The sequence below is a fragment of the Molothrus ater genome, chromosome 3 (genome assembly GCF_012460135.2).
Source record: "Molothrus ater isolate BHLD 08-10-18 breed brown headed cowbird chromosome 3, BPBGC_Mater_1.1, whole genome shotgun sequence".
Lineage (NCBI taxonomy): Eukaryota > Metazoa > Chordata > Aves > Passeriformes > Icteridae > Molothrus > Molothrus ater.
This window is the reverse complement of record NC_050480.2, coordinates 31,374,726-31,445,469: the sequence shown is the minus strand read 5'-3', so window position 1 is coordinate 31,445,469 and position 70,744 is coordinate 31,374,726. Positions and strand designations below refer to the sequence as shown.

The following is a 70,744-nucleotide window of genomic DNA, read 5'->3' as shown; positions in this document are numbered from 1 at the left end:
TGTCTCCAGTGAAAGGATGAAAGGAAATGGCCTTATGTTGTGCCAGGAGAGGTTCAGATTAGTTATTAGGAAAAAAACTCACTGAAAGAGCACTTCAGCATTGAAATGGGTTGCGGAGGGAGGTGGTGTAGTCAGCATCCCTGGAATGTTCAAGAGGTGTCTGGCTGTTGTGCTTGGGGATATGGTTTAGGGGTGATACTGGCAGTGATGGGTTGATGGTTGGACCAGATGATCTCGAGGGAATCCTCCAGCCTTAAAGATTCTGTGATTTTGTGATTCTGCGATATGGGTGGGAATATCTGTATGAAGAATGACTTGGAGATCTTGCTGGGGTTTAGACCTCTTCCTAGCAGGTTCTCCCTTGAGCTGGGCAGGTGCAGAACCACTTCATCCAGGTGACCACAGACAGGTACTTTAGGTAATGGACGTGAGAAATAGTAAATGCTCAATGGTTGCTCACACAATGAAGTCTGTCAGATAGCAGAGAGCTGATCATGGAAGTGTTATACCTTTTGTAGGCTAACAGCACAGTCAGTGATTGTCAGGGGCTTCACAGATTTTTGGTTTGGATTTCATAGAATTGCATTGTTGTTTTGCAATGATGGAAGAACAAAATACCTGAAGATAGCATATTGCAATCTGGCTTTTTACAAGCACAGAAATTGTACTTTATATTGCATTTTCAATTTTCAGGACCAAAGGATGAGTTATTTCTTTTCTTGCTTGAAAGATAACAAAAACACCACTGTGACTTTTTAAAAAAATTACTTCTGCATAGTAATGTTTCATTTTTCTTTCAGAGTCTCAGGCAATACCAAGGTGACAGCGATATTTCTGCTGAATGGCACAGGGAACATCAAGATCACTTTGCTGAACTGTTTAGAGCTGTTCAGCGACAGATCCATTTCTACCTTGAAGCTGAACTCTTTGTTAGTGTTCTAAAATGTGAGTGAGGTTTTGCAAAGGGCTCATTCGTTCTTTAGAAAGTTGTTTAGGTTTTTTCCTGCTGCTCTGAAAGCATATTTTTGTTTAAACCCATGCTTTGTGAAATTCTGCATGCTTTTGCTGCCCAAGTAGAAAGTTATAACTGCGAGTGGTTAGATTTGATTCAAATCTTCTCTATGCTCAGGTGTAATTAACATGCCAACCTCAAGAAGCTGGCAAATGGCCAGCATGCTCCTCAGCACTGCTAACATCTGTCACTCTGGCTTTTCAGGAACCAGAGTTTCTTCTGCCTCCATAAGCAAAAGGGCTTTACTGATGTCAGGACTCTGCATGGTCCAGGAGGCAGAAACAAGTCTCCAAGACTGGTCATTACACTCAAAAACATAATTTGGTGGGGTCTGTTTGACTTCCTCCTCAGTCTCTGCTGTTCTTCTGCTGTCATAGTGGGGCAGAGCAGAAAGGGCAGAAATGTTTCTCTTGTGTCTGTACTCACAGAACTTTTGAAACTTGGGTGAGTGCCTAGATGGGATGGGCTCAGGATGATCCCATTCTGCATTATGATTCCAGGCAGAACAGGGTATGTGCTCACACTGCATGCTGGATTATGTGCAGTCACTGCTCAGAGGGCTGCAATAATGTGGTACAGATTGCCTGATCTATTCATGTCTTTTCTTCTTTGGTCCCCATCACCACAATATCTGAGCAATGTCTCTGGTAAAGCAGGGGATTTGGTAACAAGGGGACCCCTGGTTATTAATGTTAGAGTGGTGCTGACAGGTGGAGGCATTAGCATCCCTTTATGCTCACCTGGGGCCCAGGCATGCTTGTCTTGAAACTCCAGAGGGAAATACATCCTTTGCCAGGCTTTGCATGTTCCCTACACTGACTAGTCCCTGCTTGGGTTCCTTCAGAGAGCAATGGTGAATGAGAGGGATCTGCAGGCCCTGGTGCCTCCAAGGCTTCTCCAAGGTACATAGGGCTGCTTCCTAGTTTCACAGAAGGCACCTCTGGACCTCAGGCAAGTGTCCTGCTCCTCAGGAAACTGAATATTGCTCTCTAGTACCCTCTAGGGTTCAGAAGACACAGAACCTGGGAACTCATGGATGTGAGATGGAGTCCATAGGAGTAGAACCACGGGTTGGGCAAGAGTGTGAAGGAGACACACTGGTCAGCTCACAAGTACTCTAATCCAAAGGCTCTGAAGCGCTGTTTTCCGCAGGGGGTGTAACTTGCCATTGTCTTGCGGGCCAGCCCGAGGCCCTCACATCACCTCTGTCCCACCTGCAGGGCTGACCCAAGCAGCAGATGGACGGGAGTGAGTCACCACCTCACAGCCAAGTCACTGAATCAGAGCATTTAGAGGCAGAGGCGTGGTAAGGATACTTGGGTTAAATCCCGACACTAAAACAATGAGCCTGAGGGGTCTTTATTGTCCGTGGCAGTGCAGACAATAATATTTTTGTTACCAGAGCAATTGCTAGGGGGATGTGGAGACAGCAAGCCCTCTACATACCACAAGGCACAAGAAAATATTGCTTAAAAGTTGTGTCATGTTTTGGATTGCTACTCTTGATTTATTGCTTCTCCCTGCCTCTGGGGATGCAGTGCTGAGGCAATCCAGGAGTAGGGATGCTGCATTTTTGGAGCACAGTCAGGGCTGGACCGTCAGCACTATTTGTAAACACAGTTTAGGTCTCTCACCAGGAATAAAAGCCATTTATCTGACAAACAAAGCTTGTTCAACTGTAGGCCTCTAACATGCTTCACTTTTCCCCTATTTCCTAAGAATAAGATAAGCTTATAATTATTAAGCTTAATAATTATAAGATAAGCTTATAATTATTAAGCTTAATAATTTTCATATTTTAATGATAAGGTAGCTATCTTTTTAGTTCCTTTTTCACTTTTCTTGCATTTGGACTTGTAGCCATGAACCCAGCCCTAGGCTTCTCTACATTAATTTCTTCCTAGAAAAAGCAGGCTGCAGATGTTTCCAGGAAAATTCACTCCCAGCCCAGGGCAATAGAAGAGATCTCTCTGAGCTGTTTCTTTTCCTTTACAGAGTCTCCAGGAAGAATATCTGCCTCTGGTCTTGGGGGAGGATCTTGTGGGAAAGAGGCTTGAGCGGGGGGGAGCGGGGAGAATGAGGGGGTGCCTAGGGGGAAAGTGGCAGGAGGTTTTGCTGCAGGCCAGTAGGGAGGGAGAGCACTGAAGTGGGCTGACCTCAGCCCCTGCCAGAAGGACATCCTCCATGCCACCAGCAGGACCTACTTAGATGCAGCCTTTAAGCGAGTTAGAAAAGATGTCCTTGAAGAAATGGGGTTGCTAGGGCATACTTTCAGCGAGGCTAAGAGGGGGAAATAACGGGACTTAATAAGCCTCCTGTCCTGGGGAAAGAAAGACAGAGGAGGGCTGTAGCTTATCCTAGAGGTATCCCCATGGTTCACAGCAGCCAAGGGAGACATCCAGCTAGATTTCAGTTGTGTGAGGGTCAGCTTGAAGAGAAGGAGGAAGTTGCAGTGGGACACAACAACCTGAAAACTCAGTGGAAGCTGGGGTGCAACACATGGTAAGGCCTGCCCTGACATGAGCAGGAGCAGACTGCTGGCTCCCCTGCTATGTCTCAGTGAACAACTTGCCAAGGTGTGAAAGAGCCTGCCTTGCTGCAGGAGGCAGAGCTGTGCCTGAGCCTCGAAACTGGAGAAATTATCTATGTAACAGGAGGGAAGCAACATCGAGAAAGAAAGAGCTTGAAACCATGGAAACGGGTCTCCCCCCTCCTTCCCTTCACTCCCATCTGTATTTCCCAGAATAGACATTGAACTCTGGTTTCTTTTGATGAGACAGACTGGGGTCAGTAAAGTTGAGAGTGAAATGGCCATTGCCAGGCTAGGTGAAGCAAAAAACCAAAATCCTCTTCCTCACTTCTCCTGAAGCGGCCTCTTCATCTAGAGGCAAATTACCAGTCCCTCTGTCAGGTCACAAAGTCAGAGGCCAGGATTAGTATGAAGGGCTTCTAGGCAAACAGCCTAACTTTCCTCATCTCCTCCTTATCTTGTTTGGTGCCAGTGATTCATTTTCTCAACTGCAGATCTATTGGCCTTTTGAGCAGAGTCCTGACATTTTAGCTTGGCTCCAGAATTTCCCTCAAGATTTTGTTTTAAGTGCATACAGACCACACTGCCCATATTGCAGATCCAGTAAGATTTCAGCAGCCACTCCGCCCACTGCTGTTCGCACGCATGAGGAAAAAAATCTGTGCCCTAAACTTGTAAGTCTGGTAGGGCTGGGGAATGCAAGGATGAATGGTGTGAGATGGCTGGAGAGTCTTCCAGGGAAAATTGAGATATGGAGAGTAACTGATGAGAGCAAGGGCACCTGAAACCAAGGACAAGGGACAGAGTGGAAGGGAGGAGGAGAGGAGGAAAGTCTGATTATGCATATGTAGAAACAGATGATACAGCTGAAGATTACTGAGGCCGTCAAAACTTGTGTGTTCATTCATGACTGCTAAAAAGGATCAGTTACGCTCAGGTAATGTTTGAAGAAGAGGGCGGCACTGATGGGCGTTTCACTTGAAACTGTACAAGGGGAACATGGAACTCTTGGGAAGGGCACCTGGAGGGGTTATGATGACTGTGCAGTGACAATACATCCTCCTTTATCTCTGCTTGGCTTACACTAGACAACCACCAAGCACAAAAATTGTTCTGCCATGGCCTCTCTCCCTCACTTTAAAAAAAAACACCATCCAATCAGAACAGCCTCTTTGTACTGATGCACCAAGATAGGCATGCTGCTAACGAGACAGACACATCATCCATAAGAAAATCTTTGTACTCATTCATCTCCATCTCCAAATATGAGATGTCAAGAATGGGACTCTCTGGGATGGTGAAAGGATAAAATCAAAGACAAATGAAACAACCTGAAGATGAAACTGAGGATGTAGTGAGAGAATTCTTCACAAGCAAAAACGAATATTCCTTCTGGAGATGATATACGCTCTGGGATGTACCAGGTGGCAGAAAAATGTCATGAGAGGATAATTTCTAGCTAAAAAGACATTCCAAACTGAGGCAAGCAGTTTTCACTGTGAGCAAGAGATGAGAAGGGTCTCTTGCTTACCTCAAGGACTCTGGCACTAAAGAGAGGTAATGAGAACAAGGAGAGCTCCTGCATACGAAGACAAGCCATACTTCCTAAAGCAACGCCGAACACACTGTGTTCTTGGCAGTGCTTGAGCTTCAGCTGTGTTGAGATCAGGCTCAGCTGCACCCCTCTGCAGTAACACTAGCAGAGATATGCAGCATACGCAGCGCTGGGGCTCCATGAGGCACAGGGCCCTTAGATGGATGCTCAGATTGCAGAACGCCACACTGAGCCCTCCCGCCGCCTCCAGGAAGTCCAGCGTACAAAGCGCTTTCAAAAGCTTTCATTATGATAGACACCACAGGGGGCTGAGGAAGGAGCCTGTGGTCACACTAACCTGTGCAAGCTGGGGATCTGTGGAAAATATTATTTCTGGTTATAAGGAAAGGAAGCCTTCCTTTTTGCAGTGGTATTTCTGGCATGGTTACAACCCCAGAAGCAGTGGAGAGCTCCTGGCTGGAATGTTGTGGGCATCTTGATACTGGAGAGAGCAATAAAACTGGCTAAAAAGCTCTGTTTTATGTAAGAGCAAGGCATGCTACAGGTGCCCTGCCAAGTGAAAATACAACTGGGTTTATGGCCTTGTTTGTTTGTTGACATTGTGTAATCAGGACAAGAAAGTAAAATGGGAAGAGGGAAAGGTTTCTGTTTCTCAGAAAGAAACAACAAAGTTTTTGCATTGGCATTTTCCTTGATTTTGATGTATGTTTCAGAATCTGCAGATGTCTCCTGTCTAAATTTACAGAGGGGTTGTTAACAAAGATACTATTATTTTCCTATTTTTATTAGGTGTCAATATTAAGAAAAAGAAATTAGTCCTTTGACTTAGAAGTCAACATGATTTTCTCTTTATTATGATGTAGGAAGTGCCAATAGTTCTCACGCCATGTCTTGATGTTCAGGTTATAGGAGTCTGAGTATGAAAATGAAAAGAAATCACTCCTTTTAAAATGCTATAAAAACACTGTTAAATATCTGCCTCTTTAAGCCTATAAATTCAAACAGGTTTTCTTTGGAGGTAAAGTTTAAAACATTCTTAAAATACAATGCCGTAATTCAGAAATTTAGCAGAAGAATCACATTTAGATGCAATCAGAGATTTTGAGCAATTGTTTTTCCTTGGTTTTGATTCCCATTATCCCATTCTTGTTTCTTCATATCCTTTCTGCTCTGGTTTTTAATTCCTAGCGGAGGTCAGACATTTGAAGCATCCAGTTCTGACTGATTGCCGTGGAAATAGCGATGAGGCAAAAGTGACAGCAGTGACATCATGGGAGAAACAGATGGCGAGAGCTGATGAACTTCTAAGAAACAAAGACACTTCTGCCAATAAGTGTTCCTAGAGAACAAAAAAAAAAAAAAAACAACAAAACAAAACTGAGAAAAACAATCCTAGTTCATAACACAAAGAGAGAGTGCAGGGAAATTACTCCTTAACAGTAGACTGTCTGAAAGGCAGAAGAACTAGAACTGTGGATAGTTTTTTGAACTCCACTAGGCCTTTGAGACAAATTAAATTAAAGCAGTGTTGAATACTTGTAGAGCAGATCATTCAGGGTGCAAAACCTCCCTGACACTTCCACATTATTAGGAAGGTTGTTTTGAGTATAAAACTCACAAAAACCTTCCTCTTTGCTCAGGCATTTTTTGAAAATTTGCTTTTGGGCAACAAGACTCCCCACAACAATCCAGGGCTTTGCAGTTATGAAGAGATATTGGTGTCTTTAAAAGCCTTGTTGAGATGCTGACATTGTGTGAATGTAGCTAAATTTAGAAAGGAGAATGGATAAAGTGACAGTCAGCCCTGCTAATAAAGAAAGGAAAAAACAGTGCTTATCTGTTTTCTTGTATGAAAAACATGAAGAAATGTTTGATTTGGAGAGGAGAGTGTCAAGGCTTTTGAGATTCATTCTACCACCTATCATAATATTAGCATTACAATTACTCTGGTGACTAAATATGAGAATATTTTGTGATTACAAGGTTGATTAAAAGCCTGCTATCTGGGGTTTCTGGTCTGCACCATCAGTGCTGGTAGTAATTGCAATGCCTACTCTTAGGGGAGTCTGAGTGTGGCCTCCTCTCATGAGATGGACAAACTGAGGTCTCACTGGCAATGAGGTGCATGCTGTGCTAATGAGGGCAGCTGAGTTGATACACCTTTTTGAAACAAATTTAGAGACAATTAAGTATTTTGCCTCATATTACTCCGGGGACATATGAGCTGGCATTATGGAAGACTGCATCTGCTCAGTCTTCCAGCTCTTCCAGACAAGCAGCTCTTCCCTTCAATGAAGTTTGCTGTAAAGTCATTCTTCCTCTTGCTGAGACAAGGCAATTTGGTTCCATTGATGGCAGCAAAAATACTTGAACTGAAGTTGCTGGGTTTGAGTCTGAGGCTGAAGCCTGACTGTCTTTAGGCATGTGAGCAGATACCTCAAAAAAGGACTAAAGGGTTGTGATTCCTTCACAGAAAATACTCTTCTTTCTTTGCTGTTGCTATTTGATCACATAATGGAAAACACATAGATATTACTCCATGCACTACAAAGACCCAAAGCCCAGTGACTACTGAAGTGCCTTTCTATTAGGCACTTTGAGGATCATACACTTTCATCTCCCTTAACTTTTGATGTTTATGTTTGAGCTTCTGCTCCAGGCAATCTTTATAGCCAATGGAGAGAGATAGGCACTTCCAGGACTTGGTTCATCTGAGCGCTTTTCAACATCTACCTTAAGATGAGATTACCCACGTCCCAGAATGCCTGTTTCTCTCTGCTGACTGTTAAAGTATGTCTAGACGTCTAGCTCTGATGTAAATGCCAACATCTGGACAGGTTTATCCCACAAGCAAAATGTCCCCATGTAAAATCCAGAGCAATTAGTATGTTTTCTTGAAAGGACAAACACCCAAATGAGGGGTGAGGGCAGAGAAGAGTGAGTCTGAAGAGAAATCCAGGAAGAAAATGATAAAGTGATCAAATTTCCACACCACTTCAAGGCCAGTGAGGATCAAAATGGATGCAGAGGCCTGGCTCATCCCCTTATCTATGGATTTGGTGGGAAGAATTTATAGATTTCAGAGGGAGGAGCAAGGAGGATCTGAATGTTTTGATATGGTTTGTAGGAATGAGCTAATAAGTACTGGCCCTGTATGTAAATGAAGTTACATAGTCCTGTTAGCCTAAATTCTATGATAGTGCTCTGGCATTGAAACATGACCTATTATATGCAAAGGATCTAAACGTTTTTGGGGGAAAAGCAAAGAGAAAAAAAAAGTCTAAAACCAAAAGAAATTAAAATATAATGCTTCAATGTCTGAGAGGAACACAGAGCAACTGTGGCTTAGATTATTCAGTGACAACTGTACTGTTTTTCCACAATAGGAGAGAAAAAGCAATCCTAGGTGGAGTTTCACCAAAGAAGACTGCTTTCTTTTTTATCAGATCCCCCAGAACAAAGGATCCTACAGATAGCTGTTTTCTCACATACTCGAGAATACTTGACAATTTTTAAATTTCTTTCTTTTCTACCCCCACTCTTCCATCAAACCAATAGATACTGAATTATATCTCTTTAAATTTGGTCCCTTAGATACTGCAGCTTTAGAGTGCTGAACTTGCCCAAGACAGCACAACACATAATTTTGTGTTCACTCATTCACAGAGGCGCATCTTTCTTTTTCTTTTCTTAAAATTTCCTTCTTGGAAATTTAAGATACATCAATTCCTGTTGCTGCTTGTAAAGGCAATTACTGTTTTGTGTGAGCAACGCCCTCTGTGTGACCACAGTATATATTTATGACTGAGTTTTCTGCTGTAATAGAGTCAGTTAAAATTCATTTAGTGCAAGGAGTAAAATACCAGTGTGACTGGTGGAAAATAAACCAGCAACAAATGTCCTACATAGGTGTATTCATATATGACTTGTTACAAAATACAGCATAAAATATGAGAGGAAGAATGTTGCTATAATTAAAAACAAAGGACTGGAAGCAAGAATATCTGGTTTCTGCTTCTGGCTGTGTCACAGACGCTCTGTGTGGCTATGGAAGGATCACTTCTTTCTCCTGTGGGTTTCCCCATCTGGAAAATGTTCTAATGATACCTTCCAAAAAGGTGCTTGAGAAGCATGACTCATTAATATTTGTAAATATCCAGGGATCAAAGGGCCTGTGGATATACAATGTAACATATTATTATGCCTGTTCTTAGCCAATTTCCCTTCTCTGTAAGGATGAGCTCTTTGAATTTATTGCTTTTGACCCAGGAAAATGGCCCCACGGGACTCTGTGTTTTTATTGACTCCAGATGAAGTTTTCTCATGTTTACAAATAAAGTCATAACTTAGTGACCTCCAATGCCCACCGCGCAAGCCCTCCCTTGGATCTGGTTCCCAGTTCTCCCTGGTGCATGGCAATAAGCAAAATGCCACATTTCTGGTGAGCAGAACCAGTTTTGTCTCTCACAGCTGGATGGCTCCTGTGGGGATAGCACAGAGGGAAGTGCCCTGGGTGGGAGTTTTGAGAGTAAGAAGCACAAAGCAAACCCAGTCACCTCAGCTCTGAAATAAGGAGTCATCACAGCTACAGATATTTTGCAGACCATGACACAATGCTGTTTTAGTAATGATTGGTCCTGTTTTCTCTGCTCTGGGATGCAGAGAGTTTACAGGTCTTCTTAGGAGGAAAATCACTTCTGCAGCTGCTCTGCTGAACCGGAAGAGCCAGAAAGCAGCTCTTGCAAATTATTTTCTCTAACTGAAGAGAATATATTACCAAACCAAAAGGGTCTTGGAAGCACTTGAAAATAACACCAGAGTTATAAACTTCCAGCTATTGGAGTTTGAGAGAGGGTCTGAAAGTGCAGGAGTCCACTGGATAACATTTCCAGAGAGTGATTCTGCATATTTGCAGTCAAAGTGTTTCATCAGCCCTTAAAATTTACTTCGAAATTCATTTATTGCTATTTTGTTCTTCAGGGACATCTGAATAAGTTTTCAGTTTGGTAAGATGAATGGGTAACTTTTACTTACTGAATACTTATATCTTTTGGAGGTGGATAGAAACTGTGTTTTGTTTAAAATAAAATGGGTGAGCATTTCAGATATAGATTTCTCCAAGTGCACTGTATGACCCACTAGAGAAAAAAAAAGTCTGATGGCCTGAAGCCAACATTGGCTAAATTAGGGACAGAAGTTTTACCCAGAGGAAAAGTGCTTTAGTTTTGGGTAATTTTTTTAAAAAAATATTATTCAAAAATGTTAGCTTCATGGGAACAAGAGGTTGCAGAAGAGGCCAGGGCTGGCCACTTTGAGCAGGAAATTATTAACAATTCTTATCTTCTGGAATTTGAGTAGATTTGGTTGGTGATCTTTATAGAACAATATTTATCTTTCCCTGGTGGACTTTCTCTTTGTCTCCACCAGCTATCACAATTATAACCTGGCGTTCTGCTTGAGTGCTCTTGCAACTGTGAGCCAAGGGACCCAGGAGCAAGGACAATAGAATTATGCTTATGGTTGGCAAATTGTGAAGACTTTTTGTTTAAAGGTTGGATGGTAATTACTGGAGATTGGGGTTTGTGATTACTCATGGACCTTCAGTCCCCTCTCCCATGTGAGTCTTTGCCTGTACAGAGCTGCAAGTAATTGCATGGAATGAGACTTTTTTTTATATGCTGTAATGTGAGTTAAGATTTCAGCATGTTTTTTCCCCTTCCCCTGTTCTGTGTTTATGAAGGAGAGGAGAAATACTAATATTCTTTGGAGATCATCTGATGTTCAAAACTTTCTCATTCAAATTCATGTCTTCCTCAACCTCTCAACTGCCTTAGGCAAAATTTCTCATTTTCTTTCCTTCCTACACCACCTTATCTGTCCTTCCTCACTCATAAATACACTAGAATCTATATGTTTGTATGACTATTTTTTCTTAAACTGTCTTGAGCTATTCCTGCTGCATATGCAATAGTAAACAATAACACAAACTGGTGGTGTTTTTTACTCTTTGTATATAAATGTGCCTAGTCCCAGTTGTTGGGAAAAGTTGCTCTTCACTTCCCTGCTTGAAAACTGGTAGTGTTTTGTGGGTAAACAGTGTGAGAAATGTTCTGCCACAGAGGAAATCAGTGCTGGATTCCTTACCAGATAGGTTCAGAGATATACTAAAAGTTTAACCTATTGCTGGTGGGCCTATTCTGTCCCTTTTACAGCAAGGTCTGTGCTCCCTTACTGCTTTATTCAGAATGGTTGTGTGGTGATGTGCAGCCCACAGACCAGGTCACACACTGGCCTCTCATGTTGGTAGGCATACCAGGGTCCTTTTGTGCCAAAGCCTGGGATGCATTTTTCCTCATGAACCAAAATTCTGAAAGAGAGATTTGGTTGGGGTAGAGGGGGAACTTCAGCAAGAGTTACAGTCTTATTTTGGCAAAAAGATATTGCCAGAGAGATGGGGTTATCCCATGGGTTTCTTAAGCCTCAGCTTTCTCCAACTGATGTAATAATCCTGTTTTTCATCTTTGGAGTTTAGCAGCCTTGCCACAAAGTTCTCTACACACAAACAAAATGCTCAGAGTAGCTTCAGTGTGCTCAGGGTCAGACCTTCTAATGGCCTGATGGGATCTGGGGACCACAAGAAATATGAGGTGCAAGGCCAGTTGCATTTCACTCTGGAATTTTTCTATCTTCTTTCAGCTAGAATACATTCCCTGGAAAGCTCAACTAACATGCCCCTCCATTAGCTGCATGTTAATTATTACCAGCTATCTCAGAAACGGAAATCTTTACTCATTTTTCTCCTTAATCCCTATCTTCACCAGAAAAGTCTGTCTTCAGAGGATGGCTGTCAGGAGGCAAGACCATTCCTTTGAGTCCTCTGTCTAGCTTCTTGGGAATAACAACAACAACAGCAATGCTAATAAGTTAATTTTTAGCAATCTCCTTCTGCTGGGGTTATGACCATCCTGTCAGAGGGCACAGGTAATGGGATTGTACTTCCAGCTATGAGTGATGCAAGGTGTTAATGATATTCCTGTTCACACACCTGCCCAATGGGCCTCCTTTGGTGCTGTCAGGTCTCTCCTATGGTGGCATTTGCAGGCAGAGACTCCCTTGGCTCAGGTGCCTGTGTTTTCACAGCATTTTTAATTTGTAGCATCAGCTGAAAAGGGGCACTCCTCATTGTTCCCCTCATCCAGACTGAAACCCATGGCCTGTCGAAACACGTGGGTAAGAGACATTTAATCCCACATACCTCCAAGGCATGGGAGTGGATGTCACTGTGATCTGTTACCCTCAGAATCGGGAGCAGAAAGCGCGGATGGAGCCAGAGATGGGTCGGGCTGCTGCGAGCTCCCAGCCCGCTGCCACCAGCAGGGGGGAGTGTGTGCAGCACGGAAAGGCAGCGCTCCGCTCCTCGGGGAACACTGCCAGCCCTCCAAAAAACCCTGCAAGGGGGTGAATGCCGGGGCGTGACACCCCAGGCTGTCTGCGCTGGGTCCCTTCCCTGCTCTCCCATAACGCTGGAGCATGACCTGGGCAAGCTGATAGTCCCGGGAGCTGCTTTACCTGCTCAGAAGGTGCCTTTAGCCACCCGTGACTTGAGTGTGAGGCAGCTCACAGCTGCTCGCTGGAGCTGGAGGGAGAGACACGGGCATCTTCCCAGGCGTCTGCAGGGTCTTCTTCCAGAGACATCCCTTGGGATTGAACAGTAGGAGTAGGGTTGGAGGAATGTGGAGACCTGGGGACACCAGGACAGGAATGTTGCAGTGGGGAGCCAGGAGTGGCCTGTGAGAGTTGGAACCTTGCGGAAAGCAAGAGGGAAGGCGATGTCACAGCTTCTGGTGACAGCAGTGAAGAAGGAAAAGAGGCTGTCAGGAAGGGAATCGCTACTGGATGCAAAGAAACAGCACTGACTGACCAGCAGGTAGGTGTGAATCCCTATTGCAATCAGAGCAAGCCACAAATACAGCTACAGAATACGACTTCTATAATAGATCAAGAAGCGTAGGTCAGAAGAGACTCTGGTGACCATCTCATCTGATTTGTATAACACCTGACAAAGAAACTTCCTGAGTTTCTCCCTGTTTCACTTATGGAGAAACATGCTCTTTTCTAGAAAGCTGTCTAGAAAGATTTCCAGTTTTCAGAGCTTCTTGTAATTTTCCTCCGTTGTATTTTTGCCTCATTTCTAATCTTCAAGATTTCCTTGCATTGTCTCCTCCCATTGGCTCTTTCAATATTTGTAACTGGTAAACCAAGGAGAACCTTGTTGGTGCACTCCTGTCTCCAGTAGAAAATTCTTTTATGCCATTACCAAATCACCCATGACCTTCTCTTTCATCCAAAAACAGGCTACATCATGGCAACCCTCCTCCATGGCATCTTTTTCAGTGCTGCAGTCATCCTCTGGCTCTTCTCAGTGCCCTCCCAACTCCTCCCTGCCCATGCCATGATCCCAGCAGCAGTTTTCTTGGCACTAAAGGCTGGCATAATGCAACCTCCCTTTTCCTGTTTAATAGTTCCTGTTTTGCAGCCCAGGATCTTATTACCCTTGACACTGTATTTCACTCTGGCAGATACTTCCATGGCCTCCAAGTCCTCTTCAGATTTCTGGCTTGCTTGGGTAGAAATCCCTTTCTGGTAGGAGGACTCCTCCTTTCTGCTACAGCTGAGTCATACACTTCTGCATTAAAATGCATCATGTTTGCATGAGCCCATGCAATTTGTATTGTTCTGCACCAAAGACATCCTCTTCGCCACTCAATAATTCCATCTTTACACTATCTTCAGACTTCAATAGGAATCATTTTGTACACATTTTTGAGTTGGATTTGAATGAGGTGGGCCAAAAGCACCAACTATCAGTGACTCTTCTCCTACAGCATCACTTCCCAAGACCTACTAGTTATCCACTTCTTAATCCTTTTAATAAGATTTGTGCATATTTTCTATCATTCTATGGCATGAACTAAAATGGCCTGAAGAAGTTAAATAAATTACTTCAACCCTTTTACCTCTGTCAAGCAAACTTATAATCTCAGTGATAAAAGCTGTCATCATACCAAGTTGGTCCATTTTCTGTGTATCTAGACACACTGATGCAAATTATACTGTCCCCTTGAATTAGTTCTTCCTAACTGAAAAGTTCAGGAATGGAAGTTTCACCAGGTCTCTGGGTATTTTGCTGCAGTGCCACCCAACATTCCTGTTTTATTCATGGTACTGCTGGTACAGTGCCACCCTGTTTCTAGGCATATGAAATCTGTTTTCCCAAACTTATCAAGCCCCTCAGAACTTTCTCCTAAAACACTTTTTAGTGCTTTACAAATTGGGGTTTTTGTGTGTGTTCAATCTAAATCACTGCCTTCGGGTTTCTTTTGCTTCTGTTACATTTGTAAAAAACTCCACAGTCTCTTTTGCGAAGAAAATATGTGTCATCACAGTCCAAGCTCCTTACAGCCATATTTGTTGTCTACAGCTGTTCCCTGTATTATTATAAGATAATTATTCCACCAGTAGTATCCCAAAGTAATTGTCTAGAACTATTTTTTATATCCTTTGGTTTTACTCTGCTAAAAAGGCAGGCTTACTACCCTTAAATCTCCTATTCACAGATACCTTCATGTGCTTTTTCTCCCCATGTCAATTTTATCCAGTTGCAATCAATTAAATGACATTAATTATTGCTACTAGTTTCTCTCTTTCCCCATATCTACATATATACAAATCCATACAGAGACCAACATCTACATATTTAATTATTGCTTTATTTTCCCTCCAAACCACACCTCTTTCTCAATTATGATATTTCAGCACCAATAAAAATATTCAGTTTCCTAACTATTCCATTTTTTCTGTTTGTGTTTCTCTCCCATCTTATTTAGCTCAAAGCTGAACTGTTTTCCACTTTGAAAACTGGCCTTTTTAAACCTTCAGGTTTGTATATGAGCAGTTTGGACTTTATTCTGTTTGCCTGTAACAAATCACATTGAGTCATGCTCATTTCAGTCTTAACTAATCAATAATTAATTTTCAGTTCTGGTGTTGCTAGTTCTTGCTCTAGTGCAGAATACTAATAGGGAATGAATCTCCTCCAGAGGAAAATATTTTGGAAGGTCCATCCTGACCCTTTCTATCCCACTCTCCCTCTGTTCTGCCTGCAGACATGTGTGCAACTCTTGTGGGGTCACCTTCCATGTTAGGCTAGGCATGACCAGTGGTGGTCAGAGTAAAATATGTACCAATCTTCTGGGATGCAGGTGACTGTTTTGGTCTTAATCCTGCAGTGCTTTGGCGCTGGACATGCTTTGGTGCCTTCAGGACAGAAGCAGCCAGCAATAAACCACCCTGGACAGTTTTTTCCTGTTTGCCAGCAGGTGACTGTCCCTAAAGTGTCTACAACAACAGAGCACAGCCCATCTTCTGAAAGAAGGCACAGAGGTGCTGTGCTGGCTGGCTCCAGCTGTGTGCTTGGGTGCCTCCATCTAACTGTTGTCCATCAGTGTTCAGGGACATCCATGTGGCCCACATCCTGATTCTTGTCTGGTTTCTGCCTCCAGGGGAGGAGATTACTCCTGCACTGGGAGCCTGCATTAGTGATGTCCCCATCAGAGGCCTTCATTCTCCTAGATGTCCAGATACAGAGGTGGGATGCCAGGAGAGCAGTACCAGCATGACCCTCTCAGTCCTCCTCTTGCCAGAATGAGTCCTGGATGTGCGAGAACAGTGTAGCTGACCCAGTAGTTTCTCTCTGAAGCACATGTGCACATTGTTGGAGAAAAATGCAGCCAGCCCAGACAACCTCAGCAGCTGCTTAATGAATTTTGGCTTGTACTAATTTGCCAAACTTTTGACTGGATGAAATTGGCACTGGCTGATGCAGTTCTTTCATTTACACTGCTCAGCCTGGAACAAAATGAAAAGCAAGTGCTTTTGACTGAAACCTGGCATGAGCCCCCGGCCACCAGCCTCAGCTCTCTGTCACACAGGATGCTGTCCAGCAGTGAGGCCAGTCTGCACATGGTCTGCACCTGGGTCAAGAATCCATGTTCTTAAAGAAGGCAACTCCCTTGGCAACCACTTCATTCTTCAAGGTGGTAGCCCTTGGGCTTCTCAGTGTCTCCTATTCCATCAAAGGTGCATAGTGAAATGAAAGGTTGTCCTCTTTCCATGGAATTCTCCAGGCATCATTTTCCCCCATGGGTGAAGAACTACAGACCTTCTACCAGCACCTCCTCTAGCAAGCTCTGCATCATCCTCTCATCATGCACTCTGCCCAGCCCAGTCATGTGTGCTCAGACCTCTCTTCACCCCAGAAAGGGAAAGAACAAGGGTACATGCGCAGCAGGTATGTTCAACAGGGAAAGAACTGAAGTACAGAACAAGTTATTTCCCTTCTAGAATTCACCTCTTCCCCTCAAGGACTTTAAAGCCGCCTTTCTCTCAAGCAGAGAAGGCCAGCTAAATCACAGGCCCAAATGGTGCTTCAGCAAAGCTTTGCTGCTGGAGCCATTCCCCACTGCAGGGTCCTTCTGCTGAAAACCACAAAAGATCAAAGCAAACTCCCCAAGTGTAGTGCAGTGAAATGTGTCAGTGTGCAAAGAGGAGAGTGAGCAGATGTGTCAGAGACAGGACTGCTGGTCTCCAGAGCCAGGCTAGCTAGCTAGGCATGGTACTTCACGAAACACACTTATTCTTGCACTGAGTTTCCTGCCTGGATTCGTTTGCTTAATTATTTGTTTTCCCAGATAGCACTGGTTTGTGCAATCATTTTCTTTGAAAACGGAATTCAGCTCATGTTATTTCACCTAACTGGGCTGATGTTGAGTAAAGCAAAAGTTGTTTTGCTGACAGCCCTGGTCCCCGGCCAGTGACTGTACCTGGGATGTTGCCTCAGAGAACAGTTGTCTTGTCCCAGTGTCAGGTGTGTCCTGGGGCCCCAGAACAGCACTGCGCATGGCACTGGGAGACATAAAAATGAACCTTCCCAAAACTAATTGCACAAAACTCCAGCTGTGGCATAAAGATATTTTGGATGGGCAGGATGGCTTTTTGCCATCCAAGCTTCAGGGTCGTGAGCATTAAAAGGTAAAGTGATTTAAACATTTATTTAGTTCAGGGTAGAGAGGGTGTTTTGGTGCTTTTGCGGCTTTTGAGAGTGTAAATGAGAAAAGGAGATGGAAAGAAACATCATGCTGCTGTTTGTAAAGGGTGAGGGAAACTTTATTCTAACTGGACTGCTTCTCTTGAATGGACAAGCTGGTTGGCTTGGGACAGGGGCTCTCCACGTATAAATGCATTCCTGTAAGAGCTGGTTTAGGAGTCACTTTCAGCAAAGACAAACTGTTAGGTGCTTCATAGCAAATGATTTTGGAGCAAGGGCTATGGATTTTCCTGTGCTAGGGAAGTGCTTGCTCTTTCATGCCTGCTGCTGCCTCACACTGCAATGACAAGAGAGCACTGCCCTATGAGGTTTGGAGCACCGGCCTCTTGGTCCTGTGCTGTCCTGCAACACAAGTACAGATGGATGCTTGTCCTCCCATAACACTTGTGAAATGTCCAGGAAGGGGAGGAGGTAAGCCTGCACTGTGTTTTCAGCTACCAGGATAGAGAAAATATTTTAGATTCACTGGTGATTTACAAACTCACATCCCTTCCTCTGTCTGTTGGCCTTTAAAAGAGTTAATACTGTATATTTGAGAATACAGATAATACTGAAAAGCAACTTCTCTATCAAATTATAGATGTCAAAAGCTATGTTCTTTGACCTATAGTTTAGTTCCAGAAAAACCACTTCTTTTCAGATGAGCAGAAAATAAGCTGGAAATGATGAAACTGATCATGTGTTTGAACTTAATTTTGTTGATGGATGGCATTTGTACAAGTAGCTGTCTCTATGGTTTTTGTTTTAAATCATTTGGGCTTTTAATATTGACCTTTCTGTGAATTGGTGACATCAGAAAACCTATTACCCAATTCAGATTATGCCAATCTTCTTCAAAAGTAGTTTTATTTATGAATATTGTACTTGTAAGAAAGGAGGCCTTTCTGACATCTCAGGCATTCTAAGCCTCAGCTACATTTTGTCCTACTGGTGTCAGTGAAGTTTTCCCAGAACTGACACTAGTGAATTGCTGTCTCAAGTTAAAGCTGTTTTGGACCAAAGTTCCTTCCTCCAAGATTTGGCTTCAGAACTCAGTTTTGAAATGCTAAGAGGAAAAAAGAATTTGGGAAATAATAATTAGCAAGGAGGAGGCCGATGAGTTTGCCCAAGGATGAGGAAGGTTCTCTCTCAGCTTCTTATCTCAAGAAATGCTGTACACCCTGCATTTCAGTTCCAGAGCTGAGAAGAGCTCCCCCAGGAGACTGAGAGCTGGAGAATTTAGGAGCCTTCTAGTAGACTATTTGCCCTTATTTTGATTTTTAATTAGTTGGGGTACTGCCCAACCTTTTTTGGGGTGTGAAGGTGTGATTCTGGGCAGACAGCCACCAAGGTGTGTGGGCATCTGTGGAGTCTAAAGGCAGAAGGAATTAAAGAAAAGTCCCCTGCTTTGACCAACCCAACATGCTTTCATGAAATTTCTCACTGAATTGTATTCAATATGTTCTACTTAAGATCCTCACAAAACTGAAATACAATCTTGTGTAAACTGCAATTGAAAAGAGTTATAAAATTTCCATTTATCCAAAACAATTTGTAGGGTCTGTTATTTTTTAAAAATTGCATGTTTTTAGAGTATAGAGCCAGACACTAATATACCTCTGAGATGGAAGCCTTGCAATTTATATATGGTTTGTGATTTACACATCAGATAATAATCTAGCCTAAGTATGAAAATTTAACTGGCATCCAGCTGCAGATTTTATTGGAGCATCCTTTGGTTGGGGTTTATAGTCCACACAACTGAGTAGGCAGGATTTCCTGAAGAGATCAGGTCCCAGGTCATTTGTGGAGGTGAAAATGGGATGATCACGAGTTACTTGTGGGAAAGGGGTTGGAAGGAGGAAATGGTGCAAGGAGGTCTACAGTCACCTGTGGGGAAGTGGTGTTTGGGGAGATTCCCTACCTCAGGCCCTAATTACTGAGGAAGAGGCGTAGGGTATTGTTTTGGTACATCTATATTTCACCTCCCTCTGGTACCCTGGGACAGGGAACCACAAATAGCCAGTAGCTGCCCTCTGGCTTTTCACTCCAGGGAAGATATACCTCCACACATGCCTATTTTTCATTGTAGAGGGACTTTTAGGTCTCACCAAGCAGATGAGAGGAGGTTGGGTCAGCACTTCTTGACACCATGCCTGTGTGGAAGGCCTTCTGTGGCTTCTTCCTTCTAGGGGAGCACTGGAGAGTGAGAGGCCAGAGAAAAGACATGACCTGTGGCAAGGTGTGCTCGTGGTCCTGTCCCCATGTCCCCAGAATTGATTCTGACTGTCAGATCTATGGGCAGGAGGGAGTTCTTTCTGGATCAGATCGACACCACTGGTTGGGGTTTGCTACCTTTCTCCTTGGTGCTAGTTGTGCAAGTGGTTGTGTGGGGCACTGGTGCAAACCACAGCCTGCCACTGCCAGGACTTTGGAGAGAGCCTTGCCCTCTTCCCTCTCTGTGGTGAGTTATGTTTGTGGTATTTGGCCTTTGCTTCAGCTCTAAAGTGTGGTGAGAGGTGCTGGGGGGACTTTGAGGCCCCTGGAATGCAGAATAGGTGCTCTGTGGGTTCCTCTGGACTGAAGTCCTGTTTGCTTGTCTTTGCAGAGGACTGCATATGCAGAGGACTGTCCAACTTCTGTGTCTCTGTTATTGTACTCATTTGGTGCCTCACTGAGGTTGTTCTGATTTGATTGTTGAATAGATTTTATTTATTGTTCAAGTCAATATTGCTAAATGCCACTTGATTTGCAGAGGAGGGATAGGTATACTTGAGTTTAGTTTTATTTTTGTTTGGTAGTTACCAAAATGTCGAAATCTGAGATCAAGCCGTATCTCCTTCAGCAAGCAACATGTGTCTAGCACCTGGGACAAACATCAAGTCATCAACCTCAGACAATAGAACAGTTTTCCTGAAATTAGCATTTGGTTCTTAGACCCATAGCCATGAATAACACCCACTTCTTATGCTCAGAATGCAAAATATGAGCTCCAGGACAAATGATAATAAATGAGCCCAAATGAATTCTCCCCTACAGGAAATGATTTAATAAGTAAGGCTGCCCCATCAGATACTTCTCCAGGGAATGTGATGTAAGTGTAAGGTGAAGTACTATCACAAAAACTGTGTGTGTACTCCTACCAGATCAATTAGCCAGGGAAATCTAAGTCAGGGTCAAGATGATTGTACCCTTAAGCTGACATTACATATCGTTTTGGCAGGAAGAGCTGTTTTGTGTTTCTTGATCTCTGTGTTGATGTTAAAACAATGCTGCTGGCGGTTGAGGACCTGTCCTGTTACCTCCACTCACTTGGCACTGCTCTTGCTGCTTACTGCAAAAGGATGATACAACGATCCAGTCAGTGACAGGAGACAAAGGGTAAGGAAAGGGATGCAACTCCTCATAACATGATGTGATTATTTACTATGGGAAGGTGTCTAGGGAAAAAATCAACCCAGAAGGACGAGATGAGTGACAGTACTGTGCATTCATGAACATTTTTCTCTCTTTCCAGGAGCTGAAGATCTTTGGGAAACTCCTGAGTGACAGAGGTAAGTGAAACTGCCAGTGGGTGGTGCATGGGCATCTCTAATACTTGCAGATCCCAGCTGAGCGCTGCCCTTACCCATCACATGTATTCTATTTACATCACAGCAGAGGGAGCGTCGGCAAAGCATCTCAGAGGAGCAACCTTTTGTTATACCTACAGCTGCTCCCTTCCCTGTTAGTGCAACCAACACAAAAATAATCACAAGACTCATGCAGTTAATTGATTCACCATTTTGTGACCATTGCAGACAACTTGGCCATAGCTGGGTTAGTGCATCTTGTGTCCCCGTGATTTCTTACAGAGAAAGAAACACCTGAAATACCTCAGGATGTTTAGGATTGTTTCACCTAGCAGCTTCTCCCAAGAGTTAACTCCATTCTGGCCTTTTTTCCGTATCTGCTAGAAGGTGATAGCAAAATGTTGATTTTTCTTGTTCTGTCCTCCATGCTCTGCACTGAGGGACTATATTTGAAATCAGTGAGTGAGCTGTGTGTTAAGAAATAGCTCTGGCACTAAAATGCTTAAAATTACTCTTTGTTTCTCTGACTTCTCTCCTAATTTGGATTATCCCCCTGGACTTGCCCACAAGATGGAATACTAAGAAAATATTGTTTTGTTTAATTTGGTTTTTGATGTCCACATTTCTCACATTTCCTGTTCCAATTTCAAAGTAAGTCTGAGCTCCTCCACTAACATTGCTCCAGCTGTTATTTTGGGGATCTGAGAGAGGGGATTAAAAATAAACGAAGTGCAGGTAATGTGTTTCTTGCCACAGGTTCTCTTAGGCAAGTCACTAAAAAGTTATTGACATTCATCTCTTTTTGGCTTAAATAGAGGGATTAGAGGAAGGGTATTACTAACACAGGTCAAGGTATTAAAATATGGATGCCTAAATTTAGGCTCCTAATTTTGTATTTTGAGCCCCTAAATAAGGCTTGATCTTATGCCCTTTGAAGTCAATGCCAAAACATTGACTGGGTTCAATCTGCAAGATGAAGTCCTAAATTATTCTTAAAAGTTTTCAGCATCTCACAGCTCCAAATAAGCCATTGCCCTGCCTCTTTGCAAATCACACATATTTCATTAAGTTCCTAAACATGGGGATTGTGCTTTTAGGTATTCCATATTTAAAATCCTGCCTGTTGATGCTTTCTGTCTCAGGGGCCATGGACATGGGAGCGTAACAAGGCTAATAAAGAAGCCTAGCTGGGACACAGATAGATTTGCTTTTTGGTGAGCAGAGCTTAGCACGAACACTGCAGATTCTATAGCAATGTCAGTATTTATTATGGTGTAAAGTTAACATGGAAGGCACATGAATGTCCTTGCTGGTGCCAGAATTCAGCAAGTACATGACCATTTGCACAAACTTCGCATACACTGCTCTCCTGGTAACAGGATGTTGGCAGGTGGGAAGATCATAGGATCCAGATGAAATATAAAACGAGATGAGCAATCCTGTAGTGGTAATTTTAGAAGCTGGGTTCTGTACATTATTTACAGTACATTGTAGCTTTACAGGGATAAGGCTGACCCTTGCCACTCATGGATTTAATGTTTTCTGTGGGGTTTCTGTGAGGGACTTCGCTCAAAGCAGCAGCTGGAGGGATTTTGTCCATCCAGAGAAGTGTTAGAATTGGAAGTTATTTGCAGTAGAGCTACCTTCATTCATAGAAGGCTCATCTAGCACGAGGGGAAAAGGCACCTAAGACCTTCCACCAAATGAAAGGATTGAGTGAGTTAATCTGCTTGCTGTTGGTCTGAAGTGCAGAGGCCTGGCATAAAGACGGAACTGTTCACAGTGAACTGGGACAGAGCCGAAGTGGTTCCTGCCTCTGGGAACTTTAAATGCGCTTTACCTTCAGTTAATGAAATATCCCCTCTTTTTCCTGGGGGAGGTTGAATTCTCCTTGTCTCTTGGAAGGCATTTTTGGCAATTGTATCCTAAATATGGGGAACTCTAGTTATTTTGGATGGGTATTTGTTTCTTCAGAAACCTTCTGCAACAATTTGTAAAAAAAATTACAGAAAAAGCAAAGGAAAAGAGATTATTTTGCAATGTTTGAACCCACCGCTCCGCTGTAGGAACATGATCACTGAGGAGAAAGGGTTTATATTCTCCTTCGGGCTTTCAGCTGGGCTGGATTTCTACCCTTGCCCAGATGGAAGGCTGTGGGTACAAGGGGTGTGGGGCGTGACCTGCAGCTGGGGCAGTGGAAGGGCCAGATGGGAGCTGCTCCTTGCTCAGGCAGACCTGTCACTCATCTCCCAGCCTGCCTCAGGATCAGTGTGACCAAGGCACCATCCCCACGTACTGCACCAAGCGGTGACACAAAATCTTGAAAAATTAAACAAAGGGACGAACAGGTCTAAGATCTACCGAAAGCAAAGATTTTCTTTGGGGAGGGAGGTGTGGGGGGGTGGGGTTGTTTCATGTGTTTCTCTCAGCCAGCAGGTGCCTCTATAGAGCCAATGCTTTGCCTGTATCACTATGAGTCTGTGGCATAGCATTGAAATACCTGCTTTTAAATGACAATATAGCCTTTTCTTTCTTTACTGTGGGGATCTGCCAGTCTGGACTTCCACTCCACCTGCCACATAAGGTCCTTGGAAGATGAAAGCAGGAGAAAGATGTATGTTAACACACACATATTGTTACTATGTATGCAGTATGAAGAAATGTTCTGTGTGACAGGAACCAAGTAGCTCAGTTGGGGAATGCCAGCACGAAACACAGCGAGACAGGGCTGCCTCCTTGCCCTTCCAATACCTTCTCAGAAAGCAGGGTGGGGTTTGTCTGGCAAAACCTTCATCCCTTCAGTATGACACCCTTCTGCACAGCCGGGCACCACTCAGCCAGCACAGGCAGGCACTGGAGCCACTGGAGAATACCACTGAGTTAAGAGAAATAAAACCCACCTGAGGATAACGCTCCTTCAGCCCTTTAACACATAGGTGCTAAGAAATCCCTGTATCTGAAAAGCCACGTCGTGGGGGGTGGTCAGATGATGGGTGTGATTACCCATGTGTGTTTGTCCCCCGCCGCCCCTCTCCCCAAATGGCTCTGCTGGACTTTGGAACAATTCCCACGGGCAAAGTGAATTTTGACCCGAACATGTATCCATCGGCACGGCAGAAGGCGCGGCGAGAAAGCAGGGCAGGGAGCTGGATTCGAAATGCGCGAGCCGCGGGGCTACGGCTCTGGCGTGCGGAACCGCGGGGCCAGAGAGGCGGGGAGGAAGCCGGGGAGGAGGCCGGGCCATAGCCAAGGAGGTGGGACTTGCCGGAGCGTCTCTCCCCGTGGTCGCTGTGCTCAGTTGCAGAGTGCTGACGAGCGGCGGGCGGTGGGGCTGGCGCTGCGCGGAGCCGCCGCTGGAGTGCGCGGAGCGGGGCTGCCGCCGCGCCGGGGGCGAGGAGCGCACGCCGCGCCGGCGGGGGACAGCGCGCCACGGGAGCAGCCCTCCCCGGGCACCGGGACCTGCTGTTAGCTTGCCGCCTTGCCTTATCCTCTCGTTTAATTTATTTTTTCCCCACCTATACTTTGATCCGCTGGGATTTTTTTTTTCCTCCCTTTCCTACAGAGCCTTCCCACGCCCCAGTTCCCTCCCTCTCTATCCAGCTTGGATTTTTTTTTCATCTATTACTATTCTGATTTTTTTTTTAAGCGGTGGACAGAGAGAGGGAGAGACAGTAACGGAGAGGACAGGAGGAAAACGCTCTGTTCGTCCTTTCCGCCACCACCACCCCGATTTGCGGAGAGGGGTCGGGCCGAGGGGCGGCGGAATCAGCCCCTTTCTCCCGGGGAGGCGACCCCGGCTCGGGGAGCCGCCGGAGGCAGCCGCCGCGAAGAGGGAGCGCAGGAAAAGAGATGCATTGAAAGTTTCCGCGCAAACTTTGCCGTGAGTGCGCGAATCCGAGCGAGCGCGGCGCGGGTGCCTGCCTGCCCCGACGCGGGGAGAGCGCCGCGGACGGGCGCCGCTGTGGAGCTCGGACTGCCCGGCGGCGGGGGCCGGGCGGCGGCAGGGCGGCCGCGGAGCCTGCGCTCGGCCCGGCGGAGCGCCCACGGAAAGCAGCAGCGGGGGCCGGCGGAGAGCCGGGCTTATGGAGGGGTGAAACCGGAGACCCCGAAGAGGAACCCCCCTTACCCCGCAACCCTTCGCAGCGCCCGGCCGGCGGCACCCCAGGAGGCGGCGGCGGGCACGGAGGAGGCGCGGGCGAGAGCGCGGCGGGGCGGCAGCGGCAGCGGGGCGGCGGCGGCGAGGCGGAGCACGGCGGGCCCCGCTTCGCGGCGTGCGCCGGCAACCATGAACTTTCTGCTCACTTGGATCCGCTGGGGGCTGGCGGCGCTGCTCTATCTGCAGAGCGCGGAGGTAAGCGGCGGGACGGGGGCTTTTATGCCCCGTGTAGCGGAGGGGGAGGGAAGGCAGACGGCCGACAATACTTTTCCCCCCTTTTTTTGTCTTCTCGCGCCCCCCCTTTGCCTCCCACCTGCTCGGCGCGGTGCGGCCGCGCCTCTGGCGCCGGGTGCGGGTGGGTGCCCGCGGCACAGACACGTGTGCGTGCGGTGCTGCAGCGGGGGGACAGCGCTGCCCGCAGCTCCGCGGGGCCCGGGGCAGCGGCAGCGCCGTGCGGAGTGCCCGCGCACATGAGCGCGCCCCGGCGCGGGGCTCCCGGCGCGGCGCGGCCGTGGGGTCCCGCCGGGGCCGGGGCCGGGGCGCGGGGCAGGGAGGCAGCGCGCTGCCTTCTTGCATCAGCCTCGGGTCTCCTGACATTGCAAAAGGCTGCTTCGGCGATATTTGCCTTGGGTCCCAGCTCGGGTTCGTGCCGCCGTGTGGAGTTCAAAATGCCTAGCTGGAAAAACAAATAAGAGATCAAAGAGGACAAAATGGATCCAGAATTTCTTCCAGATTGGAAAAAAAAAATCAAAATATAGATCTCCTGCACCGAGATTACAAAACCGAGGATTTTTCTCTTTTTCTTCAGTCACTTTTACCTCATTGTCATTCTTGAGGAATTAGAAACCAATTCTTCCTCCTTTCCTTTTTTTTAAGAAAAAAGAAGGGCAGCTTTCTTTGCAAACCTGTCCTGTACATCTGTTTTCTAAAGAGTCAGGAGGGCTGTGTTGCCAAGAGATATTAAGGGGTTTAGACAGAGTGCCCACGTGAAAGTGGCTGCTCGCAAGGCAGGCATGGATTACGTTTTAAAGGTTTTAACAGGTTAGTTCTTTCCTGCCATTTCTGCTCGGCACTTGGAGAGAGCATGGGCCAGATCATCTCCCACAGTCGTGAAAATAAACGTCTCTTGCAAACTAATCAGTTATTCACATTGTTTGTTCAGCACCGATGCTGGAAGGCAACTCCCCAATTAGGAGCCATTTCAGCCGTAACTGAAGTCATGCAAGCACTGCACGCTTTGTTTCTAGCCTGTTATATCTCTACTTTATCCAGTGACAGCCGCACATTAGGCTGTGCTCGGCTGTGCTCGATGGGAACTGAGGCGCACTCTCACTTGAGCGTGGCACAGAGCAGCTCCCTGCTGCCTTCCTGCCAGATTTGGCTGGTGGGACAATTGTTTCTGCTCTCCAGGAGTTTTTCCACCGTCACCCAGAATAGGAGTTTCTTTGCCTCCCAGCTCCTCAGTAAAATTGTACAGTAGCATCTGTTCCCCACCTATAGTATAGACAAGTCTGTATTGGTGTCCAGTGATAACACCCTTTAACCCTCCCCTTGTTCCTTTTCCCCTCCCCTTCCTCTTCCCCAGAAGAGGAAACGGCGGATCAGGTAGAGCCGAGATCTATCTGTCCTCATAAAAACCTCATGCTGCCTTTTCTCCTAGGCTGGAGAATGGTGCAGATGAGAAAACAATGTAGTGATGGAAAAAATGGTAGGGAAGAATTACAGGAGTTTGGGGGGAAGTGTTGCAGGGACAGACACGAGAGATAGCTGGAGGTTCAGGTACCTGGGTGCTGTGGGCTATGTAAGTGCTCAGGCAGATGGACGGTGAGATCTGCCCTTCGGTTCTGTCCTTATTTGTCCGTTGGTTGTCCGGGCACCACAGTGATGGGAATGTTAGGAATACCAGCAGATCTCACGTAGGCAGCTTGGTGATGACTCTGAGCATGGCAGGAGGCATGACTCTTCACACAGGACTAGGGTTTGTGCTTTGATGATAATATTTATCTGGCTGTCAGGCTGATCTAGCTAGCTAGCCAGGCACATAAGAGAGCATTAAATAAAAGCCCTGACAGTGTCTGAGTTGGGGAAGCAGGGTCCAGCATGTGTCAGGCAGCTTTCCTGCAAGTAAAGGAGAAGGGATGAAGGAATCAAGGCGCTCCTCTGGTGAGGGTTCAGGGGGATGGCTCCTTACTGAGGTGGTTGTTATGGTTGCTCCTGCAGCAAGTCTTAGATGGTGGGAAATTGTTTCATGGTCGTGTCTGGGCAGCACTGATGCCACAAGTGTCTGCCTCCACTGGTGGTGATAGCCTTTCCAGGCAGGCTAGGGAAGGAAAGGCACTTTTGCAGTGCCACCCTCCCAGCTGATTGATTGTGCTGAGCGGTGTGCAGAGTCCTCACACAGCATGGGATTGGAGAGGTTGCATTGTTGTCCCCTTCCAGTCCTCCCTTTCCTAGAGAATGGGGGACAGGTGGTTATTCCTCATCTTCCTTCATCAGTGGGTCTTGCTCCAGCCTGGTGACAGGTCACTCCTGATGATGGTCTGGGAGCTCTTCCCCTCCTGCCCAGAACAGCAGAGGGACCTAGATATACCAGCTGTATTGCCATGGGGAAGAGGCAGTGATCAGACCCCGAGGGAGGGAGAACACGCCTGTGACTAGACTGTTAATGATCACACACCCACCAGGCTGCCTGCCTTTGCTGTGCCTCTGCACCGCACCACCATGGGGAGCCACCAGAACCTGCTTCCACAGCCCTTAGGCAGCTGGGACACAGTAGGTCACCTTCCCCAGAGCCGTTCCTGTGCTCTGAGGATGGCTGGAAAGAGGAGCACTCCTTTGGGAGCAGGGGAGAGGGATGTCTGAGGGGCTCACTGATTCCTGAGCAACCCCAAATCCATTCTCCTGTCGGTTCTGTCAGAGGTCCCTTGGCTGTGCTGGCAGCTTGCAGGATTACTGACCTCTGTCTGCTTGTACAATGGAGAAGGAGTGCAGTGAGTCCCATTCCCCCCCTCTCCTAAGCAGAAAACGCTGAGAATTTCTAGTGCCTAAGACGAAAAGTGCCTTAACTCCTGTCCCAGAGTCCCTCTCAAAGTGGATGGATTGTTTGTTCCAGTCCTAAACAGTTACAAAGCTCTTTTAATGAGCCCGCACAGATTAGGGGGAGGGGAAGGGAGAAAAAGAGTGCTGGTGGTGGTGGTGAGGGGGGTGATGGTTAGAGAGGAATGACTTGATTAACCTTTTCTCTCCCTTCAGAGCAAAGCTTGCTTTGGACAGGGACTGGGGGAGAAGGGAGGCAGGGAAGGTACAGACATGTGGATGGTGTGAAGTGTGTTTATTTGTTAGAGAAGGTTTTACCCCACAGAGGGAGGGATGTGCATTTGCTACAACCTGCAAAAGAGCACAGAAAGGAGCTTCCTCTGTCAGCCCCATTTCTGGGCTCATTTATCCTACTCTCAAGGCCAGGCCAGGGGTTGCTTCCACATTACTGTGAAACGCTGAAAATCTATTGGAAGGAAATTGTGTTACAGAACTGTTGGGTAATGCCAAAAGCCAGCAGAGGAGAGCATGACCTTCAGGCTCCTACCGAAGGGCACAGTTGGCCTGCTTATCCCGAGGAATGTTTTTGGTTCCCCATGTCTGATATGTAGCAGACTGTTTTGAAGTGAGGCACAAGGCCCTGCCTCACCTGCTGTTCTAGTGGACGTGCTTTGAGGGCACTAGGCACAGGTGAAAGACACTGCTGAAAGGGCAGAAAAGTTACTTGGAATAGTGAGCAGAGAGCCTGTTACTGATAGTTCTGGGAAACCTTTCTAGTTTCTGCTGAGAGCTCCCCTGGGAAAGCTCAGAAGCTCTTTGCCCACTTTGCACTGATCTCGTTTCCCATCTTTGGGGTCAGATCACATCCCAGGTCCAGGTGAGCACTGCGAGAGTGTTCTGGCTCCTGCTCCACTACATCAGGGGCAGGGTGAGGTGCTGGCTAGGCACAGGTGAGTAGTGAAAGCGTGTGTGTGGCTTGCTTCTGCTTCTCATCATTTGTGCAGCCTGTGTGCTTGCACGTGAGGAGGCAGTGGGCTTAGCAGCTGGCTGGGTAGTTTTGCATAGAGAATGGGTAAAAATGACCCTCAAGGTGTCTCCAAACTAATTTTGCTCAGTCTGTCATGGTCATTTGTGTGTGAACCAGAAATCTCTCTGTGAAAAGTCTTGGGGGCATTGTGACTTGAATGAGCTGACTTGGCTCGTGATCCTCTTCCTGTGCCATAGCAGATTGAGGCTTTCCTGCCCTTGATGCGGTTTTCTTTTACCCAGAGATTGTCAGGCACTGAGTGGCTTTGGAAGGCCGCTGCAGCCTCCACTGCCTCCATTTTGTTTGTGCTGTTGCAGTGACCTTCACACTTCAGGAATGAAACTGTTTCTAGGAACCTGCTTTTTAAAGTGTTGTCACAGCACTGAGACTGGGCACACAGCCCCCCTCCTCCCAGAGAAGAAATAGATCCACACATGGGGCAGCTCAGGTCTGGGCTGCTAAGTTATGCCCAGGTATAGAAAGACTTTGATTGAAATGAGAAACAAGTTCGGTCAGGGGGACCTTAGACAAAGGGAGCTATGCACAGACACAAAGGAATGTCTGGGAGAGGGGCTTCTAGCTGGCTCTCTTGCCCCCTCCTTTTAAAAGCTGACATTTTCAGCTGCTTGGATGGTGGTGCTGCCCTGTGCACAGGATTGCTTAGAAGACCATAGCTGGCAGATTCCTGTTGTGAGCTTGGGGTGGACTTGGCCTTAATTCAGTTCTGTCTTCAGCTGCAACATCAGAGGGCCTTTTTCTAAGCCTGAGCACAGCATATTGCTGACAAAGCAGTATTTTGTATGGACCCCCGTGCTTCTTATGGGCCTCTGCTGAAAGGCAGCAGGTTCTGGGCTGGATGGCATCACACAGGTGGCAACATAGCTCGGAGAAGTGAAGAAAGCTTGGCTTTTTCCATTTTGGTTCAGAACAGAACAGCAGGGGGAAGCCTGACTTGGCTGGAAAGTTACGTCAGAGCTAAAGCCCTCATGAAGAGCAGGAAGAGTGGCGTTCTTGTTTCACCTGGAATTAAAAAGACTTCCTTAGTAAAGTGGTGTAATATTTCTCCATACCATTTTGGGAGTGGGTTACCTGTCACCACTCCTGCCTGCATCAGTGCTTTGGAAATGTCCCTAGTCCCAAAAGGCAGCAGGAATGACTGCAGAGCTTTTCGGTTTTGGCCCAGGGGAAGCTGTGGAGCGCGGGAAAGGGATCCACGCAGGGGCTGGGGACTGGGACCAGTAGCTGAGGGCGCGAGTCGCCCTCCCTTCCATCAGAGAGGAAGAAAACCCAGGCGGTTTGGCGGCGTCCGTCGGCAAAGTGGTGCTGTCACAGTTAATCGCCCTGATACCCGGCCAGATGCCGACACCTCCGTGGCCACCACTGCCGGGTGACAGACATCTGTGACATCGAGAGGGGAGCGATGCCCTTCCGTGTCTGGCTGCCCTTCTGCCCTCTCTGCCCTCCCGGGCCAGATTCACCTTTACGGGGAGAAGCGCTGCTCGGGTCCATCGGTCGGTGTCGGCGGCAGCAGCATGTCCCCCCGTTACTTCTCTCCGCACTCGGGCTCGCTCCCGGTGTTTGTCCGCGGTCACTGACAGCAGCTCCCGGGGACGCGCTTCTCCCTTTGGGGCGTCTCTCGGGCCCGGCACACCGCCTTGACAGCCCCGTCGCCCGCCCCGGAGCCGTCCCGCCCGTGCCCCTCTCGGCTCCCCCGGGGGACGGAGAAACAAAAGGGCCCTCTGTGCCCGCCGGAGGGAGCGGCTCGGCCTCGGCGGCGCCCCCTCCCGCCGCGGCTCCCGGCACCCCCTGCCCGGCGGGGCGACGGGACCGGGACCATCGGGGACCCTGCCCGGGACCCCCCGCGCCGCGGGACCGCGTCACGGTTCCGCATTGTGACCGATTTTCTGTTGTCTTTGCAGTTGTCGAAGGCTGCGCCTGCCCTGGGGGATGGGGAGCGGAAACCCAATGAAGGTAAGCGCTGGGCGGCTTCCCGGCGGGCGGGGACGGCCGGGGGCTGGGGGGAAGGAGCCCCCGGAGCCGCCGGCGGCCAGCTCCGCCACCTTCCGGGGAGCGGGACCGGGGGCTGCCGCCGGGTGACGCCGCCGCCATCAACCCCTTGGTGGCGGCCGCAGCGCCCCCGCCCCACGCCGCGGGCCCGGCCCGGGCCGCGGGGCCGGGGGTGGCCGTGGGGCCGGGCGCCGGGGCGGCCGCGGTGCCAGGGCGGGCAGCAGGGCTGGCCCAGCCCGCCCCTGGCTTACCGCAACTCAGAGTGAAACTGCGTGCGTGCGCCGGTGCACATACGCACGCTCATTTTTATATATATATATATATTTATTTATTTATTTATTTATATATATATATATATATATATATATCTACACACACACGAGCGCACACAAAGAGCTGAGTAGTGGCGCGCAGTTTGCTGGGGATTCGCCACAGTGCTGTAGGAAGGGATTTGTCAAATTTTGTTGCGTGCCTCTTTCCCGGCGGTGCTGGTAATTCCCGGCTGGGTGGCCAGGGCTGATCCCTGAACAAAGGCCGGAGCAGCCCCCAGATGGCAGATCTCTGAGGAAGAGAAGGAGAAAGGGGCAGTCCAGGATGAATTTCTGGGCTCATGCCTCCCAGCAGTCTCAGGTACCCCCATAGTCAGGAGATTACTAAGCGCTGTAAAGAGCCAGGCTTGAAAAATACACCTTTTTATTCTGGTTTGGGCTGGCAGACTTTGCAGATTCAGGGAATGGCACTCTAGGGTTCTGATAGGTTCTAGTTATTGGTTCCTGGTTGTCCAGTATGGACAGGACCATTGCCTGGTGGGGAAACAAGGTGATATCTCTGCAGCTGCTGTGATCTTGTGTTTTTCCGGTTGCCGAAAGGCCAGGGTGTGACAGTGTCCCCTGCCTCATTGGTTCATGCAAGTAAATGTAGACCAGAAGGGCAGTCAGCCCCTGGGGTAGTCAGAGATATCTCCTGTGAGCTCCCTGTCTGGTGAAGCCCCGTGCATGTCAGGAGGTTGGCTTCTGTCCGCAGTCCTCAGTTCAGCAGTGGGATAAAAGGGCTGTGGACTTTGAAACCTTCAGGCTGAGGTGATCATCAAGACCATCCTGACCGTGTTTTCCCCTTACCTGCATAGCAGAGCAGATCACTTGTTGCATGGCAGGGTCTGGCAGATGCCTTGCAGTGTCCCCACGGGCTGTGACCTTCAGCGTTATTCCAGCCAGAGGTCAGCAGAGGGCTCCAGCACTGTGGGCCCAGTTTGGCTTTTTTTTTTTTTTCCGTAGCAGTCAGTTTCAATTTCTGTAACTTTATTGGTGTGACAGACTCCATGTGTGTTGCCAGAGGTTTGTGGCAGGCTCTGCTTGGGATAGGTGTCCATTTTGTGCTGGCAAATTTTCTGATTTGCTGGTGGGCTGCCGCCTGTTGCGCTTGACCCTTGCTCCTGCTGAAGTCAACAGAAGAAGGTTCAGTGACTCCAGAGGGATCAAGATGGAGCCTGCTGTGAGGCTTATTTTGGTAACCAGCTCTCTGCTGTTGGTAGAAAAGAGCTAGTGTCCTCATCTGTGCCATTTGTTGTGCCCAACAAATCCCTCCTGGGGAGGAAAAGAATCAAACAGAATTAACTTCTGTCACAAGAAGGTTGATGGGATTGCAGGAGAAGCTGGTCTGGCAATGTAAGTGGTGAGACTTCAGTGTTATTGTCTGCTATTTCAGGTTCTGCAGTGTAGATACATCTGTGAAATAAAAGTCAGGACTCCTGGCTCTACTTCTGTCCTGTGGTTTGGACTTAGAATTCTTCTCTCTATACCTCAATTTCTCCTCTGTGAAGAGGAGATGATGATGGGCCTCTGTTACCCAAGGACGGTCCTGTAGTTCCTTCCTCTGAAGCTCTTAGGGGCTTGGGCTGAAAGGTGGGTTTGTGTCTTTGGCCATTTTATGCTTTCTCTGTGATGTCAAACTGTGACAGGTTTTTATTTGGGATGGACTTACTCTGGTTGGAGACTGTTATTTTAGCTTCAGCCCCTACCCTTTTGAGCTCAAGAGAGGCTTCCACATGTTTTGTGGTACAGGAAGTTGTAGAGGAGTCAGACAAACACTCTTTTGTTTCACGGGAAAAGATTTTCTGGTATAAATAAAGGAAACCACCATCACTTGTGGCTGCACTTTTATTTTCAAAATAACAGTGTGTTTGTATTGCTGCTAAGCCATTGATGGGGAGGGAAGCAAAATGATCAGAGACTTCTCCTTTTCTAGTCCAGCATGTTCTCACTCAACTGCTCCAAATTCGAACTTAAACTCTGCCTTGAAGAGTTAGTGTGGGTCCTGTCTGTGTTTTAACCTTCCTTCCACCTCCATTCACAACAAAGAACCTCTGACTCAAATCTGGAGGTGTTTTGCAGGGTAGGAGTGTGATTTAATTGTGGGATTAACTTCTAATGTGGGCTGAAGCCCAGATTGCAGGAAGGGAGCAGACCTAGTGGTGTTAGTCCTTCGGTGACCTTCCTGTGCTTCCCCATGAAGGAGACTTTCTTCTGTTTGTGACACAACCAATGGAAAGGAAGCGCAGGCAGAATCAGCCCAGCAAAGTGTGCAGTATAACTCCCAGTACATAGGAGTATGTGTAGGTATGGTAGAAGGGGAGGGCTTTGCTGTGAGGTTGACTGGACCTCAGTCATGTGTTCTGGTTTGGTTTGGGTGGTAACTGTGCAAATGAACTACAGAGTGTTGTGCAGTCTCCATGTGAATGCTCTGTGTCCAACAAAATAAGGCAATGTGCCTTTTGTGGCAGGATTTTCTGACTGGCAGCTAGGAAAAGATTCCCTGCTTCCTTTTCGGAGGCTGATTCAGACTTTGGAAAACCATCACGTGTTAAAGTAAAGGTAGAAACTCCCAAATTCTTCATGTGAACGATTTAGTCCTGTCAAATCTCTCAAATCTCAGGTATAGTTGTCAGAGTGTAGCTGTGAAAGTAAAGGCCCTGCAAAAGAAGTTTAATATGCTGTTCTGGGGCCTGTTCTGTAGTCTGGTTTCTCTGGTGTAATCCAAATGCCTGGATAATGCAATATTTAGGAAAGCATGACAGAGGCCGGTCAGTTTCACGACACTTTTCTACTCTTGTTTTCTGCCTCCTTTATGCCCCAGACTGGTGTGGTGAGCAGCATTTGATCTGCACAGGTAACTGCTGCTTTTCCCCCCCTCTTACTTTCCATCCCTCCCCTTGACGTAGGTTTGTAAGCATTTTGATCCTGAATTATGTCTTTACTGCCAGAGTTCTCAGATCCTGTGTCTGGCACAGTGTGAATAATCAACAGTGCAGTTCAGCGACTATCTTTGTGCCCGCAGAATTTCCCACGTATTAAATTGTTCAAGTTGTTGGAACATAGGCGGTGACTAAAGTCACTCCAAAGGGGAACAGGAAGAAGGAGAAGGAGGTAGTCACAGACAAGATAGGAGAACAGACAGGAGACATACGGCAGTTAGGGGAGGAGGGAAGAGGAAGGGAAGGAACAAGGAACAGAAACGTTGTCTTCTAGACAAGGAATACCAACAAGCAGTCCATGCCTGCCAGGCTACATTTCCCTTTCACAAGCCACTTTCTCTTTTAATAGCTGCTCACGCTCTCTGACACTTCAGACTCCTTGGAGGGAAGCTCCTCCCCTCTTGTACCCACTCTCAGCACTTCAGCACTATGGCACTGTCAGCCCCGCATGACCTAGAATTAACTTTCAACAATTAACTGCGGGCTGTGAGCTCCAAGCCCTGCAGCTTTTGCATTTTTTTGTGGCAAAGTAACCTTTATGCCAGTTTGTCACAAGTTCAGGGCACTTTAGAAGCGCTTACTGGAGACCATTATTTTCCATGATGCAAGCAGTTTGCTCTTATCACTCTGAGTTATCAACCTTGGTGCTGGAGGACTCTGCATGCTGTACAGGTGGATCATTATAGTGCATAACAGCATGGGGCAGGTACTATCTCCTTGTGCATACTCTTACCCTCTGCTCCATGTGAGACATCCTCTGTTGCCAGTGTGGTGCTAGAGCTAGGAAGCCTGGAGGGCTCCAGGTACTCACTGTTTGCAGCACTATACTAGCACCTGAGGTTTGTGTGTGTGTACTTATCTATACTATCTCTCATCTCTTTAAATCTCTCCAACCCTTGACCAAGCAGCAAAATGAAGCTTTGGCAAGAGACTGGGAAACATTGAGAAATACTTGTGAAATCAGTGCAGATCGCAAGCGGTTAGTGTTTGCTCCATTTGTAGGGAAGGCATGGGATAATGGCAGATCCACCCTGTTCCCCCTCCCACACTGTCTCATTGTGGTTCAGTAGCCAAATATATAGTCTGGTTAATCCTGGGGGTGCTGCGAGCCTACTTTGAATCTTTCAGTGGGTGGCTTGGTTCCTCGGTCTGGGAAAGTGGTCAGTGTGGAGACACGGAGGCTGTGACTTGTAGTGGATGCTGTCATGGTTCCCTGGTGACCTGCTGAGATGGATGTTCTGCATGGCCAAAAGAGGTAGATGACAGGAAGGGTGAAGATGCATAGCTCCATGGTTCAGAGCCTTTGCTTGCTCTTAGGAGTGTCTGTGCACTGAGGTCCATACAAAGGATGCTTCTGGCTTTAAAACCACTGGGGCATCCACTGACTGTTTTGAAAGGGAGTAAAGGGCAAACCAGTGAAGGGCCTTAGTCCAGAGCGCAGATTATCTGCTGCAGCTTCAGGGTTTTTTTGGCTTAGCTGATAGTCTTAGTGGCAGCACACCAGGAGTATGGGGAATAGCAGAGAAGAGGTTTGGGACAGAGTCACCTGTGGCATGCATCATGGTACAAGGAAGGCAGTGAGCTCTCTTGTCCATCTTGCCCTTGCCCTGAAGCAGCTGTAGGAGGAGATTGTCTTTTTCCCTTCCCACTTGATGTGTGTATCTGTAGAGCACAGAGAATGGATTTAGGCCTGCAAGACTGCTAGTGAAGAGCATAGGGTAGTTGTGTTGCAACTGTCTGGCTCACTTTAAGGGGTGAAGCCCTAGACATTCTTGAGCTAAGTTTGTATTAACTTATTCCCTCCATTCCTCTTTTAGTTATCAAATTCCTGGAAGTCTACGAGCGCAGCTTCTGCAGGACTATTGAGACCCTGGTGGACATTTTCCAGGAGTACCCTGATGAGGTGGAGTACATATTCAAGCCATCCTGTGTGCCTCTGATGAGATGTGCGGGTTGCTGCGGCGATGAGGGCCTAGAATGTGTCCCTGTGGATGTGTACAACGTCACAATGGAGGTGAGGGTCCAGCTTGCCATCTGCCATGCTTGGTTGGAAGGAAGCAAGACAGCCATCACAGCCACCCCAAGTCCCATCTCCCAGCTAATTCAGAGGAAGTGCAACCTACCCCAGGGACCCTTTCTTCTGACCCTGGTGCTCTGTGTTACACCACGCAGGGTTAAAAGATGAGTTGCCTGTGTCTATTTAAGGCTAAGAAGAGAGTGTGTTTTGGCTCCTGCCCAAATACAGTAGGTAGGAGCATGCAAAGAAGAGTTTCTGCAAAGGAGCACTTTGTGCTTAGAGGATGCAGAGGAGCATTTCTGATGGTGTTATCTCCCAGTTTCTAAAGATACTCCTTGGACCCTTGCACCACCTTAACTCTACACACAGCTGTTGTTCTGAAGGCAGCTGAGTAGGGCAAAAGGGGAGAACCTGTCAGTACTCTCTCCTGAAGGGCATGTGAGGTCAACCTGTATCAACAGAGCACGGAATTTGGGTCTTTAGCTATCCTGCCACAGCAGGGGTTAAAGGGGATCTATGAAACAAACTGTTCTATGTCAGCTGGAAAAGCCTTTCTGCCTCTGGGCTCTTCCTCCTTTGTTTGGAGACTGCTGAAGGTGGCCATGATAGCAAAGGCTGGGCCTTTGGGAAGGATTCAAATTGCTTTAGAGAGAGTTATTGCCCTTGTCTGTGAGACTGGATCCCAGCTCTTGTCCAAAATTGTGCTGGTGTCCATTACCCATAACCTATAGCTCCCTCCCCTACTTTTGTCCCTTAGCCTCTTGAATGGCCACTGTAAATATTGCTGTGAATTTTTAATGTCAATGAGAGATGTACAGTGCTAAGTGATTAACCAGCAGGTCCTTTTATTTGAATTTTGGGCTGTGTTTGAACTGTGTTGGAGAACCTGCCTGTGCCCTCTCATGGCTCCCCACACTGCTTTTCCACTTGCAGGCTCCAGTCATACTAGCTTGGTGTAGCTAGGGATGGTTTTCTTCCTACCATTCCTTGCTGAATTACAGTTCCTGACTGGTATGCCTGCATGCCTGTAAAGGGTCAGAGGCAATAAAGCAGATCTCTAGAGCTAGTTTTCCAGCCATGTTCTGGGTTAAGAGAATGTGACAGTATTCCATAGCTTCTAAATAACTTTCCTGGATATGCCTGGGGCTGGGGTCTGGGTTTTTCAGGACTCTTTTAAACACAGATCTCCAGATTTGTGTGTCAAGTTACTGAGAAAGTGAGATGTCAGCTGGGAAGAAATGGTGGCTTAAGGAAAAGGAGTTGGATTTGGAATTTTCATTTGAGACCTTTGTGTGAGACTGAAGCATGGCTTCTGCACAAGCAGACTGGATGTCCAGCATCAGCCAGGGAGGGCTCATTGAGGACCTTGCTATGGGGTACACCCTCTCCCATGCCTGTCTCCAAGGCAGTCCACCAGAGCTGGCACTGGGCATGCACGAGCAAACAGAGCTTTGGCACAAGTCTGGTGTTGCCGCTCGCTTGTGATCAAAGGCCTTCCCTGACTGGGAGAACGGGGCCTCAGAGCTAGCTCGAACTCTGCCCTGCTCTTCCCAGGAGCACCTGGGGTGTGAGTGCTTAGCTGCACAGCAGCCTGATTTGGGGCTGTGAACATGAAGAGTGAACAGGCAGTGACCCTTTCTGTTTCTTTCATTCCAGATCATGAGAATTAAACCCCATCAGAGTCAGCACATATCACACATGAGCTTCTTACAGCACAGTAAATGTGACTGCAGGTGAGAATGGAGCAGCACTGGCTCCTCTTGCAATAAACTTACTCTGAGCCTTTCTTTTTTTCTGCCATTGGGTTGGGACTCTTGTTCAGATGCTTCTGCAGCCTTCTTGGTTGGTTTGCAGTGGGATGGCTGAGACTGGGAAAAGAAGCCCTCTGCTGTCAGGGCTCTTCCATCTCTAGCTATCACTGGTGGACAGTGCTAGCCTGCATCCTGGGATCTTTTGGCCCTAGCTACTAGCAAGGGTCAACAGGAGAGCAAAACCACCTTGAGTCGGGCCCCTTAACCAGGGCCGAGGGCATCCTGCAACGCTGCCTGTACATGACCTTCCCTGGACTTGGTGGGAACTGGGGATAGTACCAGAAGTATATGTGATAAGCTCTCTTCTAATGAGGCCTTTGTTCTGTCTTCCCCCACAGACCAAAGAAAGATGTCAAAAACAAACAAGAAAAGTAAGTGACAAGCTTTTCCTCCTTTCTCTTTTGGTGGTTGGTTGGCATTTCCTCTCCCCACTGCCCCTTGCCCTTTTCTTTGGTTGGATATACTCACTTTAAGAAGGAAATGGCATATGGTACTGCATGGGGCGATGCTCTGAATCCATTCCAGGTGGTCACAGAAACCCACATCTGATGGTCCTTCCTTCATACCCCAGACATGGACCTTGCATGACCCATGGCCATGGCAGTCATTCCTAATGCTTTTTCCCGAGTCAGGGAAGTCCTGTCGTGTCTGTCCTGCTGGAATGGATTCAAGGTGCAGCCCCTGTTCTCCCCTTCCCTCTTCCTGGGGTGTTTCTGGTTACTGCAAATTGCTGGCTTTCTTTATTATTAATTTTTTTCTTGCTGCTTGAGTGAGTACTTGCTGGCTTCTTTCACAGCAGCTTTGGTAGGAGCTCTGCTGGCTACAGGGAGAGGTGGAAGTAGAGGCCTGGTGGAGGCAGGACTATTGCCATGCGGGATGTGACACTGGTTTTGTTTGGGTGGGGACCTGGGAGGGTGTAAAGGGAGGTGGATATCCTAGCTGGGTTTCGGTGAAGGCTTTCATGAGGGGTTTTTTGAATCTGATGAGTTTGCTTTAGTGGCCTGAAGGAGATTAAGTCACAACCTTCCCTTTTCTTCCTCTCCAAAGTAAAAAGGTTGTGGAAAGTAGAAAAATAAGCTCTAATCCTGCAGTAGTTGCAGGGATGAGCATAAAATACAAAACAACGTTGAAAAGAAAGAATGATCTGTCTGAGCGAGAGGTTCAGCTGGACTGCGCATGGCTGGGAAAGCAACTCTGCCATTTAGAGGTGTGGAGTTGGAGAGGAAGGAGTGAATATTTGGAGATGAGGCTGAATCTGAGACCGAGGGAGCAAACAGTAGAGAGAGAGCTTTTTTCACCCCTCTCCTGGTGGTTGTATGTTTCTAGCTGCCTTCCAGCCTCTCCTCCTCCCCCTGGAAATTTGCTCCTGGCTGCATCAGACTGTGTGCAGCCAACAGTCCTCTCTGCACAGGGCCGTGTCGGGGACGGTCGGTCTGTGTGGCTCTGTAGTTTGAAGGTGTGTGAGTTTGGTCTGTATGAGCTCTGGTGAGGATGGGGTGTGGGTGTAGCAGCCAGCTCGGACTGTGTTGCATTCACTTTTCCTCTTCTAACAGCACCTTGCCTGCTCTTTGGTGGTTCTGCACTCCCCAGGGAAGGAAGGGAAGGGAGGGAAGAGACTGGTGTGCTTTGATTTGTGCCAGATTGAAAGTCTTGTTATATTGGTACCCCTCTCCTCCCTTCAGGTTGATTTTCTTCCCCTCACCGTCTCCCTGTGACTCCTGCCTGACATGTAGGGCAGAACTGGGATTGAGCTGATGCTCTGACACTCGTTCCAGTGAGACGACTTGAACAGGGCCTAGGAGACACCTATGGTGCTTTCTCTTCTGTCCCTCCAATTCCCTTTGACAGCTCTCTCCCGAGGTGGGCTGCACCAGGGAACGAGGGAGCCTTTGCTGAACTGCCTCAGAGCTGGGACTCATTTGCCTGACAAGCCCTGGTGCTTTTCCTAGGGCCTTCTTCCTTGCATGTCTCTCCCTTGCTCCTGTGCTAATGTGGCTCAAGGAGCAGTACAGGCTCTAGCCTCCCTCGCTCCCTGTGCTCTCAATGGCCCATAGAGATCCGTGGTTAGTGTCCAGGACTGCATATCCTAGCCCCTGCCTGCTTAGCCCCTGCCCAAGAATCAGAGGCAACTGGTGAATTTTTCAGAATAGAGTCAGTACCTTGGCTCCATCTGCTTGTCTGTCTGGCAGGTCCATGTGGACAGTGACAGGAGGGAAGAACTGAAAGCTGCTTGCTGATTATCTCCTGGGTAAAATAACTAGGTCAGGCCATCCTCTTCCCCCTCTTTACTCTTCAGTACTCAGAATAGAGGCTGCCAGAGGAGATGTTATAAACATCCAAGTAAGGTCTCCTGGAGTCCTCTGAACCACAGGCAGGAGGTGAGGTGGATAAGCAAAGCCTTCAGGTTGGATAGCTCCTCAGAGATCAGATCTCTTCCTTTGTATGTGGAGTGCTCCTGTCCCAAAGCAGGATTGCCACCCACCCTGCAGCAGAGCTACTGGAGCTCAGCTGCCCCCTTCTAGGCCCAGTACTGGGCAGTGCATCAGGTCAGAGTGGTTTCCTCTTCCCTGAAGAGAGCCCGTTCACTCAGGTTGCCTTTTGTCAGTCGTTGTGCACCTGTGCTTGTCGCCTGGAATGGTTGTCTGCACTCACCGCGGTGGCGTGATGCTTTCACAAAGCTTTCTGTTCCTTCCCCCTCTCACCCCCTGCCCCTTTCCCACTGCCCCTCTCTGGAGGGGGCAGGTGCCCCTCTGAGGCTCCAGCAGATCCGCCTCTGCTCGCAGCAGCCTTGCAGGAGGTGGTCTCTGCTGAGTTCCCTGGTGTTGGCTTGGCTGTGGGCAGGCTGGTTGCAGAGCTGACAGGAGCGTCGGAGCCGGTGAATGTGCGTGCAAGATGGAGATCTGTGCTTCAGCCCTGGGATTTACCCTCCAGTCCTGCCTCATGTGCTTCTCCCCTCCCAGCAAGGCACATGGCTGTATTTTTTTTTTCTCTTCTTCCTTGCGTTTTCTTCCATTTTCTCTCTATTTCTCCCTTTCTTTCCCCCTCTCTCTCTTTCTCTTTTTTTTTTTTTTTTTGTTTTTCTTCCAGAAAATCAAAGCGAGGAAGGGGGAAGGGTCAAAAGAGAAAGCGCAAGAAAGGCCGGTACAAACCACTCAGCTTGTACGTTTGTGTCCTCTGCTTGTAGACTCTCTTCCCTCCCTCTCCCCAAAGCAATCTGCCTGCTTGCTGCTCGCTCAAATCTCACCCTCCCCTCCCAGTCACTGGTGGGCTGCAGATCCTGCAGGGGCAGCACTGGTGGTGGCACTGCTCTGGCACTAAGGCTATCTCAGGGAAAGGTGGCTTTAGCTTGCTTGGCTCTCTAATCATCAGTGGTGACCATTGTCCCAAGGCACAAGAGTGTGGTGGGTGGACGAGTACCCTGCACCTCTTCACGCCTTCTGGTTGTAACTCTGTCATCTGCTTTCCACCACTTGTCTCGTGTCCTCACTGCTATGATGACTGGTGACAGGCAGGCTGGCATCTGCCATGCATGTGTGTGTGTGTGTGTGTATGCGTGTACACATGTGCGTGCGTGTCTGGTGGAGTCACAGGTGGAGAGGAGAGGTGGGACAGTGGGAAGCAGAGAAGGGGTGCTGGAGAGCCAGGGGGGGCCTCTCTGTTTGTTTTTTTTTTTCCCTCTCTTTCTGCTGGATTTGGTGGCTTGTCTCTCTCTGTCTCTTTTGCTCTGCCTCTCTCATGGTGGTTCACAAAATTCTGCATTGTAAATTCACGGCCCCTCCATAGGAGACTCCTAGGTGGTGAGGTTGGGATGGGGCTTACAGAAAGGAGGGCAGTGCCAGCTGCAGGGTCAGCATGTGGTGCTGGAGCCCAGCTGCTTTCCAGGGGAGGAGAGACCCTGTGTATTTAACTCGTTTAGCCGCTGGCCTCTTTCTACTCCAATAGTCCACTTCAGAGAATTCATTTCACTTATGTGTCAATAGCTGGCTGAGACCTCTCACCTTCCCATCCTTGCTTTCCCCTTCTTCCTCCCTCTGGCCTGAGCCAATGGATCCAATGCAGCATTTGTGAATACTGTGCAGAAGGCCTGTTTCCTTTCTCTGCGCTAATGCAAGGGGTTGCTGTCCTGGGGCTGTTGAGGTGCTGCTGGAAAATCCATCAGCCCATGGCACTCCAGTTGGCAGCATGGGGGCTGCGGGAGGGGGCAAGGGGATTGCTTTGATGTTCAGGGTGTTGCATGTGTATTTTCTTTCTGCTGAAGCGCTGTAGCTTAGACATCTTTCCTTTTGCCTTTTTGCAGTCACTGTGAGCCTTGCTCAGAGAGGAGAAAGCACTTGTTTGTACAAGATCCCCAGACCTGTAAATGTTCCTGCAAATTCACAGACTCACGTTGCAAGTCGAGGCAGCTTGAGTTAAACGAGCGCACTTGCAGGTTTGTGTCCTGAAGGATGAAACACACAAAGAGAAAGAGAGAGAAAGAGAAAGAGGGGGGGAGCTTGCTTCCTGCTGACTTCTGGCACCAGTGCTATTTGATTACTTCTTTTCTCTGTCCTACGTGGGCCAGAGAGCAGAGAGTCTAACTGGGGTGAGGACAGAGTTTCCCTGTGTCAGAGGGCAGCTGTTTTTTTCAGGTGTGCTCTCAGGACTTGGATGGGGATGGCTCGCAGAGACAGGCCCTTTGTATCTCAGGTATTCTTTACCATAGAATAGCATAATGGAGTTCATGTTGCTGAGCTAGGCAGGGGAGGGTCTGTATCCCTCTGTACCTTACCTGTACGCCGCTCTGAGCATACTATTGGACAAAGACAAATCCTTAACTGACTGGGATTTGACCACCTCTGTCTTCCAAGCCCTTTTTCTGTGGCTTGTAGATGCTCTGCTGTGTGCAGAGTGAGGAAAGCCATTACGAGCCTCCCTCAAGGCTGAGCCTACATTCTCCTTTGCCTCTGTTCTTCTAAAGGCCAGGGAGAGCACCCTGTGTTTTTGTACTGTGCTCACAGTTCCCTGTCCATGTCCTGTCCAGAATTGTGGTTTGAGAGGCTGCAGTCAGGACTGTGAATGGAATACAGCAGGTTTAAGTCTGACCCTGGGCGAAGGCAGAGGTTCCTGTTTCAGATGTGAGGTGGGAGACATAAAGGCACTGGGGGGTTAGTGTTTGTTCAGAGATCCATGTTGTGCATGTGTCATCTGAGTCTGTCACACACCGTCTGTGGCACAGACACGTAAAGAAACCGATTCCTGGTTCTCACCTGAGCACTTTGGTGAACTCAATGGGGTGTCTTGACTAGCACAAGCTATGTGTGCATCTCTGGTGTGGGATCATCCTACCTGTGTAGAGGGAGACACAGAAACGGAGTCGCTAATGAGCACTTGGCTGTGACTCTGAACTCGGATCCCCTTCACAGAGATCTAGGAGATTGTTCTTGTTCCTGCAGTATTGCAGTGGCAGCGGCTCAAGGGAAGAAGAATACAAGGGAGAGAGATCCAGGGTCCTCTGTGGCTCTATCTTGAAAAGAGGAGGCATCCATTAGCTAGGTGGATAAGGCTGTTACAAGTAGCAAGTGCTTCCTTTGGGTGTGAAAATGCTTTGTGTCCAAGCCAGAGAGGCATTGGCACTGCCAGCGTGATGGAAACTGCTCTGTATAAAGAGAATTTTTCTGGGGTGCTGTAATTTCAGGGGGAAGGTAATTGATGGAGGGGCCATAATAGAGAGACTTTCAGAGTTGCACTTCTAGCAAGTAAAACCCCTGAAGTCTGAGACCAGACTTAGTGTTGGCCTTTTCCCCCTTGTTCCTTTTCCCAAAGTCCAGAGTAACTCATAATTACCCCACAGAATTTGAAGGGTGAGAAATAGTAATAAATACAATGAGAAACAAAAAACCAAAGAAATCATGGTGGCAGAAGGGGTTTGCTAGTTTCTCTTACTAGTCCCTCTCTGTGATGGGATAATTGGTACTATGGGAGGCTTCCATAGGTGATGTGTTGGCCAGAAAAATGGGAAGGAGTCATAGGAGTGGTTAGTTTATCAATTTCCAGATAAAAAGCTAGTTAAGCTTAAGTTCCTCTTACTCTTTCTTGTAGAATTAGTATTGGGACCTTCAGGGGAGGGAAAATTCTCATTTCTCCTGCTGCTTCTTCAGGCCACTGCTGTTCTCTGGTGCTAACCCCCACTCACAACACCTAGTGGAATGAAAAGCACTTACTTTTCACCTTCTTGCCTGCATGGGGCCTTGTTGTCTGCGCTGCTTCCAACCCAAACAAGAGACTAGGTGGAGAGCCGAGGGTGTGTCTCTGCATGCACTGCTTAGCCTTGTTTTTCTGTGTTCGTGTGTATTTGTGTGTATGGTGTGCAAAGGTGTAAACAAGACACTCAGCTTATCTGTGAGAAGCCACTGATTCTGCTCAAAAATTTTGTTTGAATATCCCCCCCTGCTCTGTCTAGGTGAGCCTGGGAGAATAGAATTCATTGACTCATTTGTGGGGTCAAGATTCTCAGCTGATTTGCCCCATCTGCACAGCACTTCACCCCACCAGTGACGTCATGCCATGTCTTAACACCATGTGCTCTTAAACACATTAGTCACCACCCTTCCTTCCCTTCCCTGCCCTAGCTGCACCCCCATCACAAACATTAACCCCTGTTCTCTTTTTTTCCTTCCTTCTCCTCTTCGACAGATGTGAAAAACCGAGACGGTGAGCAGCGGAAAAGAAGGGGAAACAGCCCTGTTTCTGGAGCCTGATTTCTCGCCTGGACAGAATAAAACAAACAAAACACTAATCCAAATGAACCCTAAAAATGAAGGATCGGTAGAGCACAGCACTTTCAGTACGGACGATGGACTCCGGAAGGAACATTCCCCAAGGCACCCGCCGCACAGAATTCACCTTTGGGTTTTGAACTGTTTTATTTTATTTTTCTTTTTATGCTGCTAAATAACAGAGCCAGGAAGACTTATAGGGGTGTATTTGATGGGTTTTCCCATGCATACATATATATGTGTGTATACATGCATATACATATATATATATGTATATATATTTTAACCACATCTATATATACATATATGTATATCTTAACCACACACACACATATATATTTTTTATATATATATATATATATATATATATATATATATATATATATATATATATATACACACTGATTTTTTTTTTAACATTGCTAATGTTATTGGTGTCTTCACTGGATAATACTCGACTGCTGTGGACACAAGCGGGCTACTTGGGGCATAAGAAACAAGCTAAGACTGGACTTGAGTAGAAGCGCTGGGTGTAAACTTCTTAACTCTTAACTGACTTGTGCGGCCTCCGCTGTTTCTCTGTAGAGTGTGCTGTACCACAAACCACCTTCTCCTTGCCTGGGACAGGGAGGAGAGGTGATGGAGAGGATGGGCAGGGAGTTCCAAAGAGTGGCATCCTAGGGTGCGATGGGTCAAAGGCCAAGGAAATGGCCATCTCCGTGATCAAGGATTCCTCCTCCCCTCTCTTCCCCCAACCTTCGCCCTTACTCGTCTCATAACCTGCCTGCCTTGCCGGGACATGGGATGTCAGTGTACATTTTGCGTTGACTTTATTCGCTGTAGAACCTTTGCCAGAGAGTCGTGCTGGCTTCTCTTAAGGATGGTGGGCAGCTGATGCGCACTGACTTTCTGTTCAAGGAATTATCACAGGAGTCTAGATTTCCCGCCCTTGGTGGCTGCAGAAGGACACAAGGTCTACAGTGTGTTGAAGCAAGAATGGGGACCGGTGCATAGCCACACAGTTGTTCAGCACTGTCTGCTTTCTTCATGCACAGAGCTGCCACTCAAGAGCATCCAAGATGCTTATGGAACATTTCTGGAAAGGGATATTAATCAGAAGTATATACACAGTAGTGGGGGTGTGTGTGTATGCATGTGAATGTATGCATTTGTGTGTATGTATGTATGTATGTATGTATGTGTTTTTCTCTTTTTTATATATATATATTTATTTTTATACATATATATATATAAAAAAATAATATATATGTATGCCAAGATAGAAGGGGGGGAAAAAAGAAAGCAACTTTTGCTGCCTTCAGTTCGCATGCCCAGTGTGAATGACCCTTAAGAACGTCAAGTTTTTTTTTTAATGACGTACTGTAAATATCAGGCCCCTTTTCCATGTCTTGGGCTGGGGAATCAAATGTGAAGACAGCTGGAGTCCCTTAGCTGTGTCGTGAGGTTCTTGGCTATGTGTGTATCTGCAGTGTAGGCTGTGGTGTACTTGAAACCCACCTTACACACGCGCGCACACACACACACCCCTGAAAGTGTGTTTGTACATCTATGTGGATATATATAATCTAGTTCTGTGATTAAAATTATTATTAATAATAATAATAATCAAAAAGGTACTCAGTCTGTGTCAGAATGCTGCCAAACATCATCTGCAATTGAATTTTCAACGCCTGATAATGTACAACACGGAAAGCTTCCAAAAAGACAAGACAGTCTAAAAACAGACTCACAACAAGCGACTACTAACCACTAGGATCTCCCCATCCGACTGATGGCTTTCAGAAGGAGAGAAAACACACGGGTGGGTGCTTGCATCTGCAATGTAGAATACTCATGCTGCATCGTGTGCAAGACAGAGGCTTCCGATCGGGGGAGGGAAGAGAAAGTGTTTTATATACTTATTTAATATCCCTTTTTAAATTAGAAATTAAACAGATAATTTAATTAAAGAGTAGGGATTTTTCAGTATTCTTTGTTAATATTTAATTTCAACTATTTATAAGCCGTACCTCCTTTTTTTTTCTTTTTTTTTTCTTTTTTTTTTTTTTTTGTACTGGTTGTGTATAAATTTAACCTTCCTGTTGTCCCATCCCGTCTCTCCCCAATTGTTGGCAGAGTCAGTAGCATGTTATGGGCAGTTATTTAATTAATTTCTCTAACACCTACCCCTACACATTCCTATTGAGACAACGGTTAGATATACATCTACATACTATATATATATTTGGCTATGTGTTTGTATATATATATATGTTTATGTATATGTGTGATTCGGATTAAATAGACACTACAATTTTTTTATATATGTAAAAAGAAGAAACAGGAAAAAATAGAAAATTCTACATCTTGAATCTCTCTCCTTTTTAATTTTAATATTTGTTATCATTTTATTTATTGGTGCTACTGTTTATCTGTAATAATTGCGGGGAAAAAAGATATTAACACTACATATTGTGTCTAGTGAATTTTTTCAAGATATTCCTTAGTACATATTTATTTTTAAACAAAGAAATTACAGATATATCTTAAAACAACAACGACGACGACAAACAAACTTTTTTTTGTATTAAAGAATTTAATTCTGACCTTGATTTCCTTTGCCTTCTCCTTCTGCCTTGCATCCTGGTTTTCTTCCATTGTGTAACAGTTTCTCCAGCATTGCCTCTGGAGGCTACAGGGCATCAGCAGCCTACCAGTTGGACTCTTGGATTTGTGCCCAGTTTCCAAAAGCACCTAGGCACCTGAAACCCACTGAAATGAATGGGAGGTAGGCACCAGAATCCTAGTATGGAGCTCAGCTCGAGTTCCCTGCTTGGTGAGAAGAGGGTGGTGTGATGGGCAGGACCAAGGGGGCAGGACTCCTGGGTTCCTTCCCACCTTGATGCCAAGCAGTGGTGATGGTCCCAACCCTGCCTCTTGTCAGGAGCCAAGTCCCATGAGCTGGGTACTGTACAGGCATGAGTAGATGCAATCCTGGTGGAATTTACAATCCAAGGTGAAAGTAATGCTGTGATCCTGCCCTTTCTGGTAATGGACTTGGTGTTTGCAGTTGGATCTTTGTGCGTGTAACTTGCTGTCAGTGATGGCTCAGCCAGACCTTGCCATCCTGGATGACTTTGAACAAAAAACTGTTTAGCTCTGACAGTGCTCATCACTTCATGAGGGATCTTGATACCGTTGCATCTTTTGTGATGTGCTTTGGGGTCTAGGAGGAAAAGCTTTGGCAATGGTGTAATTTCCTTGTTATCCATGGAGATGAATGCGTCATGTGTCAGTCATGGAAAGGAGCACAGGAAAGGAGCATGCAGGATGTTTCCTGGATGTCTGGGAGGCAACTCAGGGTAATACAGACCACTGAGTTCATGGCTGCATCATTCCTGCTCTTGTGAGGGTAAAGAATCTGGCTTCTGTTCAGGATGGACTCAAGTAGCTCAACAGGTAGACCTGCAGTCACTGCCTCAGCAGAGGGTGGAGCAGAAGAAAGATGATGAGTACCTGAGGACATTTTGGTTCACTGTATTCAGTAACGTCTTGTGGACTGCAGGAGTGAGGTGAGAACATGAGCCATCTGGACGTTTCTGCATGAGGAACCCAAAGGAGTTGCTTCCCTTGTATATTCACCACTGGCTTTTGTTCTGTGTGGATCTATGGGCTCTTTTTCTTGTGGCTGTGCAAGGTGATGAAGACAGCAAGCCTATCCTCAGGAGACCTGCTCTGCCTGTTTGTGATCTGGGAAATGTTTACAAGTTATCAAATTGGAAAAATTGAAACCCTCAGGTAAGTGCTTCTCCTCTGGGCTGAGCTGGATGTGAAATCTCAGCATGAAGGGACCCAGGTCTCCTGTATGGATGAGTCAGGATGTTTCTGTCAGTCACAACACATCAAACCCACATCAAACCCACCACATCAAATTCCACCCCACTAATGGCAAGCTGGACTGGCTACTCCTGGTGCCCCTCTCTTTTCCTACTTCTAAGGGCTCAGAAGAAGTAGGATATCTGCAGAGCGAGGTGACCTGGTAGACACCTACTTCATGAGACAGTGGCTGGATGGCATATTTCAGATGGGACAGCTCACAGAATTTGTGTGGATGCAGCAGAGCCAAGGTAGCTGCCTTAAACATCTGCAGGAAGGCCCTGCCCAAGCCAGCTCTGATGGGGGTTACCTGGGGCCCCGGAAGCAATCCAACTCCTCTTTATTCTCCAGGGTGGGTATAACTAGGCTGTCATCTCTTGTGAGGACCATGGTCATAGTTTGGTGTTGGAAGTGAGCTCAGGCTGGTTGGAGAGGCTGTACATGATTGAGAACCCTGCCTTTGGAGAGGCTGGAACGTAGGAGAGCAGCTGCCCCTCAGCCTCCCCAGAGTTTGCACCTGGCTCGCCTGTGCCGTGGCCCGAGGTGAGGCAGGGACACATGGAGGGAGGCCAGGTTGTCAGGCTGGCGCTCTGATCTCGTCATACAGCCTTTCACCGTGTGCATGAGAACTTTCCCTGAAAGGCTTCTGGTCACGTCCACGTTTTGGTTGCTGGCTAATTAAAATGCTATCTTCAGGCAGCCAGCTGATGCTTTCCTCGTGCCTGCTGCGTTTATTCTGTGTGATTCAGAGAGCGGAGGCACCGTGAAAGGCAGAAAAGGGTGCCCTAGGCAGACACAACAGAAAATACCACTGGCAATGGAATAAAGAATGCTTTTGGTTGGAAGCCCTGTCTGTCTCTCCCTTTTGGCACCTGCTAGCTGGTTTAACCCCTTGTTGCTGATGTCTTGCACTGCTCATCAGGTCTGTAAGTCAGCCAGGCTCTGCCTGGGCTCCACCACCACCTACAGTGTCTGTGTCAAAAGTGCCTATAAATCTCCTGTCCTTCAGCATGGTCCCACAAAGGGCTTTGGAACCCCAAAGGAAATTCATTTCACAGGATATGTCCTCCACTGTCTCCCATGGGACCTTTGGTAGTGAGAGATGGGTATTTTTAAAGTAGTCCATGTGGTGAGTGAGCAGGCAGTCTCTCTGTGCTTGGGATGGCTGAAATTCAAGGCTAATCCGGATCATCTAGCACAAGGTCTGCAGTCCTGGTCTGGGCAAGCGCCCTGTTTGCTCCCAGCTCCCCATTTGGGGCCAGGCCAGTGTGGCCCTGGTGGCACTGTGCCACCCCACAAAGCAGCTGCTGGCCCTTGTTGTGCCCCACAGCACCTGACACCCTGCACGATGGGGTGGCTGAGCTGCTGGTCATCCCAGAGCAACCAGGCACTTGTGCCTAATAAGCCTGGACCTCCAGCCAAGTACCCCATATCTTGTAAGAGGTGGTGAGTTGTGGATAAGAGCAGGGAGGTGATATCCCCTGCGCAGCCGTGAAGGAGGGTGCGAAAGGAATGCACAGAGTGCCTGACCACAGCTTTGGGGAAAGCTTGGCCTTTCGCGTGGGAAGGTGGAAGGACCCCAGAGGCTTTGCATCATGAAGGGAAAAAGGGTGAGGTTTCCCTTCAAATGTCAGAGGTTTGCTGGTTGTCTGCCTCAGGATAGTATCTGCAGAGGTGCAACTCTCTGTCTTGTGTGAGGTGATTACAGATATATAAAGGGAAGCAGGCTTATTGGGCAAGTGCCACCTGTTTACCTGCCCAAGCCTGGCTTTCCAAGGCCAAAAAGGCCTTTCCATCAGGATTTCTTTAAACTTGCTGCCTCCATACATCCAGGTGAGCAATGCTGCCTATCCACAACTGAGAGATGTCAGGAAATATCTGCAGTTCTGGGTTATACCTGTACATTGTGACACGGGGCTAATCTTGCTGGTTCGTGCTCTATATTTTTACCTCGCTTTTTCAGATGCCCCAAGCACTTCTTTGGGAGAAAAAAAAAGCTCCATCTCTCCCTAGCCTGTGTGTGCCCAAGCATCTCTTTAGGCATCAGGGTGCCCACTGCAGCCAGCTGCCATCGGGTTCTGTGTGTTTAGCACCCACGTGCCTCTGCTGACCAGCCCACCACATTGCCCATCTCCTGGCCACACCTGGTGCATGCAGCAGGGGGAAGGCATCCTGCAAGCCTGATGCCAGCACAGGAGGGCTTTACTTCAGGGCTTGCTTTGACACCTCCTTTGTCAGCTATTCTGAGAGTTGTTGCTGTGCTCCATGTTTGTAGAGTGTTGCATGGTGGGACCCAGGCTAGGGAGGGTGTCTGACTCTGCTCAGCCCCCTGCCAGGCCTGGTGATGAGTGTCAATTCCTGCTGAACATTCCTCATGGAGGCTCACGTAATCCCAAAACAATCTAGGATGCAGGTCAGGATGCCTTGCTCCCAACCTGTGTGGTAGCTTTGAGGTGAAATCTTCGGCCCCAGATGGCATTATCTCTGAATCTTGGTCAAATGAGTCTGTGGAAGGAAGGGTATGATTGATGCAAGCTCTTGAGCCCTTGCAACCCTTTTCAGTGGGAGCAGTATCTAAGGGGAGATAAAAAGGAGGAGAGGCAGCACAAGATGAGCATAATGATCAGCTTATGCAAGTAATTCAGTTCCATCAGCTCTTCAGAGATTTTAAGGCCTGAGCCCTTCACCTTCATTTGCCCATAACTCCTTCCTGAGCCATGGTGTACACTTTGGAAAGGTGTCCAAGCTTCCATCTCACTGCCTGGCCTTCCTGACCTTCTCACCTACAGAGAACCTGCTGGTACTGGATTCAGCCTGTGCCACAAACATATGAATACCAGGGAGTAGATGCTTATGTCATTGGCCTCTTCTCCAGAAGCAAGACCCACACCAGCATTCCTCCCTGCCCTTCCTTCTGTCCTCAGTTCTGACACCATGAGTGCAGAAGCAAAAGCCCCAATAGAGATTTATGATGGGCTCATTCTTTCAAAGAAACCCCTTACCCGGTTGCTCAGATGCCTGTGCAGAGACTAACTTCTGGAAATGCAACTTCCTGTTGATCACCTCTACTATTTTTCTTCACCACTCCAATCTGCCCATTCTCCCTCCAAGCCCCCTTCTTCGTGTTGGGCAGCTTGCTGGAAGGTTCAGGTCTTCTTTTTTGCACTGCAAGGACCTCACATCTGGGAGAAGCAGCCTGAAGACTCCTGAGCAGATTATGTTTGTTCCAAGGTGTTGTTACTCTTGGGGATAAGAAGCTAACTCCTACTTATTTTGATTTATCTCTCTACAGGTAGTGTGGTGAATGGGGGTCAACGGCACAGGATATGATTGTTTCCAGTCTTCGTAGGCATAATAAATTATGAGTCATTGGATCATCCTGAGTTATTCAGTGACTAATCTGACTCTGGTCCTGAGGCCGAGGGCCAATTTTTTGTTGCAGTATTGGCTTCCCAGAGCTCTGTGTTGTGGATGTGTAGTGTAGACCTAGTCGACACGCAGCACCTGGGAGAACTGGCTGAGCTGCCGGAGGAGGTGCTGATGAGTCAGGGGGTGGCACTGCCCTCTGCACCAGTACCCCACTGGGGTGACTGGATGCACGGTGCAAGTGGCTGGGACTTTTGTGAGTCACTTTGTGGGACTGAGTGTGATCCACACCCTTGCTGAATTGTTGGGACCAGTCATAGACTCAGAGACATCCCAAGAGGCACAATTTGTGGGTTTAGATTGTCTTGTGAACCACGTGCTACTGTCATGAACAGCCTAACCTGTTGCACTGCCTGGACTCTGTCCTTCTCTTTTCTCTAACTTAATTTCACCCTTAAGTTTGCAAATGTGTCAGTAGGTGTGTTCCCTTTCTCTCTGATGTAGACCCTCATATGCTTGTGGAGTCTAATTATGTCCCTCTGGAGTAATTTCTTGGCCAGTGACATAAAATGGATCTTTAAATCCCATGGTGTCAGCTCATCGAGCTCTGCCCTCTATCATTCCTCTTTCTTATATCCCAACACCTTTCATATATAAAAATAATACTCATTTCCTCTCAAAAGTTGTCTATTGCTAAACACGCTCAAAGGTGAGTCACTCCAAAAACATAGAAGAGGCAGCTGGCTCTGAACATATCCCCTTATGTCTCTCTCTAGATGCACCACTCCATGGTTGCTCTTTCTCAACCTCTTCTGGCAGTTCTGCTTTCCAGGGTGTCCCCTCCCACTGCAAAGCAGCTTTGCCCCAGATACATTAGCTTATCTTTTCCCAAGTTAAATCTCATTTTGTTTCCTGCTCATTTCTAATCTCTCTAAATCCTTTTGGAGGATTTCTCAGTTTGCTCTGGAATTTGCAATCACTTCTGCTGGACGTGCCAAGTTGGGGAGTTCATGAGACAACCTTCTCCTTGGTGCTGCTGAGTCAGGAGGGTGCTGTGGCTGCCAGTGCTGGGGTGGTGGTGCTGGTGCCCACGGAGTGGATGCAGTGCGGTCCTGCACGTAGCTATGCTCAATCACCTGGTGAGCCTTGTTTCTGCCTCACCATCAGATAGGGATTGCCTAGAACAGCTGAAGGAACCATGGGAGTCAGCAAATCCTGGTCTGTAGAACAGCGCAGAGGTGTGGGAAGAGAAGGAGCTGGGTTCAGTTCCCAACTGGATCACTAATACCGCACTTTCCCTCCCTTGCCTTGATTCCTCCATGCATAAGACAAATCCCATCCTCTGTTTTTGGATCCTTGACATACACCAAGTGCCATTTACTAATTCTTATTTTATTTCCATTTAGTAGAAGGCTTCCCACCTTGCTGAAATGGTAAGGGTTCTCTGTATACCTTCTCCCAAAGCAGGTAAGTCATGGCCCCTCACCACGCAGTCCCAATGACAGTCCCATCTCCCTGCTCCTCTCCATCATTAGAGAGAGAACCTCAACAGGCATTTGGGTACCAACAGCATCTCCTTCCATCTGGTATTTAGGAAGGAGACAGGAGCAAACAGGATAGAGGAATGAGGGAGAGGGAGAACAACAAGGCACAGCTCAGGAGAGGCTTTGTTGGCTGGTTGAGGTAGGACACAGTGCAAAGGCAATGAGAATGGAAGGTAAGGGATGCCCTGTGAGGTGAGGTAGGAGGATGAGGAGGAGTAGGCTGGCTGTGTCTCAGGAGTGGGGTGGGGCAGGTCTGAGATTATCTATCAGCCCCAGGTGCAGGGAACCCTCCCAGTTACGAAACCTCCTGCACTCCCATGGACACATTTCCCACTGGTTTGAATTTGTTTGAGTGCTGGAAACCTCATGGTGAGGGTTTGAAGAAGGGCCTGAGCTTCCATCCTCCCCAACACCTGATGCACCTTCCCTGGACAGCCCCTTGGCCTCCCCCTGCTACAGAGAGCCCTGCTGCAGACAGGGGGGTCAATATGCTATGTATATTGACTATGCAGATGAAGAGGCACCTGCTAGAGCCCAAGATGGCCAATGCTGAGAATCTTGTGCTACTTACACCAGCACAAGACCAGTGTGGTGTGAAAAACTACCTGCTTTTAGCCAAACCAAAAAGATTTTGGTCTTTCATGCTCCTGAAGATATGAAATCCAATATGACCCAAGTATACGAAAAAGCTCAGAAGGCAATCATGCCCCAATTGCATTCGTTTTCAAAGTGCTGTGAGGTTCAGCTGGGCAAGTGGTTTGGCAGCAATGACTTTCCTTCCTAGCCTTGGATCCTGCCAGTAAATCCCCTCAGGCATCCTTCAGACTCCACTCTTCAGGCTCTTGCCATATCCCTTTAAATCCAGGTTCCACCCTATTTTTAATCTGCTCCCTATCTTCTGGTGTTGTCAATTGCAGACCTTTCCTAAACCTGGAAGGGAGCTGTATATTCATCCTTGTCTTGCTGTGGATATTCTACAATTTTTCACTCAGTTTTAAGTCACTTGAGATCTATTTGCCTCTTGGGCTGTAAATACACATAAACATCCAGACATCCAATCAGGAGTATCCACAGCAACTGCTAAATATTTTTTTTTCCAGAGGAGACCTTCAGGAAACGTTGGTGAAGAGGTGAAGTTCCAGCTGTTCTGTGCCAGGGTATTCACTTTCTGCCTATCTGGGGGCCATTTCAGAGGGCTGTTACACTGCTTCACACCAAAGTATCTTTACATCTCCTTCAGGCACCCCAGACATCCCAGCACCATGAGCCAAACCCATTAGCTCCTCATCCCCAGTGTCCTGGGATCACTCAGAATCCACCAGAGCACTGGCACCCTGCAGCTTCCTCACTGGAGGCTCTGCTCCAAGCAGCAAGTTTTCACTTCTTCTTTAATCACATCACCAAGTTTTAATGCCCAGCAAGAACTTTGACCCTTATCCAGGGATTAGTTGTTATCCTTAAGAGCTTTCTGTGGCAAGCCTTATAAAAGAACTCCAGCTTTGGAGAATGTAGGCAAATCATGTCCACTGGGTTAATTTTCTTTATTAGCTGACTACCTCGTTTTTCTATCCGCATCTCTCAGATATCGTCTCCTTGCTCCAGGAGAAGGGCTGTTCCCATCAGTTCACAGGAAGTTCACTGCTGGGATTCTTGCTAGCACCAAGCCATTTGTAGCAAGAAGGGGAGATCTTGACTTTGGTGAAATTAAGGGAAAAATGTTATGTTCCCTCATCAGGGTGTTTCACACCCCACCCCAGCACAATTAGGCAGTGATGGAGGGCTGCCAGACAGATCCTGTAAAGAGGCAAAATGTTTTAAATAGGGGCTGTAGAGGCAGCTGAGGTTAAGCCGAAGTAGCAAAATCCATTTGGCTGATTAGCAATTTTCTTCATGAAAAGAAATGTGGGTATCTGTGTGTCTTTCCTTGTATTTCTACCGTAGCCTATTTAAAGTATAATCCTGTTTACTGAGCAGGATTTCAGTAAGGCACAAAGGAGAAATTCTGTTTGTGTTATTGACTGTTATTTTTCATGTGTGTGCAAGGTACACAGATGCAGGAAAACCGGGAGCACAGTGTGTTTTGCTCTAAATAATTAGAGGCAGGATTCACAGGTATATTCTGGCTGCTTTCAGCCTTTCCCGTGACAGAAAGCAGCTGCACACCCAGCATTAGCCAATCTGCTAATAGGCTGTGTCACAAGACACAGCATCACCATGTCTCACAAAGCAACTGCATTGTCCTCCCTAAGCTTATTGTGTGAAATATCACGGGAACACCACCAAATCGTGTTCCACAGACCGTTCCAGACTAAACATCCACGACCCAGCTCCCTGATCCAGACTGAGGGTCCTTGAGGGAGGAGAGAAGGCACCTTGCTTTTGCTGAGCTGAGAGCACAAGAGGTCTGTGCGCTCGATCAGCATCTCCACGCGGACCTGCCTGTGTGAACAGATGCTAATGCATCCAGGGACTCCTCACTTTCTCATTCAGATGATAAATTTGTGAACCTGCTAGTGACAAAAGTCTTTTCTGTGGATACCTCTGAACTAGATCCTTGGCTCTTTCAGTCCAAGCAGCCTGGAAGACACCAGGAAACAGTGGATCCTTTGAGTCCAGGGTGCTGGCTAGCTGGTTAGCACTGGATGACTGGTCTCTAACTCACTGAGGGTCAGAGGGTGTGAGTAAAGATGGAAGGCAGTTTAAGGATAGGGAACCTGCTCGGAGGATACTACAGAGAATGAAAGGAGTTTTGGATAGGATCTTGTAGCCAAGACAAACCAAAGCTGTAGCATCTATGCAAGATTCTTTTTGCTAAACCCTTTGCCTTTGTGTAGAAGAAACTCACTAAAATTATAGTGTTGTGCATTGCAGATGATTCTGTATCTTGATATTCTGCCAGAGCTGGGAGTCTTGGGTTGTCTTCCCAGCCCTGTCCCTTGTTTTCTAATTAGTGCGGTGTCAATCACTTCTCTGATCTGTGCCTCAGTTTCCTCAGCTATTAATGGTGATAAGAGTACAGCAATGATAACAGTATTGAGCTGCCCTAGGGCCTGATTTGTAAGTGAATTAACAGTGAGGAGTTAAAGAAGAATTAATTGGTGTCCTCTGCTGAGTGCTCAGAGATTCCTGGATAGCGGGCAGTGAGTGGGGAGCAGAAGCTTTGTGTGCAGTGCAATGCCCAGCCTGTCCCTGGGCCTCTGCTCCTCGCTGCCTGACTCCAAAGGAAAGTCACGCTTTCATTAGGATGAGTGCTCATCAGTCATGTAATGTTAATTCCAGGTGTGCAGCACACTGTGTGGGCAGGGTGGATCAGTTTCCCAGCTGCAACTCGTCTTCCCTTGAAGCAATATTACTTCCCTTGAAGTAATGAGATAATTCAGGACTAACATTCCCTAGGAGACCCCTGCATGTTGCCTGTGATGACAAAGAGAAAGGAAAAAACTAGGAGAAACAGAGTGAAGTGGGATGTTGCTTGTAGCACACTCGTGCTGTAGTGTTTTAACCATAAACTGGTAAAAACTAGGAAACACAGCCCTTCAGGAAAAAAACCTGGAGAGTGGGAAGCATCACATGAAGTCTGCTGGGATGGTAAGATCAAAAACTGGAAGGAAGTATCTGCTGAAAAGTGAATTTGGCCTCCAGCTCCAGAGTATGAACTGTGAGTCTGAGGAATGACAACAGCTTATTAGGTTTCAAGTTTTTTCAGTCTCTGAACCCTTGCCCCTCTTTCAGGACTGTTTCAGAGCTTTTCAGAGAAGCTGGGCATGTAGATCTTTGCAGAACACCCAGCAAAGTGTCCTACTCCATTGATTCTTCTGGATCACTAAGATCCAGATCCATGTAGTCATGAAATCTGTGGAGGTCTCTGGAGCACAAGCAGTAGATCACCCTTGGTGGATCATTTCTCCTCTCTACACCTCAATTTCCTTTCCTGTGGAACAAGGATGTTAAAAACCAGTGTCCTCCTAAACAGCAGCTTGGTACCTAGAGCCTGGCAGGGACAGAGCAGGGAGTCCACATAAAGGTCTGAGAGAGGCCCCAGGAGACCAAGGCTCTTCACGGGCAGGGAATGGTGCCTCAAGCACAGCTTAATGCAGTGTTGGGAAGAAGGTGGGTGCTCAGCACTGGTGTCCGCTCTGCACCCATTTGCACAAACTGCACTGCATGTTACAGCGGTCACTCTGGGACTCTGAGTTGCAGGCGTAGCGTCCTGGCCTGAGACACGGGATATCCCCCATGGGCTGGGACCCCAGCCTGTAACCCGCTCCTCTGCACTCACAGCAGGTCCTTGAGGCAGCCAGGCCCCCTCTCCCCATGGGTTCTACCTCCAGAGATGGAGCCTCTCTCCCCTGAGAACGGAGCAATGTGGCAATGCTGTCAGACCTTGGCTTGTAACAGCAGTAACCTCCGAGCTGCTGACTGTTGCTCAGCAATAAACACCACTCGTGCTATTAATAAACACTATCTGTCAGCCTTGGTATTTTTAATGCCGGGACACTGTGCCCTGGCATGCGGAGCCACTCGGAGACTGAAGGCCGGATTCAGAGATGAACCCAAACTGCTGCGAGGCTCTCCATTGTGCAGCCCTGCAGCCCATGCCTGCTGTGGGGTGGAAGGGCTCTGTTCTCCTTGCTGTGTTAGACAGGATCCAAGTTCTGCCCCACAAGGGATTTCCCCTCCTGTCCTTTGCAATCCCAGAGCACTGACGCTCACAGAAGGCTCTACCCACAGTCATAGGCTGGGATAGATCTAACAGGATCTCTGGACCTGTGTGAGGCAGTGAAAATACTTCAGCTTTTTTCCCGTGATGATGTGCCAGCACATTTAGCTGAATCAGCAAGGGAATGCTGTCTACTTGCACTGTGTCTTTGGACTCACAGTCCTGCTATGGGAGGTTTCACACACCAGACCTTGAGAAGTGCTCCCCAGTGCCTAGAGGCTGTCAAGAGATCGACTGATGGGATTGGTGCCTCTGAATGATGCACTTGGATATGGCCTGCCACACGAGACCTCTCTGCTGGTAGACTGGAAAATAATAGGAAGGAATAGGAAAATTTATGGGGGGCTGATCATGTTGTACTGTTGCTCCTGGCTGCTTCCAGGTGGCTGCAGTGTGAGCCATCCCTGCACCCATCCGGTGTGTTCTCCGCTGGGGTTAGCCTGTTCCCAGGCTGCGCTGGGGGCATTGCCGTGAGGCCGCGGCGGGGCCTGCATGGCTGGCAGTCCGATGCAGCAGGACAGAGCCGCTTTCACCTTCAGCCCCAGTGTTTGTCCCTGACAGTGGGGCTGGGGTGGTGGGTGTGTGGCAGGGCTCAGGGGCAGCGAGGGGTGAGGGTGATACCAAAGAGGAGCAGGGTGGCCCCGGCGCTGCCGCTGCTGCTGGTGCGGGCCGCGGGCTCTGGGGCTGCACCCCAGGGCTGCTTCACCCTTTGCCACCACTAAAGCAGCCGTGGAGGGTTTTGGAGGGGCGGTGGGAGAGGAATAGCCGAACAAATAGTGAGCTGGCCGAGCAAACAGCGGCTGATGTGAAACAATCGGGTCCCGTTCTGCTAAAGCTCAGCAAATACTGCGTAAGGCCTGCTGCTGGCAGTGGTGCTTGCCCTAGTCATCAGGTAAAGTATCAGAGGGCAGATACAGAACAACCTGGGGAGGCAGGGAGAAGTTGTGCAAGAGAAAGATCTGGCCAGCATGACTCAACACTCATTAACAGCGGCACACCTACGAGAAGCACATTAAACCTGAAAGGAAGAAGATCAAGTACCTTATTTCTTCCCTTTGCTGTAAATAATCTCTTTTATCACACGCACATCTCAGTGTCTGCATAGAGAGAGCAGCACTGTGTATTATAATCCCCTCCTAGCTCTGAGTGGACCTATCTCTCCTGCCCCACTTCCCTCACCAGCCCAGCTCCAGGCCTCAAAGAGCTCCCCAAGACTGACAGGCTTGTCAGTGGTGTGATCCTAAAACCATTTCTCACCCACTGCTGTGGATTCTGCCTTCTTTAGAGCCATCCACCCTCATGTCTGCAACCTCTTACAAAGGCTGAAATAGCTGAAGGACGGCACTGGCCTTGCACTGTGAACCATCCTGCACTGGGCTGACAGTGCCCATAGCACAAGTTGAGAGATGCCCTCAGCTTTTAGGTTCAAGCTGGGCTCTCTGAACACCATCCACTTGCACCTTGCCCTTGCCTGCTGGCTGGTTTCTTGGACATGCAGTTGAAGAAAGCATTGAATGAGGGAGGGACCAAGGGAGGAGACTTTTTTATGTCTAGGTATAAATATCCTGACCTGGGGGATGTGTGCAGAGTGGAGACATGAGCAGAAACTCTGTCTGCAGTACACCTGACACTGGTGCCCCTTGCTGGTACATCACTGGGAAAATGGCCTTGTTTTTCTGCTCCTATTAAAGTCAACAAAACATAGGTTTACACTGAAGTGCTCAGTATACAGCTGTAGGACTGGCCAAGGAGCAAAGCTCTCTCAAGTCACTTCTCCATTAGTATTTTACAGGGAGATAGCTAAACCCAGCCATCCATTGCATATGTCTGCATTGTATTCCAGCGGGGGGATTGGACCCTGATGAGCTTGGGTTTTAATCTGAGTTTTAACCTAGTTTTCTGTCTCACAGCATGGATCCCAGTAGTGGCATGTCACTGAGATGTCTGGACTGCACACCCCTCTTAGACCAAGCTTGGCTGTCTGCTGCTGCTGCCCATACTCTCCCATTACTCTCCATCTAGTCTAAAGATAAAGGGATGTCTTCTTAAGCCATTCCATGATTTTGGACTGCTCTTTTGTCACTTTATGTCACTGTCAAAATCTCATTGCATTTTCTATGGCAAATCCACTCCAAATCCACCCCAAGTGTTCCCCTTCTGCCCTGCTGCTCCTAATATGTCTGAGCTTTTGGGTTGGCTGGTCTGGACTAGGGTGGGCAGCCCTCTTGCAGTTTTGAAGAAGGGAGCTCGCTGCAAAGGCAGAGGCTCTGGAAGGTGTGCTGTGTGCTGCAGTGGGGATGGACCGTCCCAGCCCTCTGAGCCCAGTGGCTTTGCTGTTCTAGACTGTTATCTGCTGCAAAGGAGACAGAGAAGACCCCTCCAAAAGGCTTGCTGTGGGCACTCTGAGAATGGGAAAGGGACACAGGAAGGAAGGATGGGGCAGGATTAACTCAGAAATACCATTTTAGGCCCACTGTCTATTATCTGATTCAGATTAAGCTTCTTCCTGCTTTTCTCTTTCTGCTGTTGACACACAGAAGAGTGATGCCCCCACAGGGGAGGGTTCGGATATGCTCCAAATGATGTCAGCTTTGATTTATTATTGTTTAATATCATGTTGCTTACTGTTGCCATTTCATGGAGTTAGCTCAGTTTGGGAAAGACTGCTATTCTTTGGACAGGACAGATGGTCTGAAAATTAATTTTTTTTCCCTTGCCTAACTAAATATCCAAGGCAGGCTGTTCTGTCATCAGAGCTTTGCTTAGGCAAGATCTTTCCTTGGCAGAAGTGGTGGGGGAGAAAGGGGGGATAAGGAAGAAGGCAAGAGGGGGATGTGTGCGCTCTACCACAGTTGAGGTTTCTCAGTTTGTCTCCTTGTCTCCCCTCCACAGAACCTCCTTCCACCCTTGCCAGTTTCCCAGTGGTTTAATTCAGAGTTACATCTGGGATGGGGCCAGTGCCAGACATTGCAGGGAAAAAGGGCAGGAAATGCAGCTGCAGGTAATTACAAAACAACCTGCTCAGATGCGTCCTTTTGTCCCTGTCAGTCAGGGCTGGCTTGTATTTTGGAGGAAGAGGGCTAAGATCTCTTACATTTCTATTCTGTCTCATGTAACTCTGGTGTTCTTTTTTATCCATTGAAACATCTGATCCTTTCGTGCTTCCTGCAAAGCTCTTGGCCTCCCTGATGACAATGATTTCCATCTGTGCTCTCACTCAGATCATTTCCAGGCTCCTTTTGGTGAGCATGTGGATTCACAAGGATCTGGGCTCCCGTTTTGTGAATGAGCTTAAGGGAAGATTGCTTGAGCTCTTGCTGCCTCTCAAGCTCCACAAAGCTCAGCTCCCTGTCCTGCAATCAGCCTGGTTGGTGTAGGTGGATCTCCATCAGGGTAGCTGGGTTGTGTTGCGGTCCTTGCCAGGGTGATGAGCCAAATTGGTGAACTGTTCAGAGCAGGGAGAAGAGGACTTCAGGCAGAAGGAGAGGATGTTTCCCAGAACCACATGCTCAAAGCCAGGCCTAGTTTCCACCTCAGCCAGAACCCTACCTGACACACACTTTACTTCTCCAGTGTCCACCAGGAAGAGAAAGATCACTGCATTTGTTGCCACTGCCATTTTTAGTATGCAGCTCTCAAGCACATAGACTTATATAATCTCAAAATGTTTGCTTATTTTGTTTGGCATGAATTCTAGAGGACATAACTGTGGGTTTCCGAATATTTAAGGCCAATGTGTTATTTATAAGCAATGTTGGAAACATCCTGAGCATGTGGATTTTAGCAAGGGTTTGGTATGTCCACACACCTCAGGTTTGCCATTCTGCTATGCTGTTTGTGGTGATTGCATTTGAGGTTAGCAGTGTCTGTAGTGGTGCTAGACTCATGACATTCTCTTCTCAATATCTTCAATCTACTGGCAAACAGCAATGAAATTATCAGGCAGGTAGTGAAGGACTGAGTGAGACCCTGCTTTTGAATCCCTTGCAGTGCTCCTGTTAAAACTCCCAGCAGCCATCACACCCCTGCTCCCTACTCTCCTTTGTCCCTCAATAGAGTCCTCATCATTTTCGTCTAAGACGGCAACCACCCTGCTTGGCACAGCACCCAAACCTGGAACTACATCCCCAGGGAGGAGCAGGATGCAGAGAACTGAGCCTGCTCCTCTGTGTACTCCTCTGTCCACCCATCCCTCATGGTGTTTAAACAAGGTTCATCTCCATGCTGGCTGCCACAGCATGCATCTTCATCAGCCTTTCCTCCAAGATACACAATCCCAGCAGCACAACTGCCTGACAATTAGCCAAGAGCCAGAGCAGCTCCTGTGGCCCACGTTTTCCTTCTGCAGGAGCAATTAGGCTGCTCGAGACTGTCTTCAGTAGGCTGATGTTATCTGTGCCCTGATGAAGGCGAGCAGCCCTAAGCCCTTGTGCTAACTATGCCAGGGTCACAGAATCACAGGATATACTGAGTTGGAAGGGACCCACAAGGATCATCGAGTCCAATTCCTGGCCCTGCACAGGAGTATTAAATTTTTCCCCTCTGCCTGTGTTCCTCTATCTGCAAGACAGGCTGAGCTTCAGAAGTCTTCCAGCTATCTCCAGCCAGCAGGCAAAGATTTTCCCCTCCGCCTGTGTTCCTCTATCTGCAAGAAGTCCAGCTATCTCCAGCCAGCAGGCAAAGATTTTCCCTTAGCAGCACCAAAGATCAAGAAAGCCTTTCTGCTCTGTGCTTGAGTCAAGCCTGCAAGGCTTTTTGGAGAGGTATCCTGCACTGCCTGCAAAAGCCACGCTTTTCGTAATATATTGAGGGTAGGGAACCACTCTGGCTGGTTCTGTAGGGGAGACCCTTAGCTTTCCAACCAAACCACAAAAGGTCTGACATTTTGCTGTCTGCTAATTGAGACAAGATAAGTTTGCATTAGGGATGCCTGTTCCTGCTGACACTGTCATATCCAGAGGGTCTGCTCTAATTGGGTGTTAATTGTGTCTAGGAGCACTTCCAGCCACTCTGTGTCACAGCCCAGGGAGAAACGATCTCTACCCTGGAAAGCTTTTACCTAATTGGCCAAGACAGATAGGCAGAGAGACAGAAAGAAGGAAGTGGCAAAAGCCTTGCCCAGGGCCACGTGTTGGGTGAGTCGTGGCAGCAGGATGTGCAGCCCAGTCTTGTGATATTTGCACTGTGGATACACATTACGTCCACCACAGGGATCAGGCACAGCATGGTACCAGAACCATCCCAGGGTCCACCTTCCAGCTCACCCTTCCCCTGCCTGAGGGTACTTCCCTCTCCTGGCACAAACCTCAGCTTGGCAGGGAAAGCCTGGTTTGGCTGGGAGCATGGGTGGAAGGACAAGGAGGTAAGCCCTGGCCAGCCAGCAGCCCTCAAGAGCAGATGGAGGGTTTGGAGCATTGTCTGCAGGGGATGGTGACATCTGGGCAGATGCAGGGTATGTGGCACTGAAAGTGATGTGGCTGATGCTGGTGATAACCATGCAGCCTCAAGAGTGATGTGTGTGGTGAGCCCTTCCTGTGTATTGGTGGTGGGACCCCTTCCCAGAGCAGCCACAGCACTGATCACTGAGCCTGGGGTCACCTCTCTGACACTGTGGTGTCTGATGCTGCATTAGTCACCAGAGAGAGAAGACCAGGGTCAAGTTCCATGCATGTCACTGGTTTAGTTGGACTCTGTTCCTGGCTAATGTGGAATTTGTCACGGGTCAAAGAAGCCAGATTGGCACCAAAACTGTTCCTTTGATACCTGCCTTGCCTTGAGTGGCTCCAAAGTAAAATTAATGAGACTATCAATGCTTCTCTCTATGCTGTGGCACACATTCTCATAGGTCAGCCCCAGCCCTGTCCTGATCTCACACTGGCCAAGGCTCTACCCCATACCATCCAGCTTTGCTGCAGAGTTTGAGTGACAGGACATGGAAAGAGACCAGTCCAGCCTAGGGGCCTTCTTGATGAGATGTTTTATTCTTCTACCCATGATTATTTGGGGTACATCAAGATCTTTAGTTTAACGTTCTGGAGGAACAGTTTATAACTTACAGCGACTGCAAGTTCTTTAAACAGCAAGCCAAGGTCTTGCTAAGGAGGAGAAGGGCAGGAATGAGAGAAAATAACCCTGAACTGTGAGACACTGAATGGAAAAAAGATCCTTATTTCAAATGTTTCAGCAGAGTTTCTTCTAAATACCAAAAATCATTTGGGAACTGCTTGCTGCTGCCCAGAGCCCAGAGGATGGGAGAGGAGGTAAGTTAGGAATGATGTGTTTCCAGCAGGCTGGGAGGATCATGGCTCCTGGGCTTCAGAATCAGCCTGATTTGCAAGCCATTTCAGTGTATACATGCCACACATTATTGCCCACAGGACTCCTAGTGTGTCTGTTTGCCCTGTTCAGCAATTTCTGATATTTGGGATCACCCAGCATTTGGCTCAGGGGCTTTGTTCATTGAGGAAAGTCAGCTGGGGCAAGAAACAAGAGATTTCACTTTCTCCCTGATTAGATGAACCAGTCCAATGCAATTAAGCAGCTTAGCTTAAGGCAACAGAAGCCATTATTGCTGGGCTCCTCTGCTCTTCTTGAACTCTGTTATCCACACCAAAAATGTCAGAGGAAAAAAAATTTTCCTTCTGTGCCTGGCGTCTCCCTGGCGCTGGCTGAGTGGCAGGTGCATATCTGAGATAACTCTGTGTGCATCTATCTGATCACCTTCTCTCCCTACTTCAGGCTGTCTCATTTGAGGTGGGATGGGAGTCGGCCTCATAAGAGAGCAAGAACACCTCAGCCCTCTTTATGGAAAACCTCCTTGTTTTGGCAGCCTTCCTCACTGTCAGGGACAGAGATCATCTTGGCTGCTGAAGGCACCATGCAAAAGTCTCCACCTGCCCCTTAGGAAACAGCAAGGGTTGATGAGAACTCCTCTAAGATCTTTGGGCTTCTTCATCCTTCTTCTTCTCTAGGCCTGCATCAGAGAAGGGGGGATGCCCGGGGAAGGCATGTAACATGCTCCACTTTTGGGATAATCTTGTGACTTTTTATCTGAGCCTGATCTTGATGTGTACTGCTGGGTTGGGAGGGGGTTTGCAGACTGGCATAAATATTGCATGGATATTCTCTTCTACTTATGGATATCTATGGTACAGTCTCACTCCTCCTTATTTCAGCAAAAAATGTGTAACATTCAAAGAAAAACACACACACACACACACAGATGCATTCATGTACATACATTCATACACAGCTGTGCAGTACACAGAACTGATCCCTATACCCATCCCCAAACACAAATGGAGCTTGAGGGCAGGGTGTATTCACTCCTGCCCAAAACACAGACCGTCTCTTCCTTCACAGCTGGTTCCAGTTGATTTCCTATTTACCCAGATGTCACTAAGCATGGCTCTGCTACTCAGACAGGTTTCCCAGTAATTATTCACTGTGAGTTTTTATATTCAGGTCCTGGTCCTGCTATCACCCATTCATGTATTAATAAAGACAACTAAGGGCCTGTGTTTAGAAAGAAATCTATTTCCAGTGAAAATGCCTCTAATCCATCTTGCTGGTTAGAAAGTCCTCAGTGTCCATTTGGCACAGCAGGAGTTATGGTCCAGTAGTTGCTTCCAGCTAAATAGTCTGAGAAGTTGTCCCAAGATCCCTGAAAGGGATATGGGCACTTCCATAGCACTTCAAACACCACTTTTGCTACTGGCTATAAAGTGTCCCTGCAGGAGATATTGGCATATATCACAGCTGCTGCAATGTGATGCTTAGAGCAGAACAGCAGAGCTTGAGAGACAGGGTTCAGAGGGCAGAGTCTGAGCCAGGAAAGGGTGCAGAGATCGGTGGAGGTAAATACACACCAACACAGACTCCTGTGGACATAATAGAAACTGCAATTATGGAGACACCTCTCTCTTTCTTCTAACAGACACAAGACTCACACTGTACCCTGGGAGAAGACCAGAATGGACTGGTTTGGCTTCAAGGTGAGTCTCTGTAGAGGATTAAGTTGGAATATGAACTCTTATTCTCGTGACAGACCTCTGACTAGAATTGAAAATCTCATCCCTTTCCTTGAAGAGATTGCATGAGTTTTAAGAACTAAACTGCAGCAATGAGCAACAGAATTTGCTGCCAAATGGGTAGAGCTCCTCTGGGCTGCCAGAAGAGCTGTCTGGTGGGCTGTCTGCAGGAGAAAAAGAACATCACAAGCCTTTCCATCTTCTGTCTCATGCATGAGAGCACTTGAAGGTTGCTTTCTCTTCCTGTGATACCTGGTGAGGAAAATAAAACACTTGCATTACATTCATGCTCCTGCCTGTGGGAGAGGAATGAGGAAAGGAGTCCTATAGGGTAGATGTTAGTCAAACTGCCTCAGGTGCTACCAGGAGGTCTTCAGACACCACCACGATAGTTTGTGTAAGGAAGGGATCGACTCCAAGTTTGTGTTACTGTGGGATAGGGGTCATGGCTGCTGACGTTTGGGGAAGAGTCATCAAAGCCTCAGAAGTGAAGAAATGTCTGCTCCTATAAAAATGACACATGGATGGGGAAGAAAAAGGAGGGCCTCTTTTTGTGAAATAGAGTCAGGAGAGAGCATATTTTTTCACTTTAGCAGGTAGCATTATTCTGGGACAAACAATGATGGTTTCATTTCTGAAGCTGCTTGTCCCTGTGTTCCTGCAGACACAAATATCCTCCCCAATGGTTTTACAACACAGAGAGGAAAGTGACTTCATGGTATTCCTTTTCTGACTGTTTCTCTGACATGTGCTTTCTAAACATAGATCTAAAAATCAGAAAGCACTGGGAGAATTACGGGTTTCTACACCCTATTGTGCATTATAATAATTATAATTATTGTAAATACGGTCCAGACACTGTAATTTTCTGCTCTCCATTGGGCCTTTCTTTTTCATTTTGTTCTTCTTTTTATGACTGTTTTCTAAGAAAGTTTTCATATGTCACCTTATAGATGGGAAATGGCAGAGTCAGCTCTTAAAATAAAAGGAAAGGAGTGGCTTGGGGGGAATGGAGAAAATGATGAGAAGGGAGTGAGGAGAGGGAAATGTCATATAATCTGGTGAGGGCACCAGTGGAGACAATCGGGAGACTTAGTGCTGTACCTAATCTATTGCCAACTTGCTGTGTGATTATAGGCTCCATCTTTGTACGTATTTTTGGTTGTGGAAGCCTTCTCTTATCTCTTATCTCATTGCCTGGCTCAGCAACTATGTGATCATAAGTTTAGAGGTGCTGATCACTTCTCACATGCAAAGTCTGGTTTAAGTTTTTGTAAGGAGGTATGGTAAAAATATTTGAACAGGTGGAGTTTTTACATCATTGTTCAAGTACAGTCAGAAAAACCTGTTTCACATTTTGGATAGAGAGGTACACTATGGTACAGGCTCTAGTTCTGTGCCCTGTGAGTCTCCAGGGCAGAGAGGTGGCTTCAATATATCTTCTTGCACAGGCAACTTGATCCTCTTCCTGTGGACATTAAGGCATGGCATAGAAACATGGAGACTAAGAATCAAGTATATCCAGCATTGCCCCAGCAGGAAATCAGAATTTGGCCAGCGTATGGACTTAGCTGTGTAAAGCAGAAAATGCTCCTACACCTCAGAGAACAGATACAAGTAATGCCACCAACATCTGGGTGAGCAATGAGAAAAGGAAAGATGCAGCAACCAGCATCAGGAGAAACAAAATATCCAGACACCCTGGAGTCAGGAAAGAGAGCTTACCCTGAATTCAGACTGAACTTCAAGAAAAAATTATTAAGAAAATGGAAAAAGGTAGAATAAGATGGATAAGACCTGGGGGATATAGTGCAATGAACAGTAGGAAAACACCAAAAATATCTATGTGATGTAGAGAATAGGAAAGAGGAAGGCAGACAAAGGAGAAATCACCTGGAATGAGAATCAGTGTCCTGAAATAATGAGCTGAGTTGAAACATCACCACCAAAAACACAGCAAGAGATTCAGATTGAACTGCAATGATTTATTCAACTTTTGCCAGAACAGGAGCAAAGTAGTTTGGAGAAGTCTCTTACTGAGAACTTGGACTTCTTCCTCTCCTCAAGAATCTTCACTGGAGACTTCCAAAGGAAACTAAAGAGCAGGAAAATGCACTCTGCTCCATGACCAGAGGGACTTTACTTTTACATAATTGCAAAGAAAGTAAATGAGTCTTTCTGGGTGACTTTCTACCAAGAGTATAATGTCTAGAGTGTGGGCTAGGAGTGTGAGAGATGTAGGTATTACTCTGCCAATGAAAAGGGAAGATTGCAGCCAGTGCAATCAGGATTTTGGCCTGTAATTCAAGGCTGGAGAAGTGATTGACTGTAGCCTGAAAGTGGGTTAGTAGAGTTTAATTTCTGCCTTTCCCACTGTCCTGCAGTAACCTCCTGAATCACTCTCTTAGTACAGCAACTCCAATCAGTTGCTTCACAGAGGGTTTCCTTGATGCTGAATGTGCTGTTTGCAAATGTCCAGAAATCCACTGCTGAAAGGACGAACATTATCCCTTTGCTGTATGGGTCAAGAAGTTCTTACAAGAAGGTCTGTGTATTTGCCTCTGGCTGTCCATAAATACAGTGCTACTGCAGGCAATGCAATAGGCTGAGCACAGCCCTGTGCATTAAGAGGAACATTTGCCGTAGTATTTGGAAATAAGTCAAATAATCTGCTATCTGCATTTCTTACAAATACCACAGATTCCTTACATTTGTGCCTCCACCATTCCAAGCTGTTGCTTTGACTTGCTAATAGGTCTCTGTTGTAAAAAAACCCATGTGTTCTTCTTTTTTTTGTTTTATGGAGCTAACACTCAGATGTTACTTTGTGCCGAGAGAGACAGCAAGGACACAGAGTCTGCTGGATTCCAGGAGGAAAGGTCTGCAGGGCTCCTGGAGGGAAAACTACCAGACAGGTATTTATGAAAAGATGATCAGGTTGAATTCAAGACTGTATTAGAAACTATGTGCTTATCTGGTGTCAATTGGCAGTTTCATTGAATTAATTGGAGCAGTGCTGATTTAAAACTACTGAGGGTTTAGACAATTCTACATAAACAGCCCTAATGAAGCCCCTTTCAAGGCACCAAGAGTCTGTACCAAGAGATAAATCTTGAAAAGCTATAGGATCTTGCCAACTGTCTTCCAAACTCTGCTCTTCCTTGTCACTGTAAAGAAGGTATGGAGCTTTCCTGATCCAGGTTCAGCCAAATCACTTTCCATTGCTCTCAGCTTTACTGATGCAACTCCTCCAGCCTGTGCTGAGTCACTGATCACAATTAAAAAACAGCAGCAATCACAAAGAGATGGATATTCCCAGGAGCATCATCAGCATGAAGTGAGAGATGGTGTATGGAGCTAGGGTCATGTGCCAAATTCTAGTTTGACCCATGGAGAAATACACACCAATGGAGTGGGATCACTGAGCCTTGTTCTCTCAGCTTGGAATTGGCTATCTTTCCAAAAGATAGTTGTTCACCCCAAGACAAGGTGTTACCTTGTTCAGCAATCATCAAGGCTTGAGGAAAAGAGGACTGAAAGAAAAGTTATGGCTAGTACTGAGTAGGTGTTAAGAAGAAAGCTGGATGAAAAGTGCCTGAGGATCCCTGTGGGCATGCAGAGGCAAGGATTTAGCCCCTCAGACAGTAGCCATTCTTGGTGGGGTCACATCACTTTCGCTGCAGTCCTGTCTGTGGTGTAGCAGAAGAACATTCAGCAGCCATCTCCCCAGCAGTGGGTGGAGGATGGTGGATATGTTACCCACCACACCAGACTGCCAGAGGGCTGTGTGGCATCTGCTGCACCTGCCTGGGCCCTGGGTAGTGTTGTTGCTGAGAGCACTGAAGAGGAGAATGTGAGGATCTGCAGAATAGGCAGCTGGCAGTTTAATTTCAGCAGGGATAGGTTCAAGGTAATGCAACATGAAAAATCAATTTAAGCTACTTACATAACATGACAGGCCCTAAATTATTTATTTCTTACTCTGGAAAACATCAAGGTCCTTTTCAGGCTCCTTAAGCAGTAGGGATCACAATAGCTAGCACTGAAAATTATGATTATTATGATACCTTCCTATGAATTGAAATTATGTCTACATTTGAAACGATGTACTCAGATTTTGTCACTTTTCTGAAGGATATATCAGAAATAGAAGATGTCTAAAGATAGTTGATACAAATTATTAGAAAAGGATTTCACAAAGAAAAGTTTAGGACTATTAATTTAGTGAGAGAGATGTGACATGGGAATGAAAAGAATATTGGCAGGGAGAAGGCGCATAAGATCCAGGCATTTACTCTTTATTAAAATACCAGAATGAGCAAGAAAAAGATCATG

At 47.3% G+C, this 70,744-nt stretch overlaps 1 protein-coding gene across 4 annotated transcripts; it reads left to right on the top strand.

The window, feature by feature from the left end:
* Positions 1-24,340: 24,340 nt before the first annotated feature.
* On the top strand, positions 24,341-47,485 carry VEGFA (vascular endothelial growth factor A). 4 transcript variants are annotated; one of them, XM_036380037.2, is made up of 8 exons: positions 24,341-25,165; positions 30,953-31,004; positions 36,108-36,304; positions 37,964-38,040; positions 38,457-38,489; positions 41,206-41,277; positions 42,416-42,547; positions 44,791-47,485. In XM_036380037.2, exons 1-8 carry the CDS (start codon positions 25,100-25,102, stop codon positions 44,810-44,812), a joined length of 651 nt encoding a protein of 216 aa, XP_036235930.1. In that variant the 5' UTR covers positions 24,341-25,099; the 3' UTR covers positions 44,813-47,485. The 4 variants fall into 4 exon arrangements, with proteins under 4 accessions (XP_036235930.1, XP_036235931.1, XP_036235932.1 ...); XM_036380038.2 differs by lacking the exon at positions 41,206-41,277; XM_036380039.2 differs by lacking the exon at positions 42,416-42,547.
* Positions 47,486-70,744: the final 23,259 nt, after the last annotated feature.

What these genes read in the sequence shown, in the direction of transcription:
- VEGFA (XM_036380037.2), top strand. Translation starts at nt 25,100, where the DNA reads ATGAACTTTCTGCTCACTTGGATCCGCTGGGGGCTGGCGGCGCTGCTC. An exon ending in TGTACAACGTCACAATGGAG is followed by an intron (nt 36,305 to 37,963) that starts GTGAGGGTCCAG and finishes CTTTCATTCCAG; the next exon opens with ATCATGAGAATTAAACCCCA. An exon ending in GTCAAAAACAAACAAGAAAA is followed by an intron (nt 38,490 to 41,205) that starts GTAAGTGACAAG and finishes TTTTTCTTCCAG; the next exon opens with AAAATCAAAGCGAGGAAGGG.